Below are 72089 nucleotides of genomic sequence, written 5' to 3'. Positions count from 1 at the left end.
TCAGAAGAATTGGACAGTATTTGTGAATAGAATAAATGCTGGTCATTCATGTTTTAATTATGAAATATTAGTACGTAGGATACATACTGAATGAAGTTTCATCTGAATATAATTACATCATGTAATTAAATATTGATTGAACTCTTTTTAGTGACTGACAGAACAGAGCCATTACTTAATAAGTCAATTCTTGCTTGAGGGGGGTTTTAAGCTAAAGCCATGATTGAGTATAGTTTCTAGACTAACCTAATTATATCTGACCAAAACTAGAGCCATTGTGAATGTCTGCTTCTGTTTACATAAGCATGGACTCTTGCATGAAGTATTCGCTCTTACTGTGGCATTCCCCCATATTACAATACTATAATCCTTACTGGAAAAGACTGTGGAGTCGTAGAAGTTGTATAACACTTGGAAGTGTAATACATAACCCTACTTCTCTGTCAGATTAATGAGAATTAAATATTATATTTTTTCTCTGGTCTTATTTAATTTCTTCCTGGACCATTATTGCATGATAATTTCAAAGGACTTATACATTTGCATGTGACACAAGCTCCTAATGACTTTGAAATTGGCAGCACACCCACACACTTAACAATATTTGTTTTCAATCTTTGAACTGATCCATTTGTGATGTTAGTCTTTTAATGCATGACAAATAAAAAATAAATCCTAAATTGTACTGGATCAAGTGAAGTTGGATACAAGGCAGTATTATATTTCTTTGTTGTTCAGGATGATAGCCCAGACTACCTCTCTGCATATCAAGCTGTTACATTGCATTACACCTCTGAGGAATACAGTTTACCAGAGCTGTGTTAGTTCCCTTACTCTGATCTTCTTGCAGGATGAAAGAATTTCAGACTATCACATTGGCTTGATCAACATTTTTAGCTGTGGTAACAGTTTCATTTCATCTAAAAGTGTAGAGTTTAATACTTTAAGTTTTAATAAACAAAATATCTCCTTTACAAAAAGTCGCATAAGTGTCTGTCCTTCAGCATGAGCAGAGATAACCAACCACTGATTTTATCCTAATAATGTGGAGTGGGTGCACATCTAGCCACTCAACAGCAAGGTCCTGTGGAATCTTCACAAGGATGTATTAAATTGAATCTGTACTAGCAATATCTTTAGTTTAGAGAAAAGAGGGTCTTTTCTTGATCTTACTGCAGAAATTCAGTAATTTTCACTATTTTTATAACAGATTTAGACTAGGTTATGTATGAAATGATCAGCCTATGTTGGGTGCCTCAGAGCAAAGAACATTCAACATATCTAGGCAATGAAATTAGATTGGACTTACTACTGTGCTTGTGGTTCCTCTAGCAGAAATATGTGTTGTGTTTGGGGTGGCTCTTCACAGTGCATGAATTCTTGCCAGAAATAGACAAAACATTTCTGCTCTGCCCACAGAACCCTCACCCATGCTGTAATACTTTCAAAAAGCATTCCTGTGACATATGGAGAGGTGTGAAACAAGGTAAAGCTGTTGCAAAGAGTATGGTGGTGATAGCTTCATCAACTCCTATGTTCCAATGATCAGCAGTAATGACATTAAATGTCCAGAAATGTTTAGCAGTATTACCAAATGCGTTCTGTTCCAGAATTACTGGAGAAACAGTACAGCAGGTGCATGTGTCAATGTCGCTAACTTTTGGAAAACTGAGATTTCTCTAACAATTGAATCAAAGGTGCTGTGAGACTTTCATATGCTTATGTTTATGTTTCTTCTGCTATTTGATACTGATTTTGATAAATATGAAGAAACATATCACAAACACAAAGAGTAATTTCATGCACATCACAAGAAGGATGTTCCAATACTATGATGCTTAAAGATAATGGTAATTAAATTTCCTGATTACAGCTCTCTAAATAAGATACGTTTTTTTTTCAATTAATACACATTTGGTCCATTGCAATTTTTATAATTGTTAGAAGATCTAAATTTTATGATTTAGACAAAGCCAGTGTATGTTTGGGCATTCCATAAAAATGATGATGGAAACTCAGAGCACATTTGATCACATCAAGTTCTATATTATTATTACACAGACAAGGTTACTCTGAGAGTAATGTTTATAATTTATTTCCATGGAAACTAGAACAGACATGAAGAGCACCATGATACGATTTTGACAGAGCAAATTCTCAGCTACAAAATGTTATTTTTCAGCATAGACACCACCATTAGCTGATTGATGTGGATGAGCTGATTAAGACAGTCTTCATTTCATGGTGTGACAGCTATGTGTGTCCACCTGGAATGAGGCTTCTCTTTCACATTGCTGTTTCACATGCATCACCTACAACCTCACTGTACTCACATCCATATCTAGAACACAACTATTCAGGAAGCATCAATGAATGTCAGTGAGATTCATTTTCTCTGCATGGAGGAATGCAATGACATGTCTTTGTTTCATATCCATTTCCATGCTAGCCACCATTTTGTCAGAGTGCCTTTCTGCTGCCATCTGTTGCACAGCAACAAAATATAATGGAATATTGGCTGGACGGTTCATCTTCTACTGTCACGCTGCCAGCTTAATAAGCTGTGAGGCATTCCTTTCAGAGCAGCCCTTACAGTATGTCATTTTTATAAGAAATCTTCAATTTTTCCACTTATTTTATTCCATTTATGTTTTTATATCTCTTAACATCTCTGAAACATTTTTCCGTCTCATTTGAAGCACTGTCACTAGCTACTATTGGGAAAAAAATGATAAATTTCTTCTGTCATTCTGTTGCGTGATAGTATCTATGATAACATTCACATGTAAGCTTACAGTTTCTACCTCCTTATAGAGTTGGTTTTGTGTTTTGTTTGCTCTGTGAGTGAATAAAGCTCATTTTCTTTTTTCAGCAAAGTGAACATCTCTAAATACTTCAGACTGTGGATGGTTTAGGATGCTAATGATAGGAATACTGGTCCTATTAAGGAAAATGAGTTAGAAAAGACAAATGAACACTGTCTAATTCTCACTGGGTGTTGTAAGCAGTTGCTGTTGTGAGGAAATTCTTTGTCATTTTTCTTATTGTTCTTGCAGTGAGTCTGGCGTATCTCCCCTACAAAAGTCAGTTTTCACATTTTCAAGTGAAAGTTCAAAGTATGGAGTCTTTTCATTTATATTTTTCTGGGGATAAAACTACTTGGAAAGATGAATTTAGGCCATCAGCCAAGTTACATAATCACAAACCAGATACCATCAAATTACAGTACTGCTTAGAACTGATTCAAGGAATTTTTTTTTTAAAGGGAAGAAAAAAGGGTGTGGAAACTGTAATTTTTTTATTTTTTTTTTAAATCATGCAACAGAGGGGGGAAAAGTCAGGACAAGTCAATTTTCATGCAAGTTATGTAGAAATGTCTTACTGTTAATCTCTTTTGCATATTCAAATTTCTCAACAAAGGAATGTGGGGGCAAATAAGAGTTCACTGAATGCACACTTCATTTTCTGGATCAGTGAAGGATAATAAAATTTCTGATAGCAGCTGAAAGTTAAGGTGAGGCAGAAGAAGGAATTTCAATTCAGTGTTGGAGAGAAGGTGGAAAGGGAAGAAGACACCAATTGTAGAAAAGAAGAAGCTTCCTGAAGGTGTTTATCTTCATATTAATTTAGTATTTTATGGGAAAATACATATTAGAGCAACTAAGTGATATAGCTTGCCTATTTTTTCCTTTTGACAATTTTCATTCTAGTTGACTCTTAAGAATTCTGAAAACTAAAGCCATTAGAAGTTGATGGAAGCATTGAGTCTTCTGTAATTAAAATCACAATTACAGATATCCATTTAGAGTTTACTTAACTGTCTCTTTATATGTGTGTGCGTATCTATGTATGTGTGGAGAAGAGCGTGAAAGCTTCAGGTAATCATTGCACTCAACAATAATAATAATTTAGAAGAAGTACTTGATTTAAATTTTTTATGCTCTTATCTCACAGACAACTAAAGCAACACTCAATTATTGATTAAATTGAGCTGATATATAATATTTCAATATATCTTGGTTTGGAAAAAGATGCTTGTGAAGTACAGCCTAAATTTGCTCTTTATTATTTTTACTTCTTTCTCTTCTGCTTATTTACTCTGCCTAATATGCCTTCTGTCCTTTCTAACTGAAGATTGTCTTTACTTTTCTTCAATTGTATTTACCTCTTCAGCCTTTCTTCATGAATTAATACTGTTGTAGATACTGCTATTTAAGGATGAAACAATAGAAAGGATAGGAAAGTGCATACCAGGTTGTACCTAAATTAGTAGAGTGGACTATTTTGTCAAGGTTTTGCAACCTCTATATTTTCACAGGTTCTCCACTGCTGACAGAGATGCATAGGAGGTAAGACTTCTGTGTCAGAGACATGGAAAAAATCAGTGGGATCTCTTTACTAAACTGACAAACCATTTTCATTGAGTTTTCTTGTATAGGCTTTCCGCTTAAAATGACAGTTCCAAGAGTAACAGAATGTTACAGTAATTAGATGTAACCCAAATTTCATGTCCTTCATTATCTACATGAAAAGCAGGGTTAAAATAAAACTGAAGAGGTAAAGTGTAAGATTTGAATTTTTTTTTAACTCTGCATTGTGTTCAGTTGTATTTAGACAGCTTTTTTTTTTCTTATTCCTCCTTATAATTAATGCAGAAAATAATTTCTTTTAATATCAAACTACACATTTTTTATGTTTGTGGGATTTTGATGAATATATATTCAAAAAAGGAAATGTAATATGTGAATTGGAAAATATATTTTGTTTGCCACAAAATGGATGCCACAGGCAATCACTGGAACATACAGAAATCCTTTCTTGATAAAAATCAAAGAAAAATCTGCATTTTCCCGAATAATAATGAGAGAATATGGTTCTTGGAAAGCTTTTGGTTTGGTTCTAGCTTCCACTACTCCTCAACAGTATTCGTGGTTTTAGAAACTGAAAGAGATGGACCCTGTACAAAGCAAAGAAACTTATGGTTGAGGTGTGTAGTAAGTTACCGTAGTTATCTTGAATGTGATTTAATAAAACACCTTTACAGAGGACAATCTATTTTCTGAGTGTTGGAATAGCTTCAGTAGTCCTAATGCTGTGGTACCTGCTGCTTTAGACTAAACAGAGTTGTATTGGCTATGAATCTACTCTATACAGTTATTTTTCTGTTTTAAAGGCAGATTGTGCGTAACATCTAATCTCTCTGCTAAGAAGTAGAAAAATATTAAATGGAGATAAAGGTTTGCTTTTTCTCAGATGCATCTATGAAAATGTAGTCAGGAAGAAAACAGGATGGTGACCAGCTGAATTTAAAAATATTTAGTAATAATAATGAATAATAGTTATAATAAAATAGACATACTGTGATTTTTATCATTATTTTGATGAGATGACTGATGCGTGCAATGACTTTCTTTGCTGTCTGGTGTTTCCTATTGGTGATGTGAACTTTGCAAGACAGACTGACAACTTTATTGAGAGTGGAAGTCTAACCACATGTGCATTTTTTTTCTTTCATATGGTTATAAACACACAATTATTCAACTTGGTAAAATTAGAAAAAAAAATCATAATCACTTTACCATGCAGTTTATTAAGCATTGAAAAACTGATAAAAAGGAATTTGTGCTATGATTTAAAAGAAAAATGTAGTTTACTACTCAGTGTATAGTGATGGTTGGGGAAATCTGACAATGTACGCAGAAAAATGATCTTTTATCGATGAACTTTATCATCAAAATAATGAAGACTCATGCAGTGTTTGAACTATATCCTTTTTTCCTTGCTTCCTGCTCAGATACTGGGAAAGGGCTCAGTTCTGCAGCATCTTTCACATCCAGTTCCTTTCTACCAATTATAATTACAGCATTTGTAGGTAATAAAATAGTAGACATTGAATAAAAGTTTTTTCTCCTGTATAACTTACTGATAATAAGCACATCAGTAATGAAATGAGCCAAAAGTGTTGATTTTTCGTCATCACTACATTTCATACATTTTTCTTGCTTCAGCCCTGTCATCAGGCCAGCATTTATCTGTATTGTTCTGTAAGATGCAACTTTTTTAACAGGAAGAGTCTACACTATAAGTCATGCATAAAAATAAATTAATATATTGGTGCAAATGGTGAAAATTACTTGATTTTATTTATTCATTAGATGTAGACCCACAGTCATAAGTATTTTAGATGTTCGTAAGAGTACTTTACTGGTGCTTGTGGATACTGCACAATGCACTGCTATTGGCCTAAAATACAGAAGATGTGGAGAAAGCTAGAAAACACTAGAATATTCATTATTCTGTATCTTGATTATAAGAATAAGGTATGAATAAGTGTCTGCCTCCATAAAATAATGAATTTTATATGTCTACTGAAAATAATAAATGGTGTATTTTGGTTCAGATAGATGAAATCTGAATATAAAAAATTATGTTAACTTGTTCACTGTTGGGAGATCACTTTGTTCAAAGTTCATGTATAATTATCTTTGGGGATAATGTGAACAAACTGGATTAGTTCTCGTGTGTAGATGTGAATTTTTAGCCCATAAACTCATTATTGTATGTTTCATTTCCCTTAGGAAAAATATTCTTTCTATCACTGCCCTTGAGTCAGAATCCATCAGTTTTATTTATTTTTGAATAGTGGTAATTCATTCAGAACTACTCAGGCTGACTTAAAGCATTGCTTAGACACTAATTCCATCACACATTATATGTGGTGATGTATGGATGTTTATGTCTGTAGTGCTCAAAAGTCCTGCTTTAGGTAAGAAATTCCTTAGGTTAGTATTAATCAGTATACTGTTCAAATAGCTTTGCAGAATATGTTCCTCTTAGAAGAGTTGTTTTAATTGTTTAATCTTATCAGGCAAATGAACTACTGTTTGCTACCATCTCCACAGTTAATTTCCTTTTCTATTCAGAGCTTCTGCTGTGAGATATGCTTGGAATTGCACTTTGTTGTAGATGACATCCTTGATTTCCTTTGTTATTGTTGTTTTTGAGCATGTTTATACATGCAGATGGTTGTCAGTTAGGTCGTTGACATTTAGATGTTCTGTCTTTTGGAACTCATCCCAAATTTGTAAACTTTGGCTAGTGCACAGAATTTATGAGCTTTCTTATGATTTGTGCATGTTTTAATGTCTGGCAATTTAATAACTACATGCTTCTTCTTTTTCACTATGTGGTACTGAACAATAACTACACTTGAAGGCTTGTATTTTCTGCATGTTATTAAAAGGAAAGGTATGCCTCAAGGCAGTTTGTAATAATTCTGCAGTCAAAAGCAGAAATCAGAAGGGACAGAACTGATCTGACACTGCTTTGGCTCATGTGAAACACTAAACGTATTAACTTTGGTTCATTTGTAAGTAGACATATTTTGGGATTAAATATTACAGCATATGTAATCAGGATTTACTTCTTTAAACAACTAGAACAGTAGTATTGGAACATACTGAACCATAAAGAGACTGAAAAATTATGGGAGCTTTTCTTTTTCTTTTCTATTTAGGCATTCAGTGCAAGTTGCTCAAGTAGCCAAGCTGTCTCTCTGAATTTTGCTCACAAGTGAATATAAAGGCTTTATTTTTTTCTTTTCCCTTTAATTTAAGGTATTATTATTTATTAATCCTATATTTACTTGACCTATCAAAGTTAATTATGTTAAAGTGAAAAAAAAAAAAAAAAAAAAACCCTTCAGATATCTCCATATTAGAAATACTCACTTGGTTTGAAAAATGATGTTAGATTTATGCATCTACACTATATGAACGTTCTGACTGAAGGGTCCTCAGGAAATTACTCAGGAAAGGGTCTATCCCTTCCTTCTTTTCTTTTCCTCTATTTGTTTGTCTCTCCTTTCTTTGGAGAGAAACTCCTATTTGTACAAGTCTTTTTTAAAGAAGTTTTTATGATTTCAATTTGTCATCTCACATCCCATTTCTCCCCTATCTCTAGTGCACTTATGAAATATGCATTTCCAATACACAGTTTAGGGGCTGTTGCATCGATTTTTTTTAATTTTTATTTTTTAAATCCTGCCTTAGTTTCAATGATCTGACCTTTTCAAGCAGACTTATGTTTCTCATGAGAATTTCCTAGTAGATTTGCTGCTCAGGTTTTTGAATGCATGATCTTTTTTGATATCTAATTGGGAGCTGAATACCTTTGAATGTTGCCAAGAAATCTTTAGGAAAATCTAGCTTTTAAGTAACTGCTTGCGTAACAAAATACCTTCAGCTTTAAGCTCTGTACATAATGGAGTGCTTTTTTGGTCTCAGGCCAACAGCCCTAGCACCTTACAAAATCATATCACTGATTTGCCAGTCTGCCATTATTTCAAGTAAGGCCAATGCCATAAATATATTTATACTTTACTGCAGATAACGGGTAGCAGACTCCCTTGACTCTTGTCTTAAAATGGTCAGCCTAAAGTTGCAGAGTTCCCAAAGTTCATTTGAGTTCCCCCAGTGACATGTAAACTCATTCCGGGAAAGGTGATACATCTTGATACCTCTAGGATCTTGTAAATGCAAAAGAAAACATAAAATAGGCAAGATCTTATCATTACAGGGAATTTCAGTTATTTTATTTACTTAAAGGTCTGAGCAGTCATTTGTGCAATTTGACCTCCTGCATGTTTAATGGCCAGAGGGCTATTAAATTACTCCCTTGTTTTGTTTGCACTGAGGTCAATAAATTATTATTTTCAATACTCAATGTATAAAGTTCATTTTCTAAACTCGATACTTAGCTGTGAGTAGCACACGGAAATAATGTGATCCTCCAAAAAGGCTGCAATTCAGCAACATCTGCTGAAGGGCAAAGCAGATCAACAGCCAAAAGATTCTGCATATATTTGTGTTATATAATTTAAATTAAAAATAGGATCACACTGTAGAAAAAAAGTGGTAATTTCTGAAGTTCCAATTACCATTCATTGTGAAACAACCCCTTGTTTCTTGCTCCTTTGAAAATCTATTGCTCTCTTTTTTGACTGTTGGAACAGCTAGACAAAACCACACACTTAATCGGCAAAATATTTTTCAGCTGACATATTCTATCATTGTTCTAATATTTGAAGTAATAATAATCTAAAAAAAAGTCTTTATACCAGCTGATTTAGCATGACAGTTGATGATTTGATGTTGACTGACTCGAAGCAACTTGCTTGTGAAAACAATGGAACTCTTCTTGAAGTGCTGTCCTATTCATGGAAATATCAGTTGACTTTTTCCTTTGATGTTAACAGAATGTGAGGCAGGATTTTCCATTTAGATTGGCTTGGAATTTTTTTTTTTTTTGCCAATGAGCTTCTATGCCATTTTTAGAATGGAGAATGAGGAATTGAGAAATGAGATATTAATGAATCCAGTGGGTGTGGATCCTTGAATGGATGACTGTTTTTTGTGATGGATTCTTGGGTTACGAAAACATTTCATGACAGACATACTGATTATATTAAACATACCATGCATCATTGTTTAAAATCAATCCCAAAAGGTGACCAAAATCCTTGCCTGAATTATTTCAGCTTTACTGAAAATGTTATCTCTATATAAGGCCCTGGAGCATGTCCAGAGAAGGGCAATAAAGCTGGTGAAGTGTCTGGAGCACAAGTCTTATGAAGAGCAGCTGACGGAACTGAGATTGTTTAGTCTGGAGAAGAGGAGGCTCAAGGGAGACCTTACCATTCTCTACAACTACCTGAAAAGAGGCTGTGGCAAGGTGAGTGTTTGCCTCTTCTCCCAGATAGCTATAAATAGAATGAGACTTAATGGCCTCACATTGCGCCATGGGAGGTTCAGATTGAGTATTAGGAAAAATTTCTTCTCAGAACAACTGGTCAGGCATTAGAACAGGCTGCCAAGGAAGTGGTGAAGTAACTGCCGAGGAAGTGGTGAAGTCTTGAACACCCTGAAGGTGTTCAAGGAAAGGGTAGATGTGGCACTGAGGGACATGGTGTGGTGGGCATGGATGTGATGGGTTGATGGTTGGACTAGATCTTAGAGGTTTTTTCCTACCTTTATAATTCTATGAATTAATTTTGAGATATAATGTAAGGTAGTCTAAAGAATATAGGTGTGGAGCTTTTGGAGAGAGTCCAGAGGAGGGCCACGAAGACGATCTAGGAGGTCGAGCACCTCTCCTATGAAGATAGACTGAAGGAACTGGGATTGTTTAGCCTGGAGAAGGCTGTGGGGATACCTCATTGCAGCCTTTCAGTATTTAAAAGGAGTTTATAAACATGAGGGAAATCAACTTTTTACATGGGTTGATAGTGATAGGACAAGGAGGAATGGTTTTAAACTAAAGGAAGGGAGATTTAGATTAGATGTCAGGGGGAGGTTTTTTACTGAGAGAGTAGTGAGGTACTTGAACAGGCTGCCCAGAGAGGCTGTGGGTGCCCTGTCCCTGGAGGTGTTGGATGGGGCCCTGGGCAATCGGATCTAGTACTTGATCTAGTGGCTGGCAACACTGCCTGTGGCAGGAGGCTTGGAACTTGATGATCCTTGAGGTAATTTCCAAAGCCACTCTATGATTATGATGTGCAGAATTGTGTATGAAAGTGTGGCTGGAAAATATTTGGGCTTTAGTGTTTGTTTCCCTTTCCGTATAAGCAATTTCCTTCTATTTTCTTGCTTTTTGTGTTCTGTTTTCTCTTATTCTTACTGCATTTTGGAGGTCATTATTACTTTTTGCCAGAGGATTGACTTATATGTATTTGGTTGTATTTGTGGAGTACTTATTTTTAATGCTAACAGTTCTGAGTAGACTAGTTTTGTGAGTTTGTCAGCTTTACAAATAATCCTGTATAAAAACTTGCATTCAGCCTTAATCTCTGAAATGGTCCAAAAAATTGTCAGTAGAAATGAGGCTTCTTACGGGTTTAACTTAAACCCATTTTATTATGAAACCAATCGTATTTTCCTTCCCCCTTTGTTGTTTCGAGTATGGATTTTGTAAATGCTGCTGTTTTGCTAGCAAAGATACAAGTTAAATACATGTTATTAATCTTCGTGTATACTTGTAGCTGAGAACTCAATTTTTGATATTATTACTCTGCTCACTACTGATGAAGTTGAAATAAAATAAATAATGGAGGTGAAGTGAAAGCACATCAAATTTGCAAGCACTTACATATTTCTACTCCATAAAATGTTTTGTATTCTGAAAGCTTGAACTATTCCCATGCTGAAATTATTCAGAGAAAGGAAACAGACACACTTTAGATTGTTTTCCTGGTAGTCTGAGCAGTCACCTACGATGCAGAAGAATCAGATGAAAATTCTTTATTCTACCTGGCTGTAGTTAGCCCAGACAGGCAAGCTTTCACAGCCTAAGTGAATTACCTCACCTCTGGATTTAGGAACTTAGCCTTTCTCTCACTGGTTCACAGTGTTGAGCTATTTGTGTAACTGCTGCGAGACTTACTGATAGACTAACAACGCTGAATACTGAGATCGTTCAGAGTAAGAACTCAGCGTCTGGTCTTTCAGAAGGGATCAGTGTCCTATTGCTAGGAATTTCACAAAACTGTTTCTCCCTTGAACCTCAGAAAAATTTCTGCATTAAAAAATCTTGGAGATTTCCCCTGAGAATTATGTGCATAGGTCACTTTTTTTCTGTTTTTTTGAAAAGAAAAGAAAGTAAATCAGAACAGCAAAATATCTGCTTTATGAAAGAAAGAGGATGAATTTATATATATATATATTTGTTATGATTGTTTTTCAAATCTTCCGATTGAAATAAATGATACAATATTATCCATAGATAAACTTTCTTGCTACAGCAGTCTATTTTCTTGATAAACTGTCCTATGTTATTAATTTTTCATATGTTATTCATGTGATTCTTCAAGGCAAGGCTGGATAAGGCCCTGGGCAACCTGTTCTGAGAATGTCCCTGTTCATTGCAGGGGAGCTGGACTAGATGGCCTTCAGAGGTCCCTTCCAACTCTAAGGATTCTATGGTTCTAACCTTTTTTAATAACCATGTGTATTTGTTAAGTATGTCTATTATTGAATATTTTACACATTCTAAATGCTGGAGGAAAAAAAATCCACTCAAATTTTAGGCATAATCTTATTGAAGTAAAACAATCCTTTGTTTTTCAAATAAGTAAATAAACCTGCTCGTATTTCAAATACAAAGTAAATGAATACTTTTGCTTGCGTAATGGAAAACAATTATTTATTTCTTGGAAATATCTGCGCATTTCTAATTCTTTGTGACTACGTATGTTTCACCCAGTCTTATCCCCAAACCAAATGTAAACATAAACACACACAAGAACAGTTTTTTAAAAGAGAAATGTCTTTCCCTTGCATTACAGAATCAGAGAATTGTGAGGGTTGGAAGGGACCTCTGGGGCTCATCTAGTCCAACCCTCTGCTAAAGCAGGTTCCCTACAGTAGCTTGCAGAGGAAAGCATCCGGGCAGGTCTTGAATATCTCCAGAGGAGGAGATTAAATTACATTAATTTCAGTGTAGTGGGCTTTAAGTTCTGTTCCTTGAAATTACTTTCTAAAAAGGCACACGAGCATTGGGCCACTGAGATTTTTGTTTCTGCTAATGTCTAAAGAATTTATATGCAGGGGAAACAGAATAAATTGCTGAAATATATGGAAAAAAATGTACATTAAACTCTAAAAATCATAGTTAATTGGACTGGGACTTGCCTTAATTTTATTGGATGTGGCTCTCTGGCACTAATGCCCAGAAAATTTTCTGGTCTTAAGGTCATTGTTCCTATAAAATGTTAATGTTTGAAAGGTTTTCTCCTATTCCAATTGTCAATCCACTTATTAACTCCTGTAGTTTATAGGGTTAAAATCTGGGAACTAGACAACAATTATAAAATTATTACTATGAAATTTGGCTGGTAATAATAATTGTTAGTTGGGTACAAGTAACTCCCATTACTTTCTCATTGGTAGACTTTTCATAATATTTATTTTACAGCTGTGAAAAATTGGGGCCAAATTGCCCAATTATATGCATGTGTGAATATATATACATAAAACAGAGCCAAAACAAGCAAAAAAACCACACAGAACATTGCTTTATTATTAAGCACTTATTGTTTTAGTTAAAAAAGTGTAAAGACTAGTAGAAATTTATGATCCTGCACGCTATCCCTGGGATCAAATTGTTAACCGCTCACAAGGGTTGTAAAAGTATTTAACCTGTAGTCCATGTTTAAAAACCCACTTTGTGAATTGAGGCCAAATGAGATCCAAAACGCTTCCTAATAGACATATTTGGTCTGCTGTTCTAAGAGCTATGGTCCAGGCAGTGTTCAAAATGTTTGGCAGTTGGAAAACGATTGGCTTTTAATGATCTCGTACTATTTTTCTAAACTATACTTCTTCTTTGCCAGTTTGTGGTTTCACTCTTCCCATGATCTTTTCAGGTGATATTGCTGTGAGCATAAATAAAGGAAAAGCTGTTTACACTTGGCATTTTGAGTACTCCTTTTCTTCTGGGAACAGATGGAGACAGGCAAGATGAAAGAAGATTCAGTAACTGCAGAGTTTAACTCTTAATTTTTCCTGGAAATGCGGCGCCTTGTTCTGGGACGGTCATAATTTCTTTCTTACATCTGACAACTGTTTCTGGAACAGTTGTGGGAGCCATGTTGACTTGCTTTTACTTAAGAGTGTGGAGAAAATATTTATTTGTTTTATTTTATCATTAGTTTTTACTGAAACCCACGGTTAGATTTTCCTCACTTTTAATATTTTTATGTGGATCTTTTTCTCAGGTCCGAGCAATTCTGCTGCATCATATTTTATGAGAGCTTCACTGGCCTGAACAAAGTGCCAACACCAGGATTTCTGCTGCTAGATTTCTAGAGAGCTTGACATTTCTATATGTAAGCTTTCTCCATGCAGATTAATATACGCATTATTTCCAAGAAACTTGCTTTCCAAATGTGATGTTTTTGTTGAGTAATGGTGACATTCCTTCTTTCAGCTATTTATCTTTGTTTTTCCATCATGTCATCATATGGTGACGTGATACTCTCTTGTAACATCCTATGATACTGTGCTTCAAATTATTTTCTCATTTTTAGGAAACGTTCCTGGGAAATCTCTCTTAAAAATACACCAAAGGAAAATGTTTTGAACCTTAAACCATCCCAAATAACGTTCAGCTGCTTTATATATCTGCCATAGATTTCACTGCAAAACCCCACTTGATTTCCAAGTATTATGTTCTTACAGAACTAGCATTTACATTTTTTAGTGAATTTAAAAGCTGTTAGAAAATGGAACATGTGCCTTTACAACTCATTCTTATTATTAAGTGGTAAACTGCTTTACTACTGGTGAATGTGAATTCACTGAAGAAACTGAAGAGAACCTATACTACACAGTTGAATTTCAAATGAATATCTTATCCGCAGTTCCTTTGTCATTTTACAGCAAATATGTTTGAGAACTCCATCTGCTTTCAGCTTTCATTTTAAAATTATTTTAAAATTCTTATTATTTTATTTCTTTATTTTTATTTTCCTTCCAAAGAGCCAACCCATTGCAAATAAGATTATTGTACATAGAATCTGATATACAAGTTTCTAGCAAAAAAAATCCTCCTTTTTTAAAAAAAAACTAAGATGGAAGTTGATTTGCTTTATGATAAGATAGTGCTTCATTAGTTTGACACAGTAAAAACTAACATAAAACAAAAGAAAACAAATAATTTTATTGTCATTCCTTGCAAGCTTGCTGGTGCTGCTTCATGTGAAATATCACCAAATCTCTCCTGAGACCAGTCTCTTTGATAGGTGTACACATTAGCAGGTAAGGAGTAAAGTCCTTTGAAGCCTGATTGCTGTAGAACAACCTGTTGTTATATTAACTCATGTGATATTTCCCATGACATATATTTCAGCAAGAAAGAGAAAAGATATGAAATAAGATGGCATCCCAAAGAATGGATGAATCAGTCTTTCTTTTCTTCCACTGCTGATGGTAGAACTGCAACATTGAAAGATGTAGGTATGAAAATGCTATTGCAGATTTGAGAATGTAAATCAAAACTTGCCTGCCTACCTAGCAGAACTATGCAGGAAACTTTGGTAACTATCAGTTCTGAACAAAATTATCTTGTAAAATAAGCATACATAAATACTTAGTTCAAGAATAATAAAAAAAACACATTCATTGTAATATGAAATTGTCTATTCATCTAGCCTCATGTTTTGAAACTGAACGCAAAGGCACTGTAAAAATATGAGCACTATTAGTTCATTATGGACAAAAAATATTTTCTATTTATACTGAACAGCAAATAATATTTACTATTACTCACAAGATGGGAATTTGTCTTGACAAATAAAGGAGCTAAAAATAGTAATTTATCTTAATTATAGCAAATAGCTTTAGAGTTGTTTTTGGTTTTGCATGTTTCCGTATTTTTCTACTATTTTAAACTAGTTTTGATGCTAAAGTGAATAGTTCACATAAAAGTCTATTCCAGTATTTTTGTTGCAGTATTCTTATATAGTAAGAGCAGGTCTCTGTAGACTGTCACAAGCATTGTTTCATTTCATTGTGACAATGAAATGCATAGATAGTCTCAACAGAATTTTTCTGTCAATCTGATGAGTTTGTTGTGACATCTGCAAGCCCCTAAAGTGAATAAGGAATTGGTATTCATGACAGCTTAGTGTTATTATTGTGGGCACTTAGTATTTCTTTTTAATTCACACTATACTTCAGCCACTATATGCTAGCTGCTTGAAAACTTCCTTCAAATTATCACTATGTCTAGTAAGACAATCTGTACAGGTCTGTAAAACTGATCTTGGTTTCAGATTTGTTTGTTTACTTGTTTTTTTTTTTTTGTAAACATCAAGAAAGGGTAAAAATGAATGTGCTACTTTAGAGGAAGGCTTTTTACTACACTTTGAAATCACCACTCTTCTTAAGGAGAAAACTTTTTTTCTTTTGTTTTAATAAATGTATGTATAGAACACTTGAAAACTTAGGTCTCCATCTGGATGAAAATACTGTTGGTTTGAAATAGTTTATGTGCTTTTTCGGAGGCTTAGCAGCGCAATCTGTAGAAGCTGAGACAGAGCTGATAAGCTGATTTGTTATAGAAACCAGACTCTGTCCCTGAGTCATCCGCTGACCTGCTCACTGAACTGAAGGCAATTAGTTGTATGACACTGGCTACAGGCGGCGTGCTATTTTTAACGATCTGTGTAAGCTATGGGAGACCTATATCTTTGATTTCTGTCTTGAGTTCGTCCAGCCCAGTTTCAAGAGAGAATTCTTATTATTAACTCTGAGAGGAGAAGTATTTCATGTTTATATTTTCATCCAAGAACACTACCTTTAAGTATTAAAGAAAAAAAAGTGAATTATAGATATTCTTTGGCTGTGTTATGGATTATTTTAGTACAATACTGGCTCCCAGCCCTATAACAGGATAAAGACATTAAAAAGGATACATTTCATCTCTTACTGAAATGAGTGGAAACATTTCATGATTTCACATGGAGTTTGACTAGCATACAAAAAGTCTTACTGAGAAATGCTGTGTTGATAGTTGAAATCTACCAATTATATTTTATTGCAAAGTCTGGATAATGATACAGTTACAAAAGTTCTCTGTTTAGGTGTGTGCTACTGAAATTCAGATTGTCTAGTCATCGCCATTTTCATTAAGAATAAAAAGCATAAATCAAATAATTATTATATCTTGCTAAACAGCTACAGGGTTTTTTTAATTATTATTTTGTTATTCATTCTATAGTAGCACTATTTTGCATTAGAATGCAGTGTTTCTTCCACAGGTATATTTAAGGCTTTTCTTGAGCAGAGTCTAAATACAGGCTCTGCCTAGAATTGTTGTACCTACAGGCGCATACATACAATTTCACCTTTTTGATCTTCTGCAAGAATCCTGAAGTGATGATCACCTATAAATTATCTAATATGGTTTTCTTTTTCAAACTAACGTTTGTCTTGATTCAAGTGCCATGAAAAATAATTGTCATGTGTTATGTGTAAGAATGTGTGAACTGCCTTTGATATACTTCTTTCTGAGGGAGTCCCTGCCTGGCAATAAATAGATAAATCTCTGCTTTAATGTTATTTCTCCCCTTGGGTGTCTTTCAAATGCTTTTAACTAGAAGAGATTTTGCTGGAGTAATCCATCAGTGCTAGTGCTGAGTGCTTCCTCAAAATATGGAGTCCAGTAGAACAAGATAACTAGCTCTAAAAGAGGTTAAAAGAATGTTAACCTTGAGTAAAGCCACAACTGTTTCCCATAGGGATAATTCTCTAGGTTTAACAAGTTTAATTAAGGAAACTGAGCAGAATTTGGAACTGTTCCCTGCATTTCCCAGCAGCTGGGATTCAGTTTGGATCTAGATAAAAGCATGTGTTTTCATTTCAGAGGATGAAAATGGAAGAGAAGAAGGGGGTGTGAGGAAAAGGGGAGGAGGGAAGAATCCCTCTACTGCTATTATCTTCAAAGGAACCAATTATTAATGCTGCTGCAAAAAATGTTTTATTTCTCTTCAACTGATGTGAAGATTAGGAAATTCACTGTCTGATACTTGTTTCCCCAGTTTTCTCCAGCTACTAGAACTAGATATTACAGATTTAGAATCAGAAAATGAACTCTCATGGAATTAGACAATGAATTACTATGAACTTTAAAAAATAGTAAAAATAATAAAAATAAATTAATCTGAGATTCAACTGTCGTTTCAAGAAATATAAAGATGAGTTTTCTGAATAGTTCTGAGTATATCAGCTATTGTATCCCTGGGATTTAGCTATAAAACAGCTAAAGTAGAAATCTGGAATTGATAAATATAATTTTGCATATTCTCGTTTATTTTTATTTTTCTGTGTAGCATGTATTTTATTTTTCTTATTTTCTTCTTCTACTAGCCATCATGCTCTGGGCATTTATGTGCAGCTTGATATGTATTTATATTCTTAATATTTTTTATTATGTAAGAATAATAAGGGGTTGTTTCATAAAGTGGATGGAAAGAGGAAGCAAAGGTTTGCATTTCCTTGAACAAGGAAGTGTACTAATTGCAGGTGAGATGCTGTTTAACCCTTGCCTACAAAGAATATTGTTTTAGCTGTGAGTACTGGCCGGCTCAAGAGCTTCAGGTGGCACAGGCAGAAGAATACGCAGTTGATGGCCCTTAGTGGTTTGCAGGGTGTGGGATTGGTGCTGTTGTTCAAACTGAAATATTTCGGAGCATTTCTTGACACACAAATAGAAAAGTTGGCCTACAGAATCCTAAATCTCATCTTCAATAACAGAGAGCATTCAAGCAACTCTTTTATCATACTCTGGGACATGCTTTGGCAGAAAATCCAGACCAGTGAGTGCTTCGGCAAAGGCAGCTTGCAGAAAAAAGACAGCGGTCACTAGAAATGTCACTTCAGCCTTGGCTGTGTGGAATGTTTGGGAAATGGAGAGGAAACAGACTTAGAAACTAACCCATCCTTCACTTGGTTGAATTACCCCCATTTCAACTGATTTAGTGATCTAATGCTGAAAATTATAGCCACTATGGCAAATCATAGAATCATAGAATCATTTGAGTTGGAAGGAACCTTTAACTGTCATTTAATCCAACTCCCCCACAATGAACAGGGATATCTACAGCTTGAACAGGTTGTTCAGAACCCGGTCCAGCCTGATCTTGAATGTCTACAGGGACAGGGCTTCTACCACATCTCTGGGCAACTTGTTCCAGTGCTTCACTACTCTTATTGTAATAACCTTTTTCCCTTATATCCAATCTAAATCTCCACTCTATTAGCTTGAAACCATTTCCCTTTGTCTTATCACAACAAACCCCAATAAATTGTACATCCCCCAAGTGTTTTGACCACACCACACAACTTGATGTCATCTGCAGACTTGCTGAGAACTAACTTGATCCCACTGACAATATAACTGATGAAGATTAAAGAGCAGTACTGACTCCTGAGGGACACCAAGTGTCACTGATCACCGTCTGGACATTGGGCCATTGACCACCACTCTCTGCGTACAATCTTGTAACCAGTTTCTTAATCATCAAACAGTCCATTTATTAATCTGTATCTTTCTGATTTGGAAAGCAAGGATGTTGTTGGAGACCATGCCAAAACCCTTACTGGATTCCCAATGGATTACACCATTGACTCACTGCTTTTCCATTGATGTAATTATGCCATAGAAGGCCCCTAGTTTTGTCAGGCAGGACTTGTTCTTGATGAAGCCATGCTGTTTATCCTGTATCACCTCCCTGCTTTCTATGTGTTCTAGCGTAGCTCTCATGAGGATCTGTTCCATGATATTCCCTGGCACAGAGGTAAGGTAGTTCCTGGGATGTTCTTTCTCCCATTCTTAAAAATGGGCGTGACATTGCCTCTTGTCCAGTCGCCAGTTACTTCAACTGACTGCCTTGACTTCCAACCCCAGTGGAATTAATCTGGGGGAATTTTTGGCAGTGATTTCTTTGTTTCCTGTTAGGATTAAAATAGATCAAAGCTAATGCTAGTAATAATTAGTGACTGTTCAGATGAATAAAAACTTTGAGACATCATGATGTATCATTGCAATCCAATATTTATAAAGTACTGGTTTTACATAAATAATGAAATGTGGTTTTTCCCATGAGAGATACTGTATTTTTTTTCAATTTAATGTTTTAATTAATAGACTTGAAATTGCAATTTGTGAAAATGCCAACAAGTGAAAAGTCTTTTCTGATGAATTCCACCCTTTAGACAGCGAAGAAGGAACTGAACTGTTTTTCACTAAAATGACTAAACATCTGTCAACACTTCAAAAACAGTAAAACATTTTCACAGTCTACCCTGCCTCATTCCTCTGAATATTTTTTAAAGAAATTTCTGGGAAGGGAGGTTTAGAATCACGCTTTGTGTTTAAAGAATGGGAGAGGAATAAAGATGCTGCTTAAAAACGCCTTTCAAATTTCATCTTCCATGCTCTTACATAATTACTTGGAAGTGCAAATTAAACTCTAGGGAATAAGGGGTATATTTGTATTATACGTAACAGACCAACATGAAATGGCTTGTGAACCAAAGCAGCTAGGGGATGCTGTTGTTGAGGTGATCTTAGGAAATATTTAGCAAAGTTCTTAGATTAATTAGTTCTCATATTGGCTTTTTTTCTTGTTGTTCTTTTTGTGTCCTCCAACATGCAAGTGCTTGAGGTAGATAATGTCATTGAAAATACTAATATAAATTGGATTTTGAAAGGTACTTAACTGCCTGAAGAGGTCTGAATTATTCCAAATAACTGCATGAAAAATATCCAAGACGTGAATCATTTGTTTCTCCTATCCCCTGAGGAAAGGAAGGGAAAATCTGTTATGATTTTAATATGTGCGCGACTGCAGATTCGTGCTTATGCTCCCTTTATTTATTTATTTATTTATTTTAAGATTGCATACTTTTCATTTTTGCTTGTTCGTTGCTGAATGAATTGTATAGACCAACTTACCCCATAATTCTGGATAATTGGATTATTCTTTTTAAAACCCTTAGGAGTAGGAAGAAATGATTGCTTTTCCTATATGAATTAGAAAGGTGCCATTCCATTGAAACTGAGGTGGGACAATTTGTTTCTGAAATACCAGTGAGAACTGAGCTGCTGGAGAATGAATACCTTTTGGGATAAAACTAGACTAAACAGCTTTAAGTTTCCTTTTACTTGCTGATGCCTGCAATTCTGAACATGTTAATTGAAGTTATTCTTTTGTTCCACCTAAAAGAAAGTTTTGTCCATCTGCTCAAAATGAAACGTTATTTCGTTTGAGAGAATGCACTTTTATGGTTGAACTGTAATGCATTATTTTAAAAGCATTTGATCATAGCCAGAGTTGGTGTAAAATCAATACTGAAGTTAATAGGAACTATACAACAGAAAACAATTTAACCCATATACCTCTTTCAGCCCATTCAATTTATAAGAGGGTCAACTTTTAATAACATCCAGAGGAACACAGCACTGTTTTTAGTTATCATACAAATGATTCTGTCTTTTTTTCAACTGTGAGGCAGTGGATCCTTAGCTACTAATTAAACAATCTGGAAAACAAGGATGAAATGGATATATTTATGAAGTCCAACTATGTAATATGTTATAGTAATTTGCTGTTTTGAGGGCTGCCACTGCCAGGATCTTCAACTGGTAGCATCTGTCCCAAGAGAGATCAGCCCTGAACATGATCTTTTGGTTTTTTTTTTGTTTTTTTTTTTTAAATAATAGTTCAAAAATAGAATCTATAAGTCTAAACAACTATTGTTAGAATATGTCTGCTTGGATTTCTTGCTTGAAATTCAAGCATTTCTAAACTTCACTGCGTGTGGAAGAATATAGTACAATGATGGCAATGCTACTATTGAAATCTGAACATCTGGAGATTGGCTTTATTATTACAATGTTCTATCACCAAGCTCCTGAATACATTTTGACACCCTTTATCTGATGTCCAAAGAAATCACTGAATTCTGAAGAAAGGAAGATGATGTTGTCACTGGTTTTTTGTTTTTCAATAATGGACACATAGTTCTGGGATTAAGTTTGTTTCCTTTGTGACTATGACTTGTATCTTACAAAACTGTACAGAATATAATGAGCTGTTGAAGGATATACAAAGTTATATCTGTAGTTACCGAGGACATTTCTTTGAATGTGAGCTCACTAATACTCACTAATAATCCAAAAAATTTTAGGCTAATTGAGTTTTTCTTTTGAGTTGGTCAATACTGTCGAAGAAACCAATTGTTAGCACTGGTAAGAAGGGTAAAACCAAGAATAAAAAGAAAAAAAATTGAAGCAAGTTGCATTAATTCAAGGAATAATCACTGAATAATCAATAATTACAAAAAAAATTTACATTAGTTCATAACATTTTATTGTAGAGAGTAGCTAGAAAATATACTGTATATAACTGTTAATATTTAATAATACCAGTACTTTGAATAGCATTACCTGTGAACTGTTGATAATATGAAGTGCTTAATTAACCCATTCAATAATTGAGATGGAATGTTTGTAAAATTAGGCTTGTTGTTATGAAGAGATATGAAGATGCTTCAAATAAATATCAGGTAAATCATCAACTCATGTAAAATATGTTTTTGTGAGGAAATAAAAGTAGAATATAAAAATACAGGAAGGATGAAGCCCTCAAGCTGTATGCACTATTGAGAGACATTATATTTTAACTTTTCTGGAATTTTTAGAAATTAAAAAAAAAAATCCTAGTTATTCTAAATAAGATTAATGGGGAAAACAAGCTATTTCCAACACTATTCCAGCTGCAATATTCTTCAAAGATATAAAATACATAACATTTAATTTTTTCTTAATTTGTTTTTCGTGTGAGCTTTGCCTTGACTGATCCTTCTTGGCCTATTTGCTTTGATGGGCTAGTCAGTGTGAGCTGTCAGATTCATGTCGGTTGTTGCTCAGTTTTGCAGTCAGAAAGAATCAAATCCAGCAGTTATCGGAGCCCAAAGACTGTCCTTAGAAAGAAACCTGAGTTGAAAATGTACGGCACACTATGAAGCTGAATGACTTGTGCTGGAGAGCACAAAACCAAAATTCATCTCTCATTTGAAAATGTGGATATCCATGAGCTTATGAAAGTAAATTATTTTTCTTATTACTCTAGACTATTTAGCAGATGTACAGGAACATCTTAGCAAGCAGGGCAACTGCAGAAATTGAGATATTAAAATGAACTAAAGAATGGATATGACTATACAGATGCAATCTAAGTTTTGCTTAGCTGAATGGTTCAAAATAGCTACAGATCAAAGGATACTGTCTCTTGTTCACAGCCTCTCTCCTTCTCCTGAAATACTTTGTGCTAGTTGAAGTTTTTGGGAAGCTGATAACCGTATTTGGTGCCTGACATCCCTGAACAAGAGAGAGGCAAGAGGAATTCTCAGCATTTTTAATCCTATAGTAAGTGTGTGCTAATCACACATCTCCATGTTTTCCTGTCATGGGACTTGATGTGTGCCTCTTAACAGTCTCTTGATCAAGTCATCACATCTCTTGGAAAAGTGAGCATTTCTCATTCCCCTGACAAACGGTACAATTAAAAAACTTAGCAGAATGAATAATATTCCAAATATTTTTATGCAAAGAATGGACAAGACAGGAACACAGCCTGTTTCGTTTGTATTTAAATATACCATTTTCTCGGAGAGGTACTAGTAAAAAGCATATGATACTGATCAGAGTATTAGGTTTTACAATAACTGTTGTCTACTCTATAAAACAATTCTAATTCAACGCAGTTAAAATACCCATAACATTCAACTTGACTTCCCATAAGGCTTCTCCAGGTCCATTTTCATTAAGATTAAGAATCATAGTTCTCAAGACTTGTATTCATGTAGATGGCTGATTAATCACTTCTTGAAATTATATGTATTTATTAACCATACCATCCTGAAATGGAGCAAGGATACGTGAAATCTAAATATATTTTAGAAAGATTTCCGTAAATCATTTACTGTGGAAAACAAAACTATCCTCTTTCCTGAGTGTTCAGTTGGAAAACTTGTGCTGAAAATCAGTGAGTTTCAGGTCAAAAGTAATTTATATTACCATCAGTAAAACTTTAAAATACATTTCCACTATCATTTGTTCTTTAAATGGATTGTTTAAAGTAGCAAGAAATACTGAAATTATTTCTTCCATAAGTTCTTAAATTAGTATGCCCTTTCCAAGGTATAAATCTTGTTCTCATAATGTGAGGAGTAGATTAGTCTGAAATCTTTCACTATGTACCAACTCTAAATGAATTAAATACTGAAGATTCAGGGAAATAATGAGAGAAAGTGTTGAATATTAATTAGAGAAGGAAAGAAGTGTTAGAGATCTTGACAGAGCAGTAGAAAAGCCCAAGATGGACAATTTCAGCCCCTTAAGGGCTGAAACTGAGGAAGACTCAGCCTGTCTCCTCTCTGAAGACGGGAAATGCAGGAAGAAGAACAATTCCAGGCTATGGTAATAACTGTGTTACTGATACATAACATCAAATGACTTCAAAAATTAAATTATGAATCTTTATTGGAATATCTTGTTTTCATATAAAGTAAAAGATGAGAATGACAAAAATCTGAGAAATATAAGATAATTTAAATACAAAATCTAAGGAAAAACAGTGTTAAATCTGTGTAAATACTGGAGAAAAAGAGAAGATAGGAATGAAACTGGGGTAGTGAATTAGAGAAAAAAATTTATTTCTAGCATTCTTCTACATTTTCCATATTCAGCATCGATTGGGACCTTATTAATGGTCAGTGTAGAATGTACCTACCAGCTGTGCAAACCAGTCTGCAGAAAGCATATACACACCATTTCCTAGTTCCTGTTTCTGGCTGCTTCCATTGTGGAAAAAGAGTGAGTATACATGACTGCATTTCAAATCCACACAGATAAATTTGAATGTCTATATGACTTTTGCATCATTACCTCATGTTGCAGTAATGCCTGGGACTTGCCTGGGTCCCTATAATAATCCTTCCGCTGCAACACGGCTCCTGCATATGTGATATGTGATTTCAGTAGTAAAATTCATGTGGTTAATATTCAAGTATTTGTGGAATAAAGTTGATCCATAAGGTAGCCTTAGTTTACTGTTTTCTATTAGAATAAATAAATAAATAGCCTACAATATGATGGTTTACAAATTCAGAATATTCTCACAGACAAACTGACTGCCAAATCCAAGTTAATGTGGATTTTTGCCTCATGACCTAATCTTTTGATATTTATTAAGCAGTGAATGCCAAGTGAAAGTTTTCTTCTTGATTTTTTTTTTAAATAAGTGTATCTCCTCCTGGCAGTTCAAATCCTTTAAAGGAGAAACCAGAGAAAATACTTTTACCTAGTTCCACTCATCGATAGGAACTTTTGAAAACTAATATTTCTCTTAAATTGACTTAAATACATCAGTGATTTCAGAACTGATAATGAATCATAGAATATCCTGAGTTGGACGAGACCCACTGGGATCACTGAGTTCAACTCCTTGACAGAGGATAAACTGATTTACATCTGAGGAGTGTGATCAAATGTTTTATAACCTGGCCTTCTGTAAAATTTCTTTCACATGAATAACTCCTGCTGATTTCAAAACCTGGAAAATGGCCTATGGGTTTAGCTTCCTTGTCTCCAAATTTAAACTTCCTGTAGGAGATGAAAAATGGCATTTCAATACAAACACTCAGCAAAACAGGGGAAAGTAACTCTAATTTAATAAGCCAATTATCTTGCTATTAATTAAATGTGTATTGATTTTTACAAAAACAATTATTGAGCTTAGCAAGTATGAAAGAGATTAATCTAGCTGAAATCTGATTAGTTAAGAATTGCATGGGCAACACAAATACATGATTAGAAGGTACTGCACTTGTAAGAAAGTTAAGGTTTTATTCATGAAAATTGCTCTAATTTTATAAATACATTTTGTAGAATTTACATAAGAATTTGGGGAAGAAACAGTTCTAAAAAGCTGCTGGTTTACCTTCTCTCGCAGGCCTAAAGATTATGTGTGAAGAAGACAGCGATGATGTACCAGTTATGCTGTCAGACTGCCCACTTAAATTTTCTATTTACTAATATAAATAAATCTGCAAACAGCACTTTCCTTACCACCAAGGCTCTGGAAATCTGCCGTAAAGAGCAAAAGTACTGCCCTTAGAGTAGATGGGTAAAGGAGAAAACCTAGTTGTCTTTAAAACATCATTTTACCCCTTACCGAGTAGGTGCTATGTAGCAAAGGAAAGCATAGGGTAGCTGGGATCTGTTCTGCTGGAGGATCTGTATGTGTAAAAAAATGTGGAAAAATCAAGCCACTGAGAATGTGTGTGGACCAGAGGGAAGAGTGGCACAGGCTGAACAGTGGTGAATGGCCCTTTCTCCCTCCACATGTACAGGGGTAGTACTCACGAAATAGCTTACACTGTAATTCTTAAATGTCATTAAATTGAAACAGTTTCAGTGACAGGGGTGACTGATCTTATAGAGGGGTTTTTAAGGAGACGAACCATAAATTTTAGCAATCGCGGGTAGTATTTTACATTGCTATGGGCCAGATGAGGTTTGTGGGTCGTTTTGAAGAACTTGCTAGCTAAATAATTGCAGAAAAGTCGCAGTTGGATAGGACCTATTGCAGTTTCATGCCATTCCCTGTGGTTCTAATGCTGTCACCAGGGTGAGTAGATCACTGCCTGACACTCCGCTTCTGCTCGTGAGGAAACCATAGACCATGATGAGATCTCCCTTCAGTTTCCTCTAGGCTGAATAAAACCAAGGGACTTCACACAATCCTTACATATCTTCCCCTCCAGACCCTTCATCATCTTTGTAGCTCTCCTTTGGACACCCTAATAGGTGTATGTCTTTTTTGCACTGTGACACCCAAAACTGCGCACAGTACTTGACGTGAGGTCTCACCAATGCATTTTAGAGTGGGACAATCACTTCCCTTCACCTGCTACCTTCACAGTGCCATGTTTGTTGCAACCCAAAATGATCTTCTCAGCTGCCTGGGCACACTGTTGACTTGGGTTCAATTTGCTGTTGACAAAGACCCCCAAACCTCTTTCAGCAGGGCTGCTCTCTAGCATCTCATCCCCTAGTTTGTACATAGATGCAGGGTTGCCCCTTCCCAGCTGCAGAATCGGCATTTGCTCTTGTTAAATTTCATGCAGTTAGTGATTGCCCAACTCTCTAATTTGTCTAAATCTCTCTGCAAGGCCTCTCCATCTTGGATGAAGTCAACAGCTCCTCCGAGTTTAGTACTGTCAACAAACTTGAAACACCTAGTCCTACATCAAGGTCATTTATGAATACATTAAAAAGAACTGGCCCTAAATGGAGCCCTAGGGAAACCTGCTATTGATCAGCTACCAGCTGGATGTAGCTTTTAAACTTTTCCAGGTACACTCAGACAGAGATAGCATTATAATATATATATATATTAGGGTTTTTTTTTTGTTTGTTGTTTGTTGTTTTTTTTTAACTGATAAAATGAGTTTAGCTGTTAGATACAATAAAAATAGAAGTGTAGATGTGGAAAGGGTTCTTAGAAAATTTTAAGCATGTTAATGAAAGAAAAAGTCCTTTTCTGAGATGCACATAATGGAAAAATACTGTGTCATAAAAATTCATTAACCCAAATAGTAACCATCTTTGAGAACATACAACAGTAAAATGACTTGTTCAAGGTCAGAGTGGATCAATAGTGTCAGTGGGGATCAAATCCTATGAACTCATTATAGTTCTTCGCTTTTGCTACTAAGCTGTTCCTTGTCTAGTTCTTCAGATAGGACAATTCAAAGCCAGTCAAATAATTGTGCATATTTCATCTCTGCTTTTCTTTTCAAACATATTTATTTTGTGAAATAGATTGAAACTCCATCTGTCTCAGTTTCTTTGAGTTCACCCTCCTTCAAACACTTGCTGATTAAATATTCCAGGTCACAGCCTTATCGCAGATTATCAGCTCCTTGCCCACATCTTTTTCCCCATTCACAGTTTGGTGCTATGAGGCTAGGGGGCAATTAGCAATCTTCAGCAGCAGCTTTTTCTTGCACTGAAGACAGGGACTGTGCATTACTGGCTTTTAGAGTGAGAAACCAGGTAGTGCCCCTTGACCTATTGCTCATGTGTCAGTAAAAGAAGCTGAAACAGCTGTTTCTCTGAGGATAGAAAATGTATCAACAAAACACTTTGTTGAGAGAACTGACTTGCACAAATCTAGCCTCTGTACCTAGATGTGGCAAATGAAGGCTATTTTGGGTTGGCAAATATATAATAACTCATGTGTAGAGACCTGTAAAAAGCAAAGTTTGCTTTGCACACCTTCAGTCTTTTCAATGTTTAGAGCCTGGGAGAAGTTGGGATTGTTTTAGGTCAAGGAGATGTGATTTGCAATGTTTTTTCTTATGGTCAGACTTTCAGAAGGAATTTAGGATCCCTCCATGGTGAGACTGTCTGTCCTGAAGTAGTTGCTGCCCTCTAACTCTCTTCCCATTTCCTCTCACTTCTTTCTCTTTTCTGTTCATGCTTCTTTGCTTATTTAACTGAATTAACATTTAAAATTTGGAACCCTATTTCTTCCTGTAGAGTAGGTCAGTGAGCTTCATCTATGCATCAGCATAAATTGACAGAGTCAAGTGCAATGCATGTCTAGATGTCTGTATTGATTGACATACTCAGCCAGTGAAGCTATTATGGGCTCAGTGAATTTCCCTTTCAGTAACTGATTGGCATCTTTGCAGCCATAAGCAGCTTGATGAGGACTAATATGGGGAGGGAAGAGGTTCCAGCGCATGTCCTTGATGATATAGACATATATCTATTGATTTTGAAATGAGACTGGCAATGTCAGTGTGTTGTATGTGTGCTATGTATAGAAGATAAGGGCGCTATGTTCTGCCACTTTCTGTGGGGAAGGCTCATGTCTCTCCTCCTTCAGTTATTAATTCTCTGCACGCTTCTTAATCTGTTCTGGAAACTAATTTTGATAGAGAAACACCTACAGGTGAAAATTCAAGAAACAAAGTTTCAGCTTCTTGTTGTAGCAGCTTCAGATGTCACAGAAAAGACAAATTCAGAAGAGAAAAATATTCAGAAGGTAGTAGTTGTAGCAGAGGTATAAACATAACCCTATTTTTCTTGCTGCAAAAATGAAACCTGGATCTCAGTACTGTTGTTTATTTTGTTCTGAGAAGAAAAAGAAAAATCAGTTAATTTGGATAAGCCTCTAGTTCTGAAATTTTCAAATTGTTATTTTATTTTTTGGTTTGAGATTGCTCATTCTTATTCTTTGATGTACTTCGCATCTCCTAAAGAGAAACATCAAGACAAGAGCAAATCAAAATAGAACATGATATTTTTTTTCCAGTAATAAAATGCACTTCCTTGATTCTCTTGCATTCTAAACTAAAAAAAAAACAAAACCTCTTGTTTTAGTTTCTTTGTAATTTTAAAATACTAGTTTATGTAATATCTCCATGGTTAAAAACAACAACAACAACAACACACACACAAAAAACTCAATAACAACAAAATCCCTCACATTTTCAAGAGTTGTCATTTCTAAAAATATATTCCTAGATAAATCACCCTTGTATTATTTTGCATGCCTTCATATAGTAGTTTTTATCAAATTCCTTCAGAGTTAGGTTAATATCTAAATAACAATTCAGTGTCTCAGCATTATAGATCTGATCTGCTGATCACTACAGATGTGTATTATTTTGTGTCACTACTCATGTTTTTGTCCTACTTAACACATTTGTCTGCCGTAGGAAGAATGACAGTCTGTGACATACTGACTGCATTCTTCTATTTCAATATGAATTTGAATAATTGTTTTAAAGGGGCAAAACTGTACTGCTCCATACTAATTACATGTCCACAAAAAACAATCTTCAAAAATTACAACTGATATGTCTCCTCAGTTTACGATTGAGATACATTCATTTCTCCTTCAGGTTAAAACTTTGTTTTGGGGAGGGGGAGAAAAAATGCAGCTACCAGACCTATATATAAAAAAATATAGTTCTTAATTACTAATCAGGAAGGGGAGACTCTTGACAGAGACGTTAGCAAAGAATAAATACTATGGAATAATAAATGCATTTAAAAATAACATTGCATAAGTGATTCAAGGAGGAAAGAAAAACATCATTAGGAAGCTAATCAAGAAGATTCACGATTGTGCATTTTTTTCTAAATATGATGAGTAATGTTAATATTTATATCTATATATATATATTTTACTGCCCTTTTGAACTGAGTGTAGCACTCCATGTCTTGTAAGGAAAAAAAAAGTATACCAATAGACTCTTCCCTTTGTAGAAGGCCAAAATGATCCTTAGCCTCCTCACAACTTCTGCCAAATATTAGTTCTGCAAGAGAAGTTTGCATTTCATAGGCTTGGCCCCATTTCAGATGCTTGACCCTGAAGAACTTTGCTCAGAGAGTCTAATTTACCTAAGAACATTCTTCCATAAGTTTTGTGAAAAACTCAAAGATCAATACTCAGATGACTCATTTCTCCAGAATCTCAGAGTATTGTAACCTTTTAAAAAGGAGAGAATTCATGTTAAAAAAAAAAAAAAAGTACTAGTGATAAAGATCTTTGATTCTTATAATAAAAAAAAACCTGTTTTAAAACTATTAGGAGATTATATTGATATATAACGTGTGAAAATTGAAGAAAAAGGAAAGCGTCAAAGAAGCTGCTCACTATTTGCTGAAGGTTATTCACTGGAGAAATATAACAGTTTAGAGCATCTTATACTGTTGTAGATATGCCTCGGATGTCTGAAAGTCATACTAGTATTAAACTACCACCTTTTACCTTCTATATGGCTCAAATTTAACTTGTACTATCTTATACTATATTAAAATGGGGAAGTTAGAAATTGCAAGTACACCTAGTCCTGCAATAACTGTTTACTGGAGGGAGGGGCTTGTGTGTTTTTTCACACTAGCCAAGAATCGTATTGCAACTTCCATCTCTACCATTCCGTGTTGTGCATGCCTTCGCATTGGAGTAAAGAAGGGAATTTTTGGCAGCTGAGATGGTTACTGCCACATCTCTTAAAGAAATTTGTTATGTATCAAGAGTTGCAGGAGGACTCTGGGAGATACTGCTTTGTCTTAGTTGCTTATAACTCAAAGATAAGATTGCGTAAATTATTTCCAGCTTTAACTATTGCTTCATTTGGCAGTCTGGGATATTGAAATTTGTTCTTTCCATTTTGGCTTCAATCTGCATGTGCAATATTGTAAATTCTGTCACACTAGTAGACATTGGCTTTTAAATTAGGAAAGTATTATAATCCTATTGCCAGACTTTCAGTCTGTTTTGCAAAATGAAGTCCATAGACAATGTTTTATGCTGAAATTTTTGAGGTTCCTGTTACCTTACTACCTACTAAATCTACACGTGCGCGATAACGAGCTACTCTCCTTAGGACCATTGCCACACAGACACCAATATGATGATATAACAAAAGGCAAATGGTGTTTATTGGGGTTGTAAAAGCCTTTAAGTACATCTTTGTTAATGCTGATAACATCTTTACACACGTCATTCTACCAATCCATGGTTTAGTCAGGTATCCTTTGTCCAATCATTCTTTATGTCAGCGTGACCTCTCCTGACTGGTGGGCGGGATTGCTTGCTGACCAACTTGCTGTCTGTCGTGCTTATCCATTCGTCCCAGGGGAGCCTTTCGGTCCAAGAAATCCAGTTAGTCCTTGAGGCCCTGACGGTCCTCTGCATTCCTCAGATAAGTTCCTCCAAGCTGTTTACCATCTCTCCGAGGACAGTTCGTCCTTGCCCGTTACAGCATGGGGGAGGCCTACAATGCAACAGGTTCCCACATAACATCAAGATTAATTCATCTGGTAATATTTTGTCAGAACCTTTGCAAAGGTTGAGATTCTGATTTCAGAATACAAGTTATGGTAATTGAGATTTGCTCTTTAAGTTATTGCTGTTCTTTTCTGCTAAGGTGCAGACTTGTTTTACAGAAAACAAAATGTGCAACTACTCCCCTCAAAAAAAAAAAAAAGAAAAAAAGAAAAAAAAAAAGATCTGACTTCTAGCAAATACAAACGAACAAAACAGTGCTAGAAAAAATGGACTTCTGTTTTCTCACAAGTAGAAATAAGCAAGATAAGACATAAAAAAAAGCATCACTTTCTTCATGTGAACAAACACCTCAAAAGTCTGATTATGGTGATTGTTTCTTATACCTTAAAATCTGTCTACAATCTATTGTGTCTCCCTCTTTAGTTTTAATCCATCTATCTCATTTTCAAGTTACACATTTATTAAGGTAAGATATTGCAATGAGAGATTGCTATATGCTCAATCACTGCTGTATGCTCAATGTCAATATAGTGACCTGCATCATGGGATGATCATAACCTGGCAGAATACTAAATTCCTAGTCAAACTTGTGCTGCTATTGAATGATCAAATGCGTATTCCTTTGCCACCTTCCAATTTTTATATCAGCTAAGGCAAAAGTCCCACAGATGACAGCCTCATTCAACATGCAGGCCTAATTCATCCCTGGAGTACTGTCTGTCCTACACAAAATGTAATTAAGTAATTAAAAATTGTATCAAAATGCATACACACAGGGGTATAGGGAATTAAAAATGCACAGTCAGTGTTAATTCTAGCATTTCTTCATTTTTCAGTGCTTGACTTTGCAGGCTTAATGATATTCTAACAGAGTTTTTGCTATGTTTGTTAAAAAGTAAGTTGAAAGTGACTCTAAATGGCTATCATGGGGGGCTGGTTTAGAAGCCCATGTAGTTACAGTTTAAACTGGTTGAAAACCTTAAACCAAGAGTTCAGACCTCTTTCAGTTCGGTTAATAAGGTTTGTAAGCAGTAGAAGTTGTACATAATTTGTGACCTTTTATGAAGATCAACTACAAGAGGAAGATATGGCATGTATTTTGCTGGGGTTTTTACACTACTGGCTGATAGGAAATGACATTATGTAAGAAATGTTCTATTACTCCAGATCTTCTCTATTTCCAGTCACCTCTTACTTCGTGCTAGATTTGGATACACTATGCTCTGTCGGTCTTCTGTCTCCTGAACTCCAGAGTTCCTGTCTTATTTCTTCACATATAAGGTTATTAATTTTAATATTATGAATGATAAGATTAGGAAATGTAAAATGATAATTTCCTGTTTTCCTCTAATATTTTTTTCTGTCCATAACTACGCATGCCAGTCTTGCGCTTCTCGTCTGCCTGCATAGGTGTGCAAAATTCTCAGATAAGCACTAGGATTTGACTCTAGATGAGTAGCATAGGTGACAATCAGTACAGGAATATATAAAAATAGGTAGGAAGCTTCTTAAGGACCTACTTTTATTAACTGAAATGTTATAGCAAAATGGAACACAATGAACATTGATCACTATGTAATCTGTAATAAATTTTAATATTGATAAAGATGATACAGGGGAACTGCAGAGACTGTAGTGAAATTCATAATCAAAGAAACACACTCCTACATGTATAGTAGTGGCAGTATTGCAAGCATCAGACAGCAATGCATCAGAGAGAGTTGGGCATTTTTATCTTTTTCAAGATGATTTGTTCTTGTATTTCTTCAAATACCTGTCAGTATTTAAAAAAAATTGTGTCTTTCTAAATGCATTTGAATTTTTTCTTATTCTTTAATTCTGCCTTTGAAGTACAATGTTTGACCTTGCTGTCCAGTAGAATTGTAGTTTAAATGAAAACCCTTGTAATTTTTCATGGATCCCTGCAGGCTTTAAGTTTGAATTGAATGTCAGTGTATAGTGCAAGGTGCAACTGCTCTATAGTCTGTCAATGCACTGACATCGGAAACCACTTTTATTTTGAAACTTTTTTCAAACAAATGATTACACTTGATTTAGAATCTCTTATCTCACTAATAGTAAACATTATCGCAACTGTCTTTGAAAACTGTCTGTAACTCACTGTGGAGCATGGTTAGTGTCTACATGAGTATTTAACAGTTTGAAACTCCAATAGAAAGAGGTATGGCTTTAGAGAATATCATTAAAAGAAAATAAAATCTAACTGTAACAATAATGTTGTCAACAAAATGTTGCATATGTAGCATGTCGCCTAAATAGTCTAAAGTGTCAGAGGGAGAAGAAAGCTTTTTTTGTTAAAGTAAATATTGTTTCCCTGACTTAGGTCTTGCTTTGTAGATTTTGAAATATGTAATAGTCCTCAGGAGAGACAGCACAGTTCTTGAAAGATGAGTCTAAGGCCTGTAGTGGTATTGAAAGGAATAACAGACAGATGCCTCTTTGTAGATTTGAGTGTAATGGTGCTTAAAAGAAAACGAATCCGTCCCTGGTTGTCTTTTTGACATTTTCAGATGGTAGCAAGCTCTGCAGGGAGATTCAGCTCTCTGTTTTGTCAGATAGAAGTCTGGGGACTGTACAAAACTTAGAAGCTACAGATTAAATTTGCTTCTTCACTTATATGATAATTCTGTTTTCAGGAAAACACTGCATTTCATTTTTAATTTTAAATCTGCAATTTCTTATCTGTTCCCATCCTGGCACGCTAAGATGATAGCTTCCCAGCTGAAAACTATATCAGTGCGAAGGAGTTCATAACACTGATCACAGAAATGGACAAAAGGATTTACTGACATGACATTAAATCTAATTCAAGAAGGAAGTTTGGAATGTATTAACTCATGGAGGTAAAACTTGGATAAGCAAATAAAAAACCTTACATTTTTCGTATGAGTACTTTTGTTCAAATTTTTACTGTTTCTAGACTCACTCTTGAAAAGGACCAGGCACTTTCCTGCTACACTGGCATAAAAAGGCAGCACAAAACTACAATCTGAGCATGGTGTAATAATGACGCAGTATCTCAAATAATAAAGGTATTAGGTACTGTGGAGTAAGACCTGATGTGGCAACAATGACCAGAAAATTTGAAAAATATTTTCAGGTTTTAATTGTATATGCCTTTTTAAAGACAAAAGAAGAGTGAGCAGGATGATAAATACAAAAATACAACACCTGTCTCAGGAAGTTCCTAAGCTGCATACCACTGTGGTTGTTAGTTTTACCTGGAGAAATATCACTAATTCCTTGTTCTTATACTATTTTCGTACTCTATACCAGCACTGTGAAGTTAGGTGTATATATCTTAATTTTTTCTTTCTCAAAGGCACAGCTGATAACTGTATGGAACAGCATGCATTTCTAAGTAACTAAAATAACTGAAAAGTGACTTTAAAGTTAAAATAATTTTCTATTTTTCTTTCTCAAAGGAATGTTTCTTTGAAATTATCTACATCACCATTCATTGATGACAAGGTAATATTCCTAAAAGAACTGTATTTTTCCTCTTCTTAATATTCTGAAATCAAAAATGTGGTTTAAGTGTATACTTGTTTAATCTCAAGTCTCACAAAAATTTATTCTATTTAGAGATTAGAGTTTACTTATTGTCTACAATTGCAGATCCCTCTGCAAGGACGAAGAGTAGAGATTCTACTAAAACAGAAAAAAAATAAAAGAAGCACAAAAATACCAGAAACACAAACCACTGGGTTGTAGGAGTAGTTAAGGTCAGGATGGAAGAAAGGCCAGTAGTAAACTTGCCAAGAAGTTTGGGTTGTGTGTCTCACCATGCAATACAATTGCATCAGTCACCGTTTATGTCTGTTACTTAATAGTTCATAACTGATTCAGCTTGTTTAAACTACCTGCTTCAACTTTTGATTTAACTGAATTTTGATTGCTTTATATAGCTAAAATACGTTGCAGAAGCTAATCCAAGTTAGAAAACTGTTCCAGGGTGTTTCTGTTAGCTGAAAGTGTCAGCAATTTTTATATGAGTATACGCTAAGCAGTCTTCGAGGTGGGATTTTTCTTCCTTAATGATAAGGCAGGTTAAATAGCATCTGGTTTAAAATTGGTACGATCTTTTGCTTGTTGGCAAGCAGAGAGGTTCCAATTCTGCCTATAAATGAAAGGAACTAGCATTTGCCAATTAAATTAAGCAGCTGTTTCACATACACTATTGCTAATAGCTACCAACTTAACTTGAAGCCATTACTCCAGATTGTTTAATGAACTGCTTTTAATACATAGTAAGTGCTAACCTCTGTATCTCAATTTGTTGAACGAGCAGGGAGGAGTATTTAAAAGCACATCACCCTTCAAACTTCTATAGCATCATAGGAAGTGTCAATGCAATGAAGCACAAGAACTTGAGACTTTCTTTCTTTGCTATACAAATTTCTAAGAAGGATCCTAGAGAGAATAGTACTGTTTAAAATAATTTTGACAGTGTGTGACAAAAGTCTACCATTCTCTGATGCTATGCAGCGTGGCTGTATTTTTCTCTCCTAAGGAGAGGAGGTATGTTATGCACACTATGTAAACTTGCAGCTTGTAATCTTTTGGGTTACTGCACAATTCTGATGATAAAACCAAAATCCTCTCTGAGCATGCCAGGATTTTTGCCTGTGATTTTTTTTTTCATTCTTTCTAATCTTCAAGCACTAGAAATAACTGGTTCAGAATTCTGCAAAAGACTTTCTTGTGTAGATATACATTATTTGAAATCTAGCTCACTTAATGCTGCTGTTTCTATAGTCTTTTTGCTTCTCAGCTGATGGCTCTTGGAGATTTCTGTAAACTGGATTACAATGAATCACTATCTTCCAACTCTAAACATTGGTAGTAAGAGCATGCGTTATACTCAGTTGTACGTATGTCTGCAAATACTACTTTTTCAGGTAGTAGAACTGTAGAACTTCTGAAGAGTTTAAACAAGGTAAATGAGAATATTCCGTCTTGATAAGCTTCAACTGTCCAAAAAAAAGAAAATATCTTGGTTAGAATGATTTTATAAGTTGAATCATGTATGTCCAGAGAAACAGGAGATAAAGCTTCAACACAAAAAGGAAGTATAGAGAAGGTAAAAGCATAGAGGGCTTTCTCAGGAGGTGTCTGAACCCTTCTTTTCTTTTGGCTCAAAGCTTGCTTTCTGAGGTATGTTTTGTGATAAGACTCTAACTTACTTACCAAGGAGACAAATGGTGGGTGTCGCCGTGTGGCAATCAACATCAACCGTGTGAACATTCGAAAGCATTTCCTTCAGGGCTGTTTGCCCCAGGAAGAGAGTGCTCAGGAGTGTTTACTGGTGGAAGATCTGGCCTGTGACCAAGTAGCACCAGCTTGGTATGTGAGACTGGGGAATGATACCATCGTATCCTGTGAAAAACAGGATGCGGATGGGCACCTTCCTGCTCCCTCTTATCTGCTGGCAAGGCCCGGAAGATGGGTTTTCTGCTGAGATCCCAAAGCCAGAAGCTGCCACTCCAGAGAGAGCTGACTCAACCACTAACTGTCACTCCAAAGAGAGCTGACTCGACCAATTTGGACTTATAAATAAGTGCGTACTGCTGTTGGAGGTCGTAGTCGACCAAAGGGGTTGTCGACCGAAGGGGTTGTCGACCAAAGGGGTTGGTCAACCAAAGCGGTTGGCAACCGAACAACAAGCCCTGATGACCCATCACCTGAGAAGATCAACGTCGGCGCTACAAACAACGCTGGACCCCTGGTGGTGACTATCTCTCTTGCTTTCTACAAAGACTCCTTGCTTTTTCATCTCTTTTCTATCGCCCACCTTCCCTTCCCCATCTCCCTAAGCTACTAGGATTTGTAATAAACTGGTCGGGCTAACATTTGACCCGTTGTGTCTTAATCTCGCCGTCGGGTATACATATATTAAAAGAACCCCTTCTCCCTCCTGTAAATTGGAGCGAGACAGGAGGACTATACAGACACTGTTTAGACATGCAAGAACAGTTAGGAAAATCACGTTCTGCTGGTCGTGAAACTAGGGAGGGATGTGAACGATGGCATATGAGTGTGTCACATATTAGCCTTTGTGCATGATATATAAGCCTCTAGTACACTAGAAGCAACAGAAAGGTGGAGGGAAATGTAGTCTAGTTGGTCAATCGGTGACTTGGTTATTACAGTGGTGTAATAACACAAAGATGTTGTCCTATGAGGAGAAACTGGATGAGCAAGGCTTGTACAGCCTAGGGAAGGCAGTGCCTAAGAGCTGGTCTTGGTTTCATCTACAGCAGAGGTGGACAGGAAATGATGCAAATAAATTACAGTACAGGAGCTTAGGAAAAGATACAAAAACTGATTGTGTTTTGCAATGATTACTGTGTTTGTATTTCTTTCTCTGACTTAGCCAGGACAGCTGTCAAACACATGAAGAGGTTGCTTAAGAAGCTGTTGAACCTCCATCCTTGGGGACGTTAAGAATTTGAGTAGTCACAGTTGTGAACAACCTGGGAGCAAGAAGATGACTTCAGTGACCTCTTGAGATCCCTTCTAACATAAATTACAGTTCCGTGATTATAATGTAGACTTACTCAATTACTCTAGAACCACTCTTTTTTTGAGACTTCTAATCAGAGTTTTCCTCTGACCTGATTCAAAAAGAATGCCAATGTTTATAGCGGGATGTACTGGACCATTCAGAATTAGTTTCAGATTTTATTCAATATCAACATTTATTACTCATTCAGATACAAAACTGCTGGTGTTCAAGTGTTCAGTCTTTGATATATTTCTAACTTTCGTAAGCAAATTTCAGAGTCATTGAAACCACCTCCAGAGAGCATCCCTTTCCCAGACCTAATTTCTAATTCTGTGTTAAAAATGTTGAAATGTGGTTTTATTGATTTCCCTTCCCCCACCTTACAGATACTTGTTGCACCAACTTAAACTGCAGTTAGTCTTGCTTATATATTTCTATGGCAAAGTTTTGCCTTAGTAATACAGAATCTAGAAATACATGGTATTTTTTTCTCTCTCAATTGAAATTCAAACAATCAAGCAACTGCAAAATAAGAAAGGCTTTCATTTTTTCCTTGTTGTAATGTAGATCTTATGCATCTCTTAGGTGCAGTAAAGGGTGAAAAATAAAAATATTTGTTAGAAGTCTTCATATTTTCCTTCCTTGTTACTAGCTGACATCTGCCTGAAAAAAAGGAGAGAAAATAACAACAAAAAAAGATTAAGAAATACAAAATTAAGGAAATTCCAATAGACCTCTTGCAATCGGCTTTCTCTGTGGTTTTTTTTCTGTTACTGTTTTATGAATTAATCAGATTAGAGAAATCATATTTATATGTGGATTGGGGTGGGGGGATATTCTCGAACAAAATCCACAAAAAACAGATGCAAACTTCTGACTTTACAGATGGCTGTTTTTCTTAATTATATGGATAACAGTTTAGAAATACATAATTGGTCATGCTTGACAAGTAATAGCAGTTTTTCCAAGATAAACAAATGTTCACATTTTTCATACTTAATCAGGGAGTTTATGTGCAAAAATGACCAAATGTATCATCTATTCTAAGCCTCCTATGTTATTTTATAATAAACCACCATCTGTACTTTGATTTTATAGAGTCTGTGTGATGACCACAGAATCTGATTACATGGCAGATGGTTTTGAAGAAGAAACGAGGTATTTATTTATTTATTTTTAAGTGAACTACAAAAGCTCACTTCATTAATTTAGAGATGTCCCCAAAACAAGTTTATTCTTCTTTCATATGGCAAGTAGCTCACTAGCTATCTTTTTCTGGCTTTCCTGTCTTCCAAACTCAGACTTTTCTGGAAGTGCTCTTGTATATTTATATTTCTATCTTGTATATTTTCATAGTATCTATACTGTTAATTAATTAATTTAGTTGTATGCTGAGAGCTTGACATTTTTATCAGTTTTGCTCGCTATTTGTTCTATGAAAGTTCCTAACTTTGGGATTTATCCTGGTGAGTAAATATGGCTGAAGTAACTACTCATTACTACCTTCTATTTGTTTTGTTGTTGTTGTTTTCCACTGTGAGTGATTATTTCATTAAAAAAATATTATTTCTGACTTTTGACATTTAGGTAATATTTGCAGAATGTTAGTGATCAGGGCTGTGCCTGGAGCAAGGCTTGAAAGCAAGCAGGGTGAGGTACAGCTTCTCTCAGGGAAAGGTGTGAATCATTCTCCCTTCTGTCTTGGAGATGCTCTAGCCACATCTCTGAGTCAGACTGGGCACACACCACATGCATATAATTTTAACGATGTGTGATTTAATAGGATATTTTTCTAGTATTCAGTGAGGAATACTTAATGGAATCCAAAATCTTACTGTACTTCTCAATAACTTCTCAGTTTAGAAAAAACCTTACCAACATGAAAGAAAATCATCTGGCAGGTGAATCCTCTGCTCTTTTCCCCCTAGTCCATGCTTCCAGCTCCTGGAAAAATAGAATATTTTTAGTGAAACAGTGAGGATATAGCATGTTTTCAGCTAATGGGAAAAACATACAGTCACATGTAAGTCATTTAGACTCTTCCTACACATTTTTCTTCCAGCCTTTTCTCTTAGTCATATAGGAGTGACTATCTAAGTTGTGCTCCTTAGGGTTCTCCTAGCATGCTGCGTGCAGCATACTTTTAGTGCCTGCTTCTGGCATACTGTTTGTTCTTTCAGGGAAAACAAGTAACACTGAGTTAGATGTTAGCAAGTCTCCATGTGATTAAAAATTGGTGGAGAGTACAAAAAAAAAGCATAATCCCAGCTTTGAATAGTCATTAGAATGTAATGAGAATGTTGTTTTCTCTGCAATCATGACCTAGTTTGAGCTGGTTTAGGTAGCATAAAATGATAAGGTGGGAATAGAAAGGCATTTTATCATATTACCAGATGTAGAGCTCTTTCCATTTGGGCTGGGTTTTGAGAAGCAATCTGTTTCCAGGTTATTGCAAAGGATTTTCTTTCATATCTTGTGCCACACAGATTTGCTACTTTATTAATAATGGATATGAAAAAGAGAGTAGAACTGTCATTGAGGATATTACAAAAATAGTTACAATAGTAGCTGGGGATGCTTCATTTCATACTATTGGTAGATATGTACATATATATATATATATATTCCTTTGGTTAGTTTCTGTTTTACTGTTAAATTTTTTTTGATTTAGTTGGATATTTACAGCTCCAAGTAATTAGTAGTGTAGTGCCTGTTACTGAAGAATAGAAGAAATATTAATTACACTTTGTAACTACTCCAGCTCTTTAGGGTTGGCCAGTCTGAGCTGTAGGGTTGGGAATGCGCCTTTTGAGCAAGTGAGGTTGAGGCAGCAGCAACGTTCCTCATACCTTTGTCCCCCTGAGCATTTGTTTCCTATTGCCCTGGGGCCAGGAGGCCGCTAAATCAAGGAAATACATAAACCCAGAAATATTTGATTCAAATATGTTGGGAAACGCCCCAAGTTTTCCCAAAGGGTTGCCCTCCTTGCGTGGGGAAGCACGACCACTCAATGTGAGTGCACGCAGCTTCAACTTTATTGTAGCAACACACCATCTTATATAGCATATATGCTTCCAGGGATACAGGGTCTATGCGACCAAGCGTATAAGAGAACAATACCGTTACCCAGGCTAATTTTGTGTACAGTACATGTTGTTAAGTACAGAACTCTACTAGAAACACCACATTCCATGCAGGTATAACTTGCCCCTTTCATCTAAGATTACATCGTAAATCATTAGTAAATCAGTAGCTACGTGCTGCCGAGCAACCTGCCCTCCAACACAAATACTCAGAAAATAGATATACCTTTACTTGAACTTTAAAAACTTCTTAAATTTTGCAAAGTGGCTTCAACTAATTTAATGAGAATTAGTTTTCTCCTAATATCATTAATACCCACTGTTTCAGGTCATGTTGGAACAGCTACAAACAGAGGCTTTACTGTGGTATATCTGTGCTTCTATTTCTCATCTCAGGTTGAATCAGGAAGTACAAATGTATATGAAGTGGAAATTAGCTGTTAAAAATTGTCATGGTTTGCTTGTTTGTTTTAATACTTTTGAAGTTCCGTTTGGTCATCTTTCCAATTGTGGTAGAATTTGCATTGCTTTTTATTACATTAACATCTGTATTTTTCTCTTTATTGGATATTAAAAAATATAACAGAAATAGAATAATATATTATAATGTATATAACAATATATGCACCTTACATACAAGAATAAAATATATATAACAAAAAAGGCAAATAATTTATTTTTATACTAAGCAAAAGCTATCTAGACATTTAAAAATTTATAAATATTATAGTCTCATAATGTGGAATTCAGTATTTCCCACAACAACAACAATAACAACAAATAAGAAATAAATAATTGCATAATAGGAAGATAAAACTAAGAAGGGAAAGAGAAAAATTGCATAGAGATAATTTGCAGTAAACTTATAAGTTAATTCATGTGCTGGTTTGGGAGTTCTTTTAAGCAACTGGCTGTACCCCAGAACCTCACCTTGAGCAGGGACATCTCTTGAGGTTAACTAACGCCTGTGCAGAGAATCACCTGGGCCATGGTGATGTCTTGCCTACCGATCCTCAGTAAGTAATTTTCTGTTTTTAAGCTACCAGCTTCACTGAGATTTGATTGTAGATTCATTATGCATCCCCAACTCTCTGTGTAGCAAATAGTCAAGGATACCTAGCCATTTCGAATCTTGTTAAGTCGCTGTCATAATTTTTCAAACAACTACCATCTTATATCTATTTTATACAAATAAATATCTTTCTGCCTTCCTCTCATGAGTGAATTGTGAAGTACTTTAGTCTCCATCCGCAAAATAGAGACAGTTGGAAAATGAAAGTGATTGAGGGCTAACGATATAATTTTTAAGAGCACAAGTGTGGTAATAAGATAAGTTATATGGTAAAGGATAGGAGAAAAATATACTACTTTGTACATTATAGGTAAGACGCTTAATGAATACTTAATTAACATCTGTCATCTAGTTTTGAAATGACAGTGATAAATACAAAAAATAAAATCTTTGAAGTCTGGAAAAAAATTCCTTAGTGACTGCCTCAAGTGTTTGGATCTGTTTAGTATCTCAAAGAACATTAGAAATTTGCCTTGATCAACAAATGGTGTTGGAAACAAATAATAATGGATGGAAACCTCTTAGAGAAGTTAATGAGAGTAGAGGGATAGGGGGCAGTATAAGAAAAAACGTAAGATTCATAGATGATCTGCTTTTGGGAGATGACAGTAGTCAAATTGACCTTGGAAATTAGCAAATATTTTTTCATGAAAAGAAAATTAGTCTGGAATCAAATAGAGATGCATGGAACGTTTACAAGTCTTCAAGATCTTGTATGTGTCTAGAAGACAGTATTTTCTATGTATTTGACAATATATATTGTATCTTGAGACTACCTGATGTAGCTGAGCAACGTTAAGATTTTCAGATACAACTTGATATATGTTCTCAGTTCTTAAAAAAACAAACAAAAAAACCCAACAGGCACACAAAAATCACAATGCAATTCGACTGAAAATAGAAATAAGAAAGAATAAGTTGTACTCAGAAGGCAAAGACATAACAGGCTTGTGTTTTTTCTCATTAGAAATATTAATATACAGCTTAGAATTGCGAAACTGAAATACAGTTACCAGTCAGAACGAAAACTGTATATAACATAAAAAATGAAATTCTGGAAGAAAGAAATCTTGACCGAAAGCACTTTAAATCACTTGGAATAAATTATATTCTGCAGTGAACACTTGTTCATTTGTCAGTTTGTGAACTTGAAATGCATTTTTGTTTCCTTGATGAGGACTCTAATTTCCAGTTTGTTGTTTGATTTTTTTTGTAGCAATGACGCTATTTGTACAAAAAATCCTTTCTGCTTATGTAGCCTAGTATTTTCATTTGATGAAAATAAGAGCTGGAATGTGAATGAATTCAACTTCTGTGCCAAATTCTTGGTACAAATGATTCTGCCTCCAATGGTATATTTAAAAAATAAATTAAGATCACACTCTTTTCTCTTGCCACTTGTGCTTGACCCTCTTCGATCTCTGTCAACGGTTTACGGGCGTTAGGCCCGATTCTGTGACGAAGGGGACGGGGGACCCACGGGTCCACGTCCCGGGAAAAGGGGAAAGGGGAAAAGGGTAGGGAGATGGACCTGAGAGCAAAGAACAGCGGCAACAATCTGAGGAGAAACAAACTAATTTACTAAATAAGATATCAGAATGCAAAACAACACACTATAATACAATATAATTACAATTTAAGCTGATAAATCCAATACAGAGAGAAAGAATGTCCAAAGTCAAGGTAGGCCTTACTCTACTACCGACAATAAGACGTCTGGAGAGCGAGGTGCTGCCAAGATGAGAGACGGTGGAAAAAGGGACAAGGTCTCATGATCTGCAAGTTTTTATCTTTTCCCTCCGGCTGGAAAATGGTAACAGAGGAGCAAAGTGCTGTGGGGAATGTAGTAGTCCTTCTCTTCTGAGAACCAGGTACATTCACTACATGTTGTTATGATGTGGAGTACCAATAACCGAAAATCATAAAACATGACAATCTCTTAAAGAAAAAAGAAAGCTGAGCTGAAGCCCTTAGTCTAAGTTCCACAGTGCAGGTAGTTGGCACAACACAAGACTGTTGCAGAGAATGAAACCAGAACCCTGTACACCTTCTCTGAGACACTCATGAACTTATCTAATCTGACATGAAAATCCAACAGTGTTATATCTTCTTGATTTCATCAGTAACACTCAATTAAATCAACACAAGCTCTCTTTTAAAATTACTTCTAAAAATAATTTTAATTTTCTATATTTGACAGGTGCTATTTGCACCAGCTGTGCCCTCTCTGGAACAGGGTGAAAGCCATAGAAGAAGGTAAATGTGATTTTCCTTGTTGAATATTTCTATCCATTCAAAATATATTGACTATGTAAGTATTAATACAGAATCTGTACATTTGTAGTCAGTGGGAGTTAAGCAGTCCTTAGCATCTTTTCATTATTTCATACTGTTCATTAAAGGAAAGAGTAGCACTTGCTGCCTTTTATTTAATCTGATAATACTGGTCAATCTATTATTTATATTAATATTCATAATTTATTTTTTAAATAAAATACAAAGAAGATTGAGGGAGGTTATTGTTCACCTCTGCTCTGCCCTAGTGTGGCCTCATCTGGGGTACTGTGTCCAGTTCTGTTCTCTTCCATTCAAGATAGACAGAGAACTGCTGGAGAGAGTCCAGTGCAGGGCAACAAAGGTAAGAGACCTGAAGCATCTCCCATATGAGGAAAACATGAGAGCCCTGGGACTGTTCAGCCTGGAGAAGATTTAGAGGATCTTATCAATGCTTATAAATATCTGAAATGTGCAAGTCAACTGGATGGGGCCAGGCACTTTTCAGTGGTGTCCAGTGACAGGACAAGGGGCAATGGAAACTAACTGATATATAGGAGGTTCCATATGAACATGAGGAAAAACTTATTTGCTGTGAGGGTGAGAGAGCACTAGAACAGGCTTCTCAGAGAGGTTGTAGAATCTCCATCTGTGGAGATACTCAAGACCTGCCTGGATGCTTTCCTGAACAGCCTACTCGAGGGGGCCTGCTTTAGCAGGGAGGTTGAACTCAATGATCTCCAGAGGTCCGCTTCAGCCCCTTCAATTTTGTAGTACTGTTATTTATCTGCAGAAGCTGGAACTTCAGATATGATGACTTCCAAACTAGACCATTGTTAAATGTGACAAAGAATAGATTTAGGAAACAAAATAATCTGATCCCAAACCAATATAGCTGTGTGCCAAAGCTAATAACTCTTGCCTTAAGCAGTAGAAGATCCTCAGGTCTATGTTCCATCATGTTTTGTGGTCAATATGGAGTTTAATGCTGTACAGTATTGTTTTCTGTCAATAGTTTATTCCTTCTGTTTTCACAGTATGAATTATAAAGTGGAAGTTGGATATGTGAGTATTAATTACATGATTACAGTACATATTGCATCCATGGTAGTTGCTGCTCCTCATGTTTGTGAAGGGAGTAGGTGGCGCAGGTTATGTAGGTTCCACTGTTTTCAAGGTTGTCATGTTACATTCCTCATTTTCGTTGCTCTGAAAAGAGTCGTAGATTGTTAATGTTTTGACATGACAAGCCATTCCTGCTGTTAGTGTGTACTAGTACTAGTGTGTTAGTAATGCCAGATGTTTTCAGGCTGATTTTCCCGTGCACCTTAAAGCTTTGTTATGTAATATACCAAGAGATTTTGCCTAAAAGCAGACAAAAAAAGTTGCTCACTTTTTCTGAATGTTAGAATCACACAAGCTGAGAGATCCTACTTTTTTTCCCTAATTCTTATTTCTGTAGAGAGTAAATAATAAATCAATAGACATCCCTGGCAGATTTTTAGTAGTGCATTTTGTTGAAGTTTCGCTGAATTCACTGGAGCAATGACAGCTTACTCCATCGATGATCTGTTCCCATTAATGGAAACATTTCATGTTACTGCAGCTGATACACTCATTTTTCTACTTCTGTTCAGTCTGAGGAAATGTAACTTACAAGAATTTGGGTAAAAATGTTCCTTAAGCCAAGCAGCTCTATATCAAGGTGTGATTCTGTTGCCTAGGTGTGTAGTGAGTAACATTCAAGATAACCATATCAGGATGCCCAGAATGTCACAGGGTTAAGAAGAAACATGCATTCTTACAGCAGGACACAGAGAGATGTGGCAGAATGCATTCTTGAATATCTAAAATGTCAGTAAATATTTCTTAGATTCATTTGAAAAATGAGTTAGTTGTGTATTTATAGTTTCTCTATTTTCATAAGCTCTCTATTCTGTGCAAAACAAACACACTAGAAAAAAAAAAGGAAAAAAACCCACCACACCAGGAGTCATTTTTAAAAGTAGAAAAATAAACCACAACTAACCAAAAAAAGCTATAACAAAAGAGTGAAACACTACACAAAACAAAAGACTTAAGCCTCTTCAACCTGTATATAGGATGATCAAGATTCAAGAAAGCTCAATATGTTTATTCTCTGCAAACCTCAGAAATCTGTCACATTATTGTCTTTTTAGTTGTTGCTAACATGTAAAAATCATCTTTGACAAGCCAGTGGAAGATTGTGTCATGGGCCAACATAACAAATTAGGAGATATTATTTTCGGAACAGGGTTTGTGTATTTAATATACCTACAGATATATTTTCTTTTCTGTCTGATTAATAATTATGAACCATCACAAAGAGATATTAGAAAGTGTACAGAAGTACAGCTGTAATACCTCTCTAATGAAGAAAGGTTGAGAGCTGGGTTTGTTCAACTTGGAGAAAAGCTTCTGGGAAGATCTCATTGCAGCCTACCAGTACATGAGGGGAGCTTATAGACAGGAGGGAGACTGATTTTAAACATGGGCAGACAGTGGTAAAACAAGAAGGGAATGGTTTTAATCTAAAAGAAGGGAGATTTACTATAGATGTTAGGTGGAAATTTTTTTGCACAGAGGGTGGTGAGATGCTGGCACAGGCTGCCCAGAGCAGATGTGGGTGTCCCATACCTTGAGGTGTTCAAGGCTGGGTTGGATTGGGCCCTGGGCAGCCTGATCTCTGGTGAGTGGCAGCTCTGCCCACAGCAGGGGAGAAGTAACTAGGTGATCTTTAAGGTCCCTTACAACTGGAGCCTTTCTATGTATCTACGATATTAATATTTTTTAGTATATGAGTATAATTTCTTTGTTCAGTATTCCTTTTACTATGCTCAGGTTTTATTTCTGTGAGCACTATTGTTTTGTAGAATTGTACTAGTTGTTACTAGAAAAGCTGCCCACAAAAAATTAAATTAGTCTTTTATCCTGTGTTGATTTTTTCCCTCTTGGCCCTTTCCAATATTTTAAAGAGAATTTGTCTTGGACCAAAACCTTGCTTCTGAAAACTATCAAGACGTTAAAAGTGAAGTTTTGGGTTTGCCTAATTGGAAGTATGTTTTGTCCTATATAACTGTTCCTTTATATAAAGAAAAACAAATGTATCTGTTGTTTGAACCCGATGTTATCTTGATATTATTTTCATACATCACTTTTTACTTTAAAAAATTACTTATACTTTCAAGCATATTTTGTGTCTTTTGGCAGCTAAAGGTTCAAGGTCATTTAGAAATTCTGCTCCTCTGTTCTGCATATCACAGAACTTAATGTAGTGAATAATTCTCATTTACTAATGACATAAATTTATTTTCAACATTACTGTCTTGTAAAGATGAATTCTAAATCTTATTTTTTTTAATGTTTTATTTTAAAGAAACAGAAACAGTGCATTACAGATACATTTGATACTATGTATCTGTAGGAGATAGGAAGTATATGTGACTGGATTTTAAATATATTAAAGCTCTACATAATAAGGTAATTTGGACGCGGTTTGTCTCTTACTAATAGTTGGTGCTACCCTAGCACAATATGTCCTGGTCTTTGGCTTGGCTGTGAAGGTGCGACTGCAATACAGATAAGTTATAATGACATTTTAAATCTACTCATCTTGCTGAACTTAACCTATAACATCTCATTTCTTTAGACATAAGGCCAAGCTCTTGTGCACTAAATCAGGTCTTCCTCTCATTTGAGCCTTCTTAAAATTCTAGACACAGTTTGCAAGTTAAGTCATTCAAGGACATATCCCAGAGTTCCAGGCACTTGAAGGAACACAGGGGAATAAGGAGAAGCTTGGTGATTGCCTTGATGTATTTTTATTTACTGATCTCCTCTTTAGTATACTTAATTTATGTCAGATAAATCAACTGAATTCTGTTTAAAGATCAAGTGAAGAAAATGCCATAGCATTAAGCGTAAGTATCCATTTTATTGCTAAAGGTCTTGTTGTCCCTAGGCACATGCTTGTAGAGGTTGCTGAGATGAGAATACACCCTTTATTTTGAACACTTGTCTGATTTTTACAATATTCTGAATTTCTTGTTTATATTTGGCAATAAAATATAAGTGAAGATTAGCTGCTTTGATTAAAACAAAGATTGTTGGGATGAACACTTGAGAAAGAGACATCTATGCAGGTAATAATGTAGACTGGTATTTTCTCTATCATCAAGACTGAAGTCACCAGGTGGTGCTATTACATAGTACTGCAAGACTTTCCTCTATAATTTATTTATTTATTTTTTTTTCAAAGAAGTGCTCTGTAGTCCCTGTTCTTTGTGGTGGAGAGAAACTGTAGCAGCACATTAATTGATGGAGTACAATGTCTTTGTGGGAGATGGATGTTGGTGAATGAGGGTATCTTACTCTAAAATAGTATAGTTTGCATGCTTTCTGTGGTTGCCTTTGTTTCTGATCCAAAATAATACAAAATCTGATAAGGTATACTATACACTGTAACCCATTTAACAATTTTATTTGAGGAAAATAATATAAAACCTAGTAATGTGTTAACAATAGTGTTAGAGAAAACAGATGTCAGAAGAATATTCTACTGTTTGCATGGAGAAAAATATAAAAAAAATGTATTGTTTAAACTTTTTAAGAAAAAGTCTCGATTAGTCTTTTCGTTTGTTTCTAATTAGATTACTTTACAAAGATTAACCAGTAGATTAACTATTCCTTCATGTGACGTTGATTTAGGTTTTATAAGGAAGAGTGGTTGAAATCATACAAATCTAAGTTGGGAAAAAAAAAAAAAAGAAAAAGATAAATAGTCATTATCTGACAGTATGTGCTGTAGCATAATAGAGTGATAAAGGAAAATATAGTAATGGGAAGGTAGCCATCTGGAGTTTAGGAGAATAATGATTCAAGCTGCTCTAAAAGATTCAGCATTTTTTACATAAAAAGTCTTGTTAGTGACTGAGATGATAATCTTTTATCATCCTATGTGTGGAAAGTGGATGGTGCTACTTAAATCACTTAGCATTCTAATAGCAAAGACAATCTGTATGCAAAATCTGGTTGGAAGAAAAAACATTTACCTGGTAACTAGAGATATTTTTTTATAATTCACAAGGCGTATGAGTTTCTTATCTTCTAGAATAGGCTCTATTTCTGAAACTATTTCTGGTGGTGTTTTTCTTCCCTTGATGATGCTTAACTGCCACATTATGCACTTGCAAGGTTGAATGCTGTCACTTTAAGAGTATCTGAAATGAATGATGTAGTTGCACGATGATCAAGTTGCATGATGATCTTTATTTTTTTTAATCAATTTTTTTTTTTAATAGCTAATGATTTTTTGCTTGGTAACATTAGTCAGGTTGGGAATGAGAAGAGCAGCTTGTTAATATTTAAATCTTTTATTGGAGATCATCTAAACAAGATTTAAAATATTTTGCTAAGCCTGGGAAGTTGACTTATTATTGCTTTAAATATAACTCCAAAATAATTTATTATAGGTATAGAACACTTTACTATGTTAAAAGAACAAGAACTTTCATTTTGCAGCTTCCAGGTCTGTTTTCTTGTGCTCTTCTTAGTAACTAGTTATGATAAAGCTGGACTGACAATTCAGTTTGTAATATGGCTAAATTGGATTGTGTGGGATAACACTCAAATGCAAAAGCTGTCGTTGGCAGATATGATATTTAGTTAATTTATCAGGTCTAGTAAACAATTTCTTATACAGATAACAATAACTAGGAAGAGTTAGTTGTTAGCAACCATGAAGAGATTAACATTGTCTTCATACTTACGTTGACGACAATCCATAAACTATGTTTGTGTTACAGTCATTTACTCCCACTAAAATGGCCTCCACATCAATTTCATCAAAATGGTGGCATCTTATTAATCACCATTAAATAACCTACAGTGAAACTAATAGAAAAAAAACATGTATAAACCTTTTTCTTGGGGCAGAAATGAGGAAGAGTTTGTATAGAAAGCCTTTAAATGAGATAAAATCTTCACCTTCTCTGTTCTTCGCTACTTTTCTCTACTTCCCTGCTTTTAAGTTCACCTCTGCTGGCTTCCATTCTGCTCTAATTCTAATTGATATTAGCTGTTGAAAAGAGACTTATGGTCGCAAGACTAAAACATTCTCAGAAGATATAATCAATTCTGAGTAACATCTTGATCTAATACTAATTTTTACAGTGCTGTTATTCTCCTGGCATTATTAGATTTCATTTTACATCCCTACATTTACATCACAAGAATTGAATCAGGTTTTCTGAATCCTAGAGGATATTTTCTTTTGGATGATTGCCATTGGCTGCTTTGTGGTGTGTATGTATATATAATCTACACATATATATACATGTCAAATGACAAACTTTTAGCTAATACTTCTGTATTTTGTCTTTTCTCATGTACTGATACCTATACATAGTCTTACATCTAGAGGAGGAATTAAGTTTCTGGAACAATTAAGAATGCATGATACTTGATTTTCCTTTTTACAACATAGCCTATCAATAGAATTAGTTAAACCAGCGACACGCGTTGGTTTCATAACTTCTGTCCAATCACAGCCTCGGTCATGCACCGTGCATGAGGCTCCGTGTCATGGGCTGCCTGCCCTCCTTCTGGTTGGTTCTTCCATCTTCTACATCCTTCTTTGACCACATCTGTACTTTCCCGACTTTCGGAGCTTCCGGTTTCATTTAGATGCGCGTGCACGCAGGCGCAATAGCTATTTTTGCGTAGCAGTATCAAGTACTAATGAGTAGCTATTGCTTAATAAGCAGCCATTGCAACCCACACATGAGCATTTTATATAAAACAAATTCTGATGTCCAAATTTCAAAGGACCTGTTTTAATTATTCTTTCAGTACATTCTAGCTAGTCTGTATTGTGACAATAATATACTTAATTTAAGTCACATTAATTAACATATTTAAACACACATATTCAACACATATGTTAGGTATGATGACTGTTCTGAAAGGAATGCCTGCTATTTTATTATGTTGGCTCATGACTTTAGAGGCAGATGTTGGTGGTATGGCAGTAGAGGTTGAACCTTCCCACTAACACGCCGTTGCACGTTGTTTCAGTATGACAGCTGGCAATGAAGGAGCAGTCTGACAAAATGGCATCTGACAAGGAAGTGTGTATGAAGCAATGGTGTGCCAATGAATTCCTCTATGTGGAAAAAAGCACACATTGACATTCAACAACACTTACTGAACATTGCTGGAGACCAAGCAGTGGATGTGAGCAGTGAGATGGTGGGTGGAGCATTTCAGCAGTGTCATCAGTGACAGTGAATCCCCTCCTCTGCCTGTACAGATATTTACAAGCATGGCATGCAGCCTATTGTTCGTCATGCAGGCTCTTGTTCACTGCTGGTCAGAATGTGTTGCTAATGGTTGTGACTATGTTGAAAAGTAGCATTTTGTAGCTGAGAATGTGCTTCATCTTTTTCTAGTGTTATTCTGTTCTTTATTGTTGTTGCCATGGAAGTAAAGAGGAGGCTTTACATTCAGAGAGACCTACATGTTGAAGTAGAATTAATCTATATTTTTGAATCACAATTTTCTTCATTATAGATTTAAATTGTGTGGAAAAAATTAGGAACGTTTAAAAAAAAAAAAAAGAACAGAAAAAAACTTCCCAAAAGATTTAATCTGTATTACTAAGTAGTAATAACTATGGAGCAAATAAATAAAATTGAAGAAATGTAATTTAAAATGGTCCATTGATATTAGAAGATAAAATGCAGAAAATGCCATAAACTCAAAAGTATCTCAAGAAAATTAAGCAATAAATTTGTTATGTAATAGGTTTTTCAGATATAATGTATATATGATATACTATATCATATAAATTATATAGATAATAATCTATAAAAAATTATATTTTTGAGCTAGAGAAAATAGAAAATAAGAATTAAACTGGAAGAAAGCCTAACATTAAAAAAAATACCACAACTAGGGACTCTTTAGAGCAGTTATGATAACAAAGCAGATGACAAGTGGCAACATGCATGTTAATAAGCTTCAATCAATTTATGTTCTTTAATCTACTTTGGTTTGAAGGACATCACATCAAGAATGACTCACAAAACAAATGACAATCACCTGAGAGTAGTCCTTCCCCTGAAGGGAATTCATATCTAAAACAGCAGAAGTATTTGTGAAAAACAAAGAATTTACCATATGAATCAAAATTAGTCAAGGAGAAAGACTCAGATGTGCTGAAATCGCTGTCAGTGAAACAGGAAAAAATAAAAGCTATTAAGTTAGCTGAGAAACATCTTGAAATTCACAAAGGAAATTTTTTTTTAATTCTGTTTTCTTTTTCTTTCTTTTTTTTTTTTTTTTAACTTTCTAAAGCCTTAAGACAGATCCATCTGGTTTATGTTGGTCCTGTGGTACAAAGGAAGACGAAAATACATATTTTTTGCCATATTCTTTCCTTTTGTTTTGTATCTTTTGCTGTTTTTAAAAAAGTCTTAAAAAGTACTTTTCAAAAAAATGAAAAGATCCAATCTTATCCATACTTATGTTCATTTTGTTCCTTATGTACACACAGTGCTTTGAGTGCAAGGGAATACATGTGTTTTAAATAAAACACACATAGACTTAATTGCAGTATCAGTGATATAATCTAATCTGTGCAGCCCACAAATAGATAATTCACTCAGAACAGAGATTTAAAATAATAATAAGTTTGCAGCTGCCATGGTAGCCTCATGTTGATATTTTTCGTGAATATATAATTACTGAAAACGTCTAGAAAAGAACTGTTCTTGTATAGCACTATTCTTTATCTGGCACCATTTACAGTTCCTGCAGTCCACAGTCATGTTGAAACAGTCTGACATACTCCTTGAATTGTTCCTTTCCTCTGATGCAGTAGGGCTCATTAATCTTTTAATCAGCTACCTCTGATAAATAGCCAGATTCTATTTTCTGAAATATAAAAGGAATCTTATGATTTCCTTTGGCACACTTAGCTGGGCAATTAAAAATTCAGAACGAAATCTAGAATACATATAGAAAGATTTTTTTTTTTTTACAGTTACTGTGTAAGATCTACATTCTGTGAATGCACTCGTAATACATTAAATGAAATAATTACAATATATCTTTGCATTTGAAATGGTTTACTGGAACAAATCTCCAGTACTTACTTTGTCTTGTTTTCATGCATATTTGAAATGTGAAGATCTTCAGAGGAATAAAGCAATATTTTTCTTCCTCTTTTCAAGTAGGGGTGGTCTGTGTACCGAAGCACACAAACTGTTTTCATGTTCTCTCAAGTAAATCATAATATAATGGGTGAAACAACAGGTGTTTGGTGCATAATTGTCCCGGTGAAAATAATTTATCAGCTAAGCATATCTACCACCAGGGAGCTGGTGACTATTTCAGACTATTTACTGTATTTGTTATTTTATTGGAAGAAAAAAACTTACAACATATATGGATACCTCTGCTATCCTCAGATTTGCCTGGATTTTGTCTGTGTTATGAGCATTTCATTTGTCTCTTATATGTGCTGGTAAATAGATAGGTCACATTTTGCAGAATGACTTAGGGACCTTACGACCAAGTTTTGGTTGACTTTTATAATTTTGAAGAATGATTAGTCTTTAACTCCTTCCAAGTTAAACTGTGTTGATTAATAGAGGAAACATGATTTCTGATGCATTGTTTGGCCCCAGAACCAGCTTTGAAAAATTAATTATCAGACAATCTGTTTATAGATTTCAGTAAACATACTAAATAGAGAGAAAAAGGCTGTGATTCTCTCTTAAAGAACGTAAGTGTTTATCTGAACTGACAAGACTGTGTCATTTCCATTGAATTCCTGTAACCTAATGAGCAGGGCCATCACTTCAATTTAGAAATCTGGATCCAAACTCTTTTCTCCAATAAAATGGTGAGAGGAAGACTGGCAACAGGGACAGGTTAGAAAAAAAATCTTCCCACTAAGATGCTTAAAAGTTGCTTCTAGTCTCAACTTTCAGCTCTTTAGCTCAACGTCATGCTAACCGAGACTAATTGTTTTTGATTTTGAGAAGGCTGGCATCTGGTTTGCTTAGAACACAGGCAGAATGTGCTTGTGTCTGCCTGCCAGGGTACATATATCCATATTAGATACCTTGAATTTGGTACTCTGCATAATTTTTGGCAAGTGTAGCTTTTCCGCATCATTAGTGAGCTTGTTCAATCAGTACTGCAGAACCACTTTCAGTATTAGTAGTGATGCATTAATCCTTTGCCAAGTCCAGCACTTGGAGCAGACAGGACTTAAACACCTTGTTTAAATCTTTATTTAGAGTAATTAAGCAAGATTTACCTAGTTTTAACTCTGTGCTGGCACTCTGAATGTGTGTGAAATTCACAACATATATTTGATTTTTGGCACTTAGCACGAGGGTAGTGTTTGTGTATTGGAAGGAACTGACTTCTGCTTCATAATTTCTAAGGGGTAGTAAGCAAAAATCCTCTCAGCTATCTCCACGAGGCTTCCAAGTGTTCAGTTAGTTAAATGTTATGCTATTAATGTAAACTCCAAAGGGGTAGATTTGTCACTGATAAACAGTAAATTCGTTTTCCTTATTTATCTAGCTTCCTAGATGTCATTAAAATGTCTGTGTTATAAAGCAATGAATTCTTATGCAAGGAATAGATGATCTATAGAAGTCCTTTCCAACTCGATTCATTCTGTGATACTGTATGCCTGAAGAAGAGAAAATGACATTACAGAATACAAGATACCACAAACGAGATGTACTTTGAGATGCCAAACAACAACAACAAAAGAATAATTGCAACTACTACAAAACCTGAGCAACGCTAATTTGAGATTTGTTTATCTATACTATTCTTTATTTCTTAAAATAAAAAAAATAAATTTCAAGAGTGGGGAACTAAAATTTCCAGATGCTTGGTTTTTTTTGCTACCATCAGTAGATTTTTGTCACATCTGTCCTAATTTACTATTTCTCCTTCTGTAATTAAAATAATGTATGGAAACTTGCAACAACAGAGATTGTTAATTTATGTACTTCAGAAACATTGGTACAATAGCAATCAATCAATCAAGACTTATAGTGGCAGGGTAGAGAACCTGAGCTTTACACTCATGCCTTCTCCTCCTTCCCACCTCCTTCTGAAAAGTCATGGGTATTTCCTAGCCACTCAAGCCCAATATCTCAGTTTTATCTTTGACTGGTCCTGTGCATTGATATGAGTGCATAAATCTTGCTGATTTATTTCACACAGCTGTTTCAAGATGATATATTCTTCTTTGTTCACACTTGAAAACTCACAGCCAAACCATGATCATTTTATGTCTTCAGAGTTGAAATTGCCTTTCTAGACTTAATGGCTTTTACCTGTCTTTCAAATATGTTCAAGTATGCTGCTAAAATTCTGCATAATTGCTCTGTTTCATCTTCCTCCACTGCTCCTTCTACCTGTTTGCATACAAATTTCTTGTCAAGAATTCATAGTCCTGCAGACTTGTTGTACTTGATCTCCATTCAGAGTTTTTAATTTTCCATTACAGGATGGAAAAATATCCATAAACAATGCTCCATCATTATGACCAATTGTTCTGAAAAGCGTATTTGAAGTTTCTCTCTCTTTACGTGAAAGAATGGTCATCCTTCCGTTGTGTCATCAGTTTATCCTTCTGTATGTCCAAATGGAATGCTATTTCTGTCATATTCTTAAGCACATTGCAAGCTAGGTAGGAGGTAAAGTTAGTTTGCTCTTCTACCAGTCATTTCCACCTCTCTGCCTACAGAGGAACTTAAAAAAAATCCTTCGTTTATAACATAAAACATTAAAGCAGGGTCACCAACATGGTAATATTTCAGGGCTTTTTAATGTTTGGTTTTTTTTTTTTTTTTTTATATATAGCAAAGTAAAATATAATTTCTGTCAGCCAGACAATTACAGTTTAAAAAATATATATATATTGTCAAAATATTTCAGAGACAATACAGCTTTAAATATTTTCATTACATGAAAGATTCATATATTTAATCTCAGTGTTGCTGGATTACTTTCAGTAGTGTTATTTCAGATATGTTTTTGATTGATTTTATTCTAATGTATGTGATATTTTACTGTTCAAATTCATGTATTTCATATATTCATTTATATGCTTAAAAAGTATGGCATTTACAAATCATTTACAAATCATTTACAAATTACAGAAAACACAAATGAAATGTTCCGATGCTACCATAGTGCTCAAATGCATGCTTTTCCTCCCACCCTCCAAAATGTTCATTTTTGAACAATATTATACTTTACTACTTTTTCTTTCTTTTAATAATATGTTTATCCAGAGAACAGTAATTCCAGTCCTGCTATTTTATGTTTTCTTTTCTTCAGTTGTTGACTGTTAAGGGAAGGTCACATTGGATACTTAGAACAGTTTCTTCACAGAGAGAGTGACAGGGCTCTGGAACAGGTTTCCCAGGGCAGTGGTCACAGCACTGAGAGATGCTGGAAGTCAAGAAGCGTTTGGACAATGCGCTCAGAAATAAGGTTTGAGTTTTGGGTGGTCTTGTCCAACCAAGAGTTGGATTCAGCGATCCTTGTGGGTCTCTTCCACACACAATGCTATGACAAGGTTCTGTATAATTTACAAATCACAAAAAAGGGCACAAATTGACTATAAGTGACATGTATGCAGTAGTATTTTTTTGTTTTGCCTTTCCAACAGGATTCAGCACAAATTTGAAGATAGTAATTAAATAATATTGAGTAAACACTACTGAAGAAAACATAAAATAATATATATATATTTAAATACATATATTTTATATATATTATAAAATAAAATATTTTCATATTTTTTAAAATCATATTCTATATAATAAATTAACTCTTGGGAAAAGAGGAGTCCATGATAAGATGTGCCTGAAAGTAGTATATCTGTTTAAAAATTCTGCAACTAAATGCAATGATTTGTTTGTTGTAGCAACATTTATTAACAGTTCTGTAAAAATAAATACAGGCAGGTAGGTAGATGATGTGTGCCTGTGCCCAGGTGAGCGTAGAATTGCTTTCTCATTTTTAATGGGTGATTTATTCATAGAAATCAATTTTATGATCTACTTACATAAAGCTTTCTTTCACTGCATGAGATTGAATTTTACTTTTGATATGATCATCTCTGACACAACAATAATGCGATTGGCAAGAAAAAAAGACAGCATAGTATTTCTTGTAGAGAGCAAATGGGTCCTACTGAATATGTTTTTGTTTGATTGACTATTCCCCAGATATAAAATAAATATTTTAAAAGTGCATTCCCACTCTGAGTAGTTGTACCTTAGAGTAAAGGTGTCTTTCTTTTCTGTGTGTGTGGTTTCTGTTTTCCTTTTTTCACTCATAAATTTTGTTACTATTGAATTAGTTGGTCTGTCTTTAAAGACTGTTGTTTTAACTCCAGTATTTTTTTTTTCCATTAAACAAGTAAACAAGAACTGCTTTGGTAGACTTTTTTTCTTGCTTGCTTATTCCTTTTTACTGTGAACAAAGACAAACTATGTATAGTCTTACTAGCCTGCAGCTAACTTTGAGGTGTTTTTCAACTACGTGATTCTGAAGACATAAAGGGAAGAATATCTGATTTTCTAAAAGTTAATAGACTCTCTGTCTTTCCCAAGATGCTCAGTGAATAACTAAGTGGAAATACATATTTACATAAATTCTAGGGAGAGTTAAAAAAAAAAAAAACACTTCTTTTTTGCTATGTTCCTGTATTTTTCATCAAAAATGCAAATTCTAGGTCTTTGAAGTTACCCAAGGAGGATGGGAAAATTGTTGTGTGCTCATATAAATAAAATGAACCCTCATTTGGAGCTATATTAAAGCCCAGTTAAATGAATGCAAATCTATAAAAGGTGTTTGAGATGTTAAACTATTGCAGGAGTCTAAGGTCAAGTCATTGGTGACTGGATATGGAAACAGTTCAGGACAAATTAACATTGGGACTCCAAACAATTACAATAAACACCTTAGTCTGGATAATTAACAACTGACTTCCCTTTTCCAGTGTTTTTTTTTTTTTCACATGTATAAGAAGGTACTGTCTTAACACAAGTTCTTTTTTCTCTCTTATAAACTTAGTACAAGTAACAAAGAGTTGTAATATGCTTCACAACCCTCATGATAATTCTGACATTGCGAATTTAGAGAAGCTAGGAAAATGTCTAAATTTTTACCTTGAGAATTATATGAACAATAGACAAAAAAAATACCAGCACCTACCCTCAAAATGAAGTCAGACAGTATGTTATTACTTTATTGATAGGCATATAGTTTTAATTGTAGTTAAAAATATGCGTATTTCTCTCCTACAGAAAATATTTTCATGTTACTTCTACAAATTGTAAAGATGTATAGATTTGTAGTGTACTTCTTAATAGTAGAGGTTTGCTACATTCACTTTTCTTCTCAAGACTAAAGTGAGTACTCACTACCGACCCAACTGGTAGTTTATATGGTCTCTTGACAAGGTTGTAACCCATTAGATTGCCACGAATAATCTTGTTACTGGTATAAACTGTAATAAATTAATCTCTGCATTGATTATAATAGCAAGATTTAGAATATTTTCCTAATCATTTTCCCAAATATTCACTGACAGTGAGAGTGTAATGTGATTTTTAGATCTTTTTTTCCAACCTGTTCTTTGTAAGGATTAGCTGATGTGTGTTCCAGAAGAAGTCCTCAAATTTCACTAAGAAAGTGTCTGATTAAGAATGTTTTAATTATATAGCTTCCAGTTCTATTTCTGATAATGCCCAGATGGGCACAGACTTCGAGGTCTATCTATCCCTTCACAGATGTGTTTCTGTAAATAAGGATGAGGGTTTTTTTAAATTTAAAGAAAAGAACAGTGATAGTTAAGTAAAAGGTCTTCTTGCCCCTTCCTTATTCCTGCTTTATAAAAGTCACTTTCCCGTGACATTGTATTTCTGAACTGGAGTACAAAAATATGGCACTGTTTTGATAACATAAATCAAGGTGCTCTTGTACGTAAGAGAAGATGATTGCAAGTTTGTTGTACTTCATTAAGCTAGAACGTTCATTCTGTCACCCTATTTAATTACTTTCTCTATTCATTTATTTTCATATTTGATCTTCTTCTCCTCATTTGTCATAATTTCAAGCTTTTTCCTCACTTTTCGATTATATTTTTGCAGTAAAGAATGATCACCTAATTGTCATAATTTTGAATATCTCTGTCATAATTTCTTGTTTTTTAATCTAAATTATTACAGCTATAACCTCCTTGTATCATAAAAACACTCAGTATAATCTATTAACCCAGAAATTAATGTTTAAGAATAATTGAAGACTTATTTGTTCTCTTTTCTTTTTCAAGGCCAGGGGTCTAATGACTCTATTTGTGTGCAATACTAAAGCATTGCAACTTAGGAATCGTGCCCTTATTGCATACTAATTATGTGCTTTTTGCTGCATGGCATGTAACCATGGAAAATATTTCCTGGGAAGATGACTCATGTGATGTGCTATTAAATATTCAGATAATTATATAGCATCACTAACTTAATAGGAGTATTAGGTAGCATTGAGCTATTACTGATTTTTAGGTTACTTGCTACCTGAAAATCCTTCCCGTACCTAGTGACATGTATTGTATTTTCCACCGTTCCTCAAGCCTTGGAAGTTCTTCCACTTTATAAAAATTATTAGCTGATTAAAACTGTCCTCGATAGAAGAAGGAAAAACAACAAGAATAATAAATGAGGAATATTCATTTTTGAATGTTACTTATTCACAAAATTACTGTAGGTCTGATTTCCATTTTAGATCAAAGTCCAGAAAAGCTAGAAAGTTTCCTTAATAAGTTCTATGGCCAGACAAAACATCAATGCCAATTGTAGCTCTATTCATTTGGTGTGAAGCTGACAGCTGATGTTAACTACCTTTCTGTGACTTATTGTACCTACTTGGTTCATTGCAATGGAAGAGAATAGGTATCACAGCATCTAACTGTACTGTGAACAAAGACCTACAGGAAGCAAGCAGATTGCACAGATCTTAAGCCAAAACCGGGTGAAACCATTTGCCTAAGTACAGCTCTCTGCCCTCTTCACCTTCCCTTGCCAGGAAAATATTGGCAGCAATGCCAACTCCTTCCCTTGCTTTCTGTGGTTTCAGGAAGGCAGCTGCACCACACAGATTGTGATATAATGATTGCAGTCTCTGTCTGGGCTCTGGCTGTTTCTCCATGAAAGATTAACATCTCCGAGATCTGTGTCTGATACATAAATTATTCACAGAACTATGTCACATAGAGGTATGACTAAGCTCATCTTACAGCATAGACTTCAGTTTCTTCTTACATGAGAACTGCTGATAGTAACATGCTGAGAAAGAGGAAAGGCTTAGCACATGGTCATCTTTCCTCTCCATTAAGCTTACGCAGTTTGGCTTCACTTTACGATGCACAGCATGGTGGAACAGAGGCTTCTAGAGAGAAGGCTGTTACTTTTGTGTTGCCTGTACTCCTGGTATGTTTAAATATGCTGATATAAATTTCTGGAAGTTCGTACTACCTTGGAATTTGCTGAAAAAATTTTCATACAAAACAATAATTTAACATAAAATTCCCAGTTTAGCACACAAAATGGTAACAAAAACATCTTAAACAAGAAAATGCAAAATTAAACCTAACATTCTGTCCAATGAAGGCAAAAGAACTGGAATTTAAGATAGAATGCCTACACTGATTTCTATATTTCTATTTTTTTCATTTTGTCATGCAGTATTGGTTTTTATATTTTCATATTTAATTCTTCCATTTCAATTTTAAACTAATAAATCATATTTTTTTTTGAAAACTCTTTTAACTTTTCCTAGGATGTGACCTTTATTTTCTCCATTTATAAGCAGTGCCTAAAAATTATCCTCTTTCAACTATTTACTGATTTTAAACACAGCTTATTAACCATTAGAGTGCAAAGTTATTTCTGTTTGAGAATCAGAACTGCTGCAAGGAGTACAAACTCAAACTTTCTCAAATCTTCATTTGTCTTGTATCTTGAGTCTTTAAACATCGGTTAACAGCACTTGACCGTGGTTATCTTTTTCTTTCTTCTCTCACTTTTCCAGTTAAAAACTGATCATAGAGATTTGTACAAGGAGTTTGTCACTCTTTCCAGGTGCCAAAGACTGTATTTATGACAACATTTGTTATAATTTTGTTATATATATATATATGTAAAAAGCATATATGTAATATTCAGTAATATAGGGGATAGAGCATTAGCATCCTCTCTACATTCATATCCATTCAATGAAAAATTATTAGGATTATTTTCCACCTTGAATATTTTATCTCAGTAAAGCTAAATTTAGGAGATTTAATAAAGAGACAAAACATTTTTGCATCATTCACTTGCTTATAATCTCTAAAGAGAAATTCATATATAATTCCTTTAAGCTATTCTTTGTATTTTGAACAACTAAAATGATAACAAGGGCTTACAAAATTAGGTCTTAAGCAACGGTTCTGAAGGTAGGTAGGATGCTGATTTGTTAGTATCTGTGGTTCTAGAAAGGGAAGAAATGGAAGATTTGGGTTCCTCAGCTGTGAAGTTATTGACTTAGGATGTTTTCTGTTTCAAAGGGCAACTTCAGCTTGTCAGCAGGTCATATTTGATGCCAGTTTCTACGCAAAAAAAAAACATCGCTGTACATCACCCAAGTGCTTTTTACAATGTTGTTCTGTGATCCTACACCTGCCTGTATGTATGTATACGTAGGTGATGTTTATAAAAAGAAAAAAAAACAATGAAGAAATGACAGTGCCCAAGCTTTTGGATTTTTGTGCGTGCACTGTCAGCACTGAGCTGCCTTTGCTCTTTGATTTCTAGCACTTGCAGATATTTTGATGTGGAAGAGTTTGCTCTGAGGTATGCAAGGAAGTTGTCAAACTGCAAAACAGTTTTCCTGCTGAACAGAAAACTGGGTGAAGTTCCCTGCTGTTCTGCCAAGCCTGAGGTGATCACCAGTAATCCCTCAGGCTCCCTCTGCACTTCTGGTGATAAAGACGATGAGTGATTTGGTTGCCTGCTGTTTATTTTGCTGTTTTATTTACTGATTTAAAGGAGGGGCTGTGTGAGCTCTCTCTTCAAATTATTTTTTGTTTTCTAGAGCTTTTCAGTCATGTAAAGTACCTTTAAGATAATATTTCAAATCTGCCACAGAGAGGTCATAGTCAGGAGGTACATATACATTGCTGAAAATGCAAATCATTCTACAAATTCTTTGAAGTTTTTCATCTTGTTATATTTTGTATTTAGCATTAGCAATTTACTAATAAGAGCCAGCAATGCATTTATGTGACCTGTGCTTGTTTTCTGACAAAAAGGGAATTTTCTTCTGGTTCCTCACAGGTAGCAGTGATGTTTGTTTGATGTTAGTAGTTTAATACATGTTTCTATTTGAAATTAAATTTGTTCTTAAAATTGTGGTTGAAGATAGATTGTGGCTATTTTGAACAAAAACTGATTCTCACTGAAGATGTACACCTCATGCAATTACAAGACGTATTATACAGTGTTCATCCAAACCTATGATTAAATAGAAGACATGCTTACATTAAAGAAAACCAAACAAAAAAAAAAACCTGTAGACAAATATTTTCTGTTCGTTTCAGCAGAAGAATTTCCATCAAGTAGGAATTTATTGAAGTGAAGCAGGAAAGAATTTGGTCAATGACATTTTACAAAGGGGTATAAACAAGTGATCGTGAACTGACAGTTTCACAGACAGAAGTACTGAACGTATAAATATTTCATCCCAGAGCAGATTTCATTTTCACAGTAAGATAAGTTTTTATTATTAACCAGCACATATCAAATAATGTTTAAAAAATGTGTTCAGAGGCCACATCTCATGACCAGGTTCTAAATGATTTGTCTGCATTGTTACCTGGCAAAAAGAGATAAAGGAATTATGAATGTTTATGTAATTTCTAAGTAGAAAATTGTGTTCAATATTTTTTTTCTCAGGCAGTTTAGTACTCATTTTGTATCTCTCATCCATGTTTATGCTATTGGAATTGCTTTCACAAATTCGTTAGAGAGGGTTAGATATCTAAAATGATAATAATATACAGGACTGACAATAAAATTGATTTTTGTGGTTATTCTTGTACACATTTCATTTTAGCTTGGGTATAGTCACTGCTTACATGAGTTACCACTTTTGCTTTGACTCAAGAAGTGAATAATGACTCTAATATTTTCTGTTTATTTTCAGCTTCTTGAATTTTTGCAGCCAGTAGCTAATTTTTTTCAAATTATCTTAATAGACTCAAATTTTAACTGCACTTTAAATATAACTTCATGAAAAAACTCTAGCTAATTGAATTGGATTTTACTATATTCACTTATATCACATAGAATAAACATTCAGTGGAACTGTCAAGGTGAAAATTTTCTTTGGGTTTCTGTTTCTCTTCTATTCAGTACTGTGTTCATTCCTTATCATTTTTTCTAGCTGCTTCTCTTGACTAATAGGAAACAAGAAATCAGCTGTTCAGTGAGAACTGTCATGTAAGTAATACTGGAAATGCTGGGATGTAAGTATAGCCTTAAGTAGAACGATGTACCGTACTTAAAGCACTATTAACTTGCTTTTCTGCAATTAATTGATCTTCTCCCACACTGCCATAGAATATTATAAAAACAACTCTGTACCATAATCATACAATAATCATATGGAGTTAAACTTATTAATTTGACTTTGTTATCAAGAATGTAATTACTTTTGTTAGTAATTCTGTTGATTTTTCTTTGTTTCTTAACTACTACTAGTTAAGCTAATATTTGGAAAGCCTAGTTCAATGTTATTGTGTGAAAATTATTTCTAAATGTATTATATGCTTTTTTTTTGACAGAAACAATATTCTACTTTCTCTGATGAGCGCTCTACTACAGATCTTGACAGTATTGATCCTGGATGAGCAATCATCTAAGGCTTGAAACAAAGTGGAATGTCTTCAGGAGGATGAGGAGGATGGGCTGAGATCACCTCTCTCCTGGTGCCTAATGTGGACTGTGTGCATTGTTTGAAAAAGTTAAATTTTTTAAATCCTCTTAGAGAAGAGAATTAAACTGTGATTTCCAAATTATGTCTAAGTAACTGTAAAATCGTTAGACTAAAAACAAATTTTATTTATTTATTTAAAGACAGTCTTTGAAATAAATCCTCTGTGATGTGACTACGTCTGGCTCGACAAACTCTAGCTCTGAATTCAACCTTCAAGTTTATGAGGGTATCTCTTTATAACTTGAAGAGAAATTCTTTTTAAACTACCTTGTGTACTGATGTGTTAGGTTCAGCAGCTCCCTGCACTCAGTCTTGTTAATCCTGTTTTGAAGTGTTTTAACTCTCCTAATAAATTATGTAAGAAACCTAAAGCCAATTAAGGATGTGGCTGTGTTACAGGAGCCAGATACATGTAAAATATAGCACTATATAAACATTGCTATGGTAGCTTTGCCTCTTTTTTCCTTCAATTACTAATGTTACCCTTCTCCAAACTGCAGCTGTTGAATGTATTCTACCAGTTTTCCTTTTATTTATTTATTTTTTTTGAGGCCATTATACCTGCCTGTTATGTTATTATTTCTGATTTCACTTTGTGGCTAAAATATATTATTTATAATATATAATTATAATTATATATGTATAATCATATATATCCACATAGAAAATAATTGTGAGAAGAAACAATGACATAATTTCAGTTCCATGTTCAAATTCAATGTCTACTGGTCAAGAAAAGCTATGGATATGTCTGGGGAAATTAAGTAGGATACTTGACAGTAAAAAACTCCAAAATAAATTGCTTCTATTTTTTTTTAATAGAAAAAGATTTGCAGTGATGTGATGGTTAAGTAAATGGGTAAGGAAGATGGTGACAAGGCTAGTATGACAATATACAAATGAATATTGATTGCCATGACTGAATTTCTCTTCCTTCAACATTGAAATAAAGAAATAGCATGCAGATGTAAGGCCTATTTACCACTGGTTTGATTTAACCATGTACTTGTAGGTATGTACTACCTCAAATCTATAATTTAGCAATGGAGAAATTCACCAGCTTCATGGTGTATATGATGTCAAATTGTATGATAAAAATAATCAACCTAAATAGCTTCTGAATCTTTATGATATGAGTGAATCATTTTCTTGAGGTCTGATCTACTATACCTTTTTTTTTTCTGAAAAACAACTCTTAAAATAATGCATAAAATATGAACTTGTCTGATGCCAAATTTTCTGAAACCAGTCATTGAGATTTACTATTTCCATTATGAAAAATGTCCCATTATAAAAGAGGAAAAGCATGACTGTAAGGCAAGCATATATATTCTGTCATAGCACAGCAGTTTGTCTTCAATGACTGATGATGTTTGCAGTTTAGGAAAGTAATAATATAGAAACAGCAAGTGAGAGTTGCATTTTTAGCACAAACTCATTGTTCATCACATACATTATTTTACTCTTTGATGAAGTGAATGCTTATTACTGTCAGTAATGAAGACAGAAAGCCAGGTGACCTCCTCCTGTAGTTAAATAAAACTACAGACTACAAACAAGGCATAATGAAATAGCAATCTAAAGCAGACTTCAGCAAAATGTACTGGTTATGAAGACAACCTTCCTTCTTAAGATACCGTTGTCTCATATTCTTTCTTAATGAGAAACTGTAGAAGAGTGGCTGTTAGATACCAACTGAAACACATATGTTTCTTAAACTCTTGGAGAACACGGAGATGATCTTGATTCATGATTTAGCGACCTTTTGAGTTGGCAGCATGAGTTGGAGCTAGGCTGTACATGCAGCTTTACTTTCTGTTTCTCTTCCGCCCTCAGTCTCCTGTTCACTTTTTGTCTTGAGAGGAACATCTTTCAATTTCTCCTTTCTCTTCCTTTACTCTGTTTAGACTTAAAGGAAGGCAGCTGCAGTCAGTAACTAAATAGATGTTTCCTGCCTAGTGTAAATACCTAAAGCAAGTTATTAAAGCTTGTTCTCATTCCCCTGTGTTGTTTGAGGAGCTGAATTGTTGATGACTCAGGGGAATCAGAGCTGACGCTGACTGCTGGCTTCTAGCAGTTGGCAATACTCTCAACCTATTTTTTGACCTTGAAGAGCTGTGATCACCTGCTTGAGAAAAGAAAGAAAGAAAATATTTCCCCTGAAGCAAAGTATTATTATCAAAGTAGCAGTTATTTTCCATGCAGTATCCCATTGGAGGGATCTGGCATTTCCTCATGTACTTGCTTGTTAAGACTTACCAAGGGTACTAAGAACTTTTACATACTGTAGGTGATGCAGGAAAGTATAACACTTCAGATGGTCTTTGAACAAGAAAATTCCGCTACTACATTGCAGAATTCACAATGCCTGCGTGAATAGTCCTTGTTTTCTCTTTAGTCTTGTCTGCTTGGTTTTATATCATTGTAAAGCCTAAGAGAATTTTGCAGCCTCTTTCATCTCCTTGCTTGTTTGGGATTGTCAGAGAGCCTTCCTGTGCCATTACTGAGCATAGCAGAAGGTAAGTGAAAAAGCTGAAAAGGAGGAGAGAGGACAATTCTTTGTATGCTCTCAGCTTCTACCTACAGCCCAAGTCAGACAATAAAACCTATGGCTCTTACAGATCACCCAGCCCATACTTGCTCCCATGGAATACAGTCAAAGAACTTCCAAATTTGTGTAAGTGTCTGTTTCATTAATACAGTTTAGAAACAAAAGAAACTGAAGTCAATTTTTCCTATGTAGTATTGTGTATGTTCTGTGGCTAAAAAGAAAATAATTGTGGTGTAAACAAACAAACAAGAACTAACAAACAAGCCACTAAAACTATAGGGCTTAAGGATTGGAAACATCTGGTTCAGTGTTAGGCTGCATTTCCATTCTCACAAAATAATGTCATGTTACAGTAAATATGTAGATACAATGTCTATCAATCCAACTACGAAATGGATGGTAGTGTCTTTTTGCACATGGTTTCCAACTCTGTATCAATGGAAAATTCTGCCAACTTCCATCAGAGTCCCTCAAAATAAGTAACTAAAATAATTTCATACAGTGTTCCAAAAGATTTGTAGGTACTGATTTTATACAAACAATGCAAAGTAGCTTTTGAAATGTATTGCAATTACATACTGATCTTTATTATTGGTGTATCTATAATGAAACTTAGATTTCCTCTTCCATTATAAAATATTTCAGCAAACATTCCAAAGCAAAAATCAAAGAACAGCTCAGAACTGGAGGAAAGAAATTTGTACTGAAGACAGTGTTCTGAATAGATAGTGAATGAATCTTTAGGAATTAGGGTATTTTTCATTGTAATTTTTCATAGTAAAGATGTCATAGTAATAAAAATAAGTTTTTGAGTTAGTGACATTTGCAAATTGGTTTCAGGTTTATGAGAAAGCTGTGCTGGTGGGAAATAATCCAAGAAAGCAAGCTCAATAATCTTTTAATTACAAAGCACAATCCTTGCTATGTCTTGAGCTACCAGAAATATCTGCTAATTGCTACCGGCCATCCCCTTGCACTTCAAGTTGATCTAATTTATTTCAGAATTCCTGAGCTTAGATTTTTGGGTTTCAGAAGAATTATTTTCTCTTAAACGCTTTAATAAAACCTCACACGTAATACAGACCAAGTAGATGTTTTCAGATACATCCCATAGAATCATAGACTGGTTTGAGTTGGAAGGGACATTAAAGATCATCGCCTCACCAGAAGGCAAATTATTTCAGAAATTAACTGTGATTATAATATTCAGGTTACATTTTGCATTCTGGAGCTCTTCTTAAGAATTTTTATTTGATTTCTATTTTGTGCTTATACAGGATCATAGTTTTAACCCTACACTTCTGAGTACTGGCAAGTGATACTAAAAGTGTTTAGACGACAACAATTTGGGAGGGCATGTTGATCTGCCAGAGGGTAGAAAGGCACTACAGAGGGACCTGGATAGACTGGATTGATGGGCCAAGGTACACTGTATGAGTTTCAATAGGGCCAAGTGTTGGGTCCTGCACTTTGGTCACAACAACCCCTGGCAACTCTACAGGCTTGGGGAGGAGTGGCAGGAAAGCTGACTGATGGAAAGGGACCTTGGTGTGCTGATGGACAGTTGGCTGAATATGAGCCAGTAGTACGCCCAAGTAGCCAAGAAGGCCGACGGCATCCTGGCTTGTATCAGGAATGGTGTGGTGAGCAGTACTAGGGAAGTAATCCTGCCCCTGTACTTAGCATTGGTGAGTCCTCACCTCGAGTACTGTGTTCAGTTTTGGGCACCTCAATACAGAAATGTTGTCTACGACAACATAATAAGGCTAAGGCTTCCCTTCCGTCCGCACCTCAGCGTGCAGGGCATACGGGACGCACACACAGTGTGTAACACCGAAATGCCAATTTAATGCTGCGCAACAAGGCTATTTATACCCATACACACGACCGCCCCAGATACTTGTGACCCTAGACCCCTCCCCAGGTGCACGCAGGCACTGCCCATTTCATCCCACAACTCCCCCCTCTTTTACAGCCCCTTTAATACGTTCCCCTCTTGGTTCCCAGTTTCCCCAACTATCCCTACAAGGCCTAAGCGCGTCTTACATATATATACTAGGCAGGGGAGGTCCTGTCGCGTCACATCCCGCACGCTCGGTTGCCGCCTACTACATTTTTCTCCTCCCATGCCTGGAAAAGCCTTGCCCCGTTACAGCGCGATCGCAAAACCCCCTATAACCTATCTCCCAACTAACTTATCTACTGCTTAAGCTCTAATGTTCGCACATTATACGAGTGCGTACTTCATCATTAACTACCTAAGACTTATCACAAGCGTTCGCGTAGCCTATGGTATTCCATGCGCCGATCAAAGGCTTGCTCCATCATTCTTTGTAAGAACTGCTGCAAACATCCCATCAAGCATGGTAAGCAAAATGCAATGCAGATAAACACTACGAGCACTATACCAACTACTTTAAGTATTCGGGTGACCCATGGCCCAAGTCCGCCAAACAGGTTCTTCAGCCAATCGCCAAACGGATCATTGTCAACCGTTATCTTCTGCATGGACTTAACCCCTGCTCGCAGGGGCCACACGCTGGCCGAGGTGAAGACTGTGGGAGGTGCAAGTGCAAGGAGTGCATATATCCAAGGACCCTCCCATCGTGTCGGATCTGTGACAAACAATGTCTTTGCTCGGCCCAGAACGTGGTCATGCTGCGTGAAGGGCCTCTTCTATCACTGCTCCAACAGTGACAAGGACAACTGCGTTGATGACCCCTCTTTAAGGGCACGGAGCTGCCCTTTCAGGAGCTGATGTGCGTGCTCCACTATTGCTTGTCCTTGGGAAATATGCGGGATCCCAAACACGCACCAGATACCCCAAGTGCAGCACCAGGCTCAAAACGATGGCTTCTGTAGCCCAGTCCATTGTCCGTTTTTAACTCTATGGGAACCCCCATTGTCGCGACTGCAAGGGCGTAACGCCTTGACACAGTCACGCCCTTTTTGTAATGAGCAAATACTCAACTATCACTGAAAGACCAAATCACTCGTGGAGAATACACATTCATTTCAAAAGAATGGAAACATGTACCCCATCCGGCATCTGTGGAGAATGCCGTAAAAGGCGATGAGGAATGACCTGTGATTCTGCAGTTTGTAGGCGGCTCCTGACAGCATCCAGCAGAAGAGAAACTGCTGGTTTGTGCTTCCCGTGAGCGGGCGCTGCTGCCTGCCTGCTGGCCAGACTTTTCTGCTGGCTGCTGCAGGACTGGAGGGATCCTGATGCCTATTTGCTAAAACCTGGATGTTGGGCTCTATGACAACTCTCGCCCCGGCGAGGGCTAAGAGGTCACGTCCCAGCAATGAGAGCGGGATGTCCAGGACATAAGGCCGAATCGGTCCTGCCGTCCGCTCCTGCCCATTGTCCTCCCACGAAAAGAGGATGGGATAGTGACTGCGATGGCCCGTCACGAAACCCCCCACCCCACTGACTGAGCACGGGAGTATTTCCAGGGCCCAAGAGGAGGGCCACACAGCCGTTGAAATAGTGGTGACATCTGCTCCGGAGTCGATTAGAAAGGAAATGGTTTTCTGGTTCGGATTTGGCTGTGTCAGGCCTTGAATCAAGATTTGTGCTTTAAGTATGGGTCTGTTCCCTAAATCAAAACTAACTTGAACCAATGGTACATCAGCCTGGCTGGCAGACTGTCCCTCTTCTTTATCCCCGGCCCTGCAAGCAGTTGCGAGCAAGATGCCTTCCCTTACCGCAACGGAAGGAGACGTCTGGTGTGGTTTGGACTGCCATCGCTTGTAAAGCTGTTGTTATTCCAGCAACCTGCTCAGACAAAACCGCAGCCAATGGCTGCACCTCCTGAGCTCGACCGAAAGCGCAGCCACGCGCTATGAGTTCCCCTGCTGTGGTTGTGGCAGGAAGGGCTGCAAGAGCAGCCTTGTACTCTGGAGCTGCGCTCGAACGTAAACATTCTCGCAGCACTATTTCCTGTGTTTCCGGGGGCAGGTTGCTGCTCGAGATAGCTGTCTGTACTCGGTCTGCAAAGGAGCCGAAATGCTCCCCAGGTTTTTGTATAATATGAAGATAACTTGGCGACCCACTAGTAAGCGTATGCATCCGCTCAAGCGCTTGCCTGCCCAAATCCGCCGCTGCGACAAGAACAGTGGCTGGCAAAATCAGTTGCTCCTGAGGGGTACTCCAATTACCCTTCCCCGCGATTGCATCCACTGGGATGTTGTGTAACGGATGAGCTGGGTCTGCCTGCGCACGAGCTCGCAAGCTGTCTACCTCCTCCTGAATGTACGCCTCGAAAATTGGAACCTGCGCCGGGGTGAGGCACGCCCGTGCACACTGTCACCAATCGAAAATCAGCGGGCCACTAAGACTAATAGCGTCCAACAGGACCTGCGCCTGCGATCCGGTAAGACCTCCCTCTTGGACCGCTTTTCTCAACTGCATTAGCATTTTGTAATCTACAGGCTGCCACTGGGGACCCTGCGGTCCGCCAACAAAAACAGGGTAGCAAGAGCGCGGCATGGGCTCAAGCTCGCATCCGGAGAGCATGCACTCCTGAGCACGAATAATCCAGCGCTCACCGGCCCTGCGAACTTGGTCCCGTGCCTGCCCCCGCCGTCTCCTTTCTCCCTCTGATGGTAGGTCTATGCAAAGACGACCCTCCTCCTCCCCTGAGGAACTGGTCTCATCATCCGCCCCACGCCTTTGGGACCCCTCTACCCTATTTTTGGAGCTAGTAACCCTCCTCAAGGTCGAGGGGAGAGGCTGCTCCACAGAGCTAGATCCTGGCATCCTTCCCCTGCCTACGCCCGGCGCAGCTGCACCACAGGGAGCTGCACCGTAGGGCGGAGGTGCCACTGTAAAAGCGGGTGTCCCTGCCTGGACCGGCCAGGGGGCTGAAGGAATGGGAGCCCTCGGGAAACACGTCAGTGTTCCCTTCGGGTTCATAGACCAAAACTGTCCGTCGTCCGAGGTCTGAACCCCTGGGGTCGCCTGCCCCTGCCTTGGAGCCCCTAAAGGGGCTAAAAGCGGAGCTTCCGTCCCCGTCTCTTCCCCTGACTTG

At 35.8% G+C, this 72089-nt stretch overlaps 2 long non-coding RNA genes across 2 annotated transcripts; one reads left to right on the top strand and one right to left on the bottom strand.

Moving 5' to 3' along the window:
- Positions 37391-41108, bottom strand: LOC110398807. The gene is made up of 3 exons (XR_002438625.1): positions 40711-41108; positions 39843-39911; positions 37391-38630 (listed from the first exon to the last, which is right to left on the bottom strand). It is a non-coding gene; the product is annotated as an uncharacterized LOC110398807 (long non-coding RNA).
- Positions 44665-65062, top strand: LOC110398890. Its single transcript, XR_002438725.1, has 3 exons — positions 44665-44760; positions 63951-64006; positions 64351-65062. It is a non-coding gene; the product is annotated as an uncharacterized LOC110398890 (long non-coding RNA).

This window comes from Numida meleagris, chromosome 4 (genome assembly GCF_002078875.1).
Source record: "Numida meleagris isolate 19003 breed g44 Domestic line chromosome 4, NumMel1.0, whole genome shotgun sequence".
In the NCBI taxonomy this organism is placed as follows: Eukaryota; Metazoa; Chordata; class Aves; order Galliformes; family Numididae; genus Numida; species Numida meleagris.
This window is presented reverse-complemented; position numbering and strand designations above follow the sequence as displayed.